The following is a 67,322-nucleotide window of genomic DNA, read 5'->3' on the forward strand; positions in this document are numbered from 1 at the left end:
AACACTGAAGGGCTGTACCATACAAAGGGGACATAAGCATGTATATGATACCTTCCTTAGCCTATTGCCAACAACAGTGAGTTCTAGGAGCTGGTTATAATCAGCTCCCCTGTTGCTGTGAGCCCAGGGATCCCTGGCACGGCAATGCAGCATGCCTACAACTTCTCTTACCTCCGCAAAGTGCTTGGAAATTAACAAGCGCATCACAGGGTATCCCAAGTGTTAGTGACTTTCTATTTTCAAGCCACAGAGACCTTATAAGTATTAGCTCATAGAATGCCTAGTAAAAGGCAGTTATTTGGGACCAACAACTCTTGGCATGGCTCCCCTTGTGACAGCGTTTCACCGCCCCCCACCCCATCTAGAAGACGGCCAGGAGTTGCTTTACGGCCTGGAGCCAAGTAGAGATTGAGGTAATGCTGGGTCAGTCTGGACCCCAAGTCCATTCCTGGCAGCCTCTCAGCACTTCTGCACCTTTTCCAGTTACCAAGGGAGGGCGCCTTTGGGTAGGAAGACTCTGCCACCAGTCAGTCATAAAGGATTCCCGCCAAAGAAAACCCCATGACCTCAAATGGAAGGTCTCTTCTGGACAGGTGAGGCTTATAGGTTTCTGATTCCTACTGCCTTTAATGAAGTATTAACATCTCTTCTCACACCTACAAGGCCAATTCTGCCTCACCTGCTCCAAGGTATTCTGCTAGCTGATGGGAGTTGCCCTGTATTGTTTTCTCTGATTCCCTATAGTCCCCGCTTTCCCTCCTTCCTTCAGAATTAACAATTAGAAGAATCTCGGGAGTTTCTTTTGCTTCCTGAGATGCCTGAAGTTGGCCCACAGAAGCCAGAAGGCCTCCCCATCTCCACTGCCTTTAAAAACATATGTAAGTTCTTGGCTCCTCCTAGAGAAGACCTCTGGCTTGTGATGAGACTAGAATCATTTGTATAAGGCAAAGCCAAAGCTTGCTATAAAGCCCTTTAGCAGGCAAGCACCTGGGCCATGTACCCTCTCCGTATTTTTAATTCTTACATCTCCAGGAGGGCCTAGTAAATCCTCCAAAATCCACCTCTGCCTCTTAGTTTCTGAGAAGTCTAGCCGTGTTTCTATAGATGCCTCTCCCTCCCCCAGCACCCACTTTCTGCTTCCAGAACCCACCATCTTTCCACCCAGGCTATTTCAATGGTCCTACAATTTGTTCCCTACTTCCTGTAGGTCCAGATGGAGGTGGGGTTAGTCTGCCTTCTACTGGGATCTTCCTAAGAACTCCACCTGATGTTCCAGAATCTTCCTGACTTTCCTAAACACAGTCCAACTTTCTTCTGAAGCTTCATGTTGGCCATAAAAGGAAAAAATAATAATAAATTTGATTATGCCGAAAACTTAAAACTAACTTCAATTTTAAAAAAAGACACCATAAAGTGAAAAAAAAACAAGTGAAAGACAAAGATTTAATTCCAGATTAAAGAATACCTACAATTAAATAAGAAAAATAGAACCCAATTTTTTAAATGGGCAAAGGATATGACAATTCAGAGAAGAAAAAATTCAGAGAAGAAAATTTAGCAATTCAGAGAAGAAAAAAATCCAAAAGGTTTATAAACATGAGACGATAGATTTCAACCTCGGTTGCAATCTATTTGCAATCTTGTTGCAAATGCAACAACCATTTTTCTCCTATCAATTGGGAAAAAAATATCGGGTGTGAAGTGGGCATAGGGAGACAGCTAACCTCGCACCATCAACACAGCCACCTGGGAGGGCAGCTTGGTAGCATTTACCCGACGATTCTGACTATACACAGAGAGGCAAGCACAGTTCTTTTCTTTTTCCCCTGGAAGGGTTAAATCAGTAACTACAAGTCCCTTGCATCCTTAGAGGAAAAGTCTAGGTCTTTCCGGACACAGCAGAACTTCAATGTGTTAACACGCTAACCGGCTCTGTCTCTTTTCTCAGGCTTACCAGAGACCCTCTAGAAAAAGAGTAGGGCTGAGACGAGATTAAGGAGAGGGGAAAAACCCCGTCCTGTCATTTAACACTTCTGAAACTGTCAGGATATTTTTACCTTTCGATAATCTCCCGGCAATAAAAATCAATGTGAATTGTTCTTTACTCATCCAAAGCTGGTTTTAATCTGCGCCTCAAAAATGGCACGGAAGTCGTGCTTTCCAACCTTTTCCACGTCGTGGCACACGATAACTGGCCGTATCTGTAGGGCACGCAGGCGGCTCCAGGATTCTCTGGCCTCCGCAAGGCCTGACGAGGTGATCAGCGCGGCTCCGACTGGAAGATTCTCGCGGTTGGGAAGGTCTGTGAATACCACGCTCCCTCTAGCGGTCAGCGTCCCTACCTTTCTCCTCCTTTAATCACGGAAGAGAAACACCTGAAATGGGGAAGACGCGCCTCACCCACGCACAAATTTACCAAGCATCTCCTAACAAGGCAAAACTAATTCTGCAAAGTGTTTGTTAGAAAAATACCTCTTTCAACTGTCCGTAGGTACGCAGGCGGGCTTAGATAAGAAACACTTGTTTTGCTGCACTCAACCCCCTCTGAAACTAGAAACTGAAATTAGTCTACACCACTACCTAGCTCTAGAAAGAGGCAACAACTGACATCCTTAGAACTGGCTATCCCAGCAGTGACTTCCTCCGGCCCTCTTGACACAGCTGCGGGCCCCTGAGTCAGAGCTGTGTTTATTAGCTTTCTCTTTCCTCTTCTCGCTTGCTTGAACTCCCTTTTCTGAATACAAACACCTGAGTGTCTTTGCTAAAATGCCAAGTGGTCTTGCTAATGGTCACTCTGATCCTAGTTTGCTTATCCTGAGTCCAAAAACAGGGTAGATTTCCGAATTTTCGTCCATGGTGTGGGTACCTTGATAGTTCCTAGACATTCTTTTGCTCAAGGCCAAAAAAATGGGCAGCAAGAAACACATGTTAGGGCTCCAGCTGTCCTCTCCATGCTGATGGAGAGCAGTGCAAAGGGACAGAGCTTTTGGGATATGATTGCCCAAATGTGGAGAGCGTTTTTGCAATTTTTTCTCTTCAAGTAAAAATAATTAAGTTTATTTTGGGGAAAAATGTTAAAAGCTGGCATAACTGCATTAAGACAATGAAATGATGAAGTACAATTCTAAATTTATAAAATGTACGGCCATCTACTGCATATAAAAAAATCATTGTTCCTCCTACTGGAATTATTTATAATCACGCAATCACACACCTTGAAATATAAATGAATTTATAAGATACGGTAACTGCCGCAAAGAACCTGTATTAGACTGTTTTGTAACCTTTAATTTTCTCATCTGAAATTTTCTCATCTCTTCAATTTTCCTTTTTGTCTTTTTAAAATTCTATTTTCCCCAGCCCTTTGATGGAATTAATTCTGGCAGTTACATTTTTAATTTGATAAATCTCTCTTTTATTCTTTGAATATTCCTTTTTATAGCATTTTCTCTTCATGTATACAGTATCTTCTCATCTGGGAATATTAATTACATTTTCTTTAGTTTTCTACTTCCTGCACTAGTTCTGTTCCCTTGAGTTTCCCCCCATCCCCTACCCATTCGCTTATATGAATCTCTGTCATTTCAGAGGCTTTCTTCAAACGTCTAATGATCATTAGCTGCCTCTTCAGACGAATATCAAGGTACCTCCAAGCTGACTGGGGTACAGTGAAAGTGGGAGGGGTTTGTCCACTGGCAGGTTTCACTGGGAACCCCCAGCTGTCAGTATCTACAGGTCTTTTATCTTGGGCCAGGTTTTCCTCTGCGAGGAATCCTCTAATCCCCTGCTTGGAGGATATTAACTTGGCTGCCAGTTTTCTGGGAGTTTAATAGGAGAAGGATGCTGAGATCACTGTTCCGTGTGTAGACTTTTACTTAATCCTCTGCTTTCAGTGTAACAGTCTGTCTTCAGCTATGCCTGGTATTCCTGCATCCAGAGATCCTGATTCAGCAGCTCCAGAAAGTAAACCACTGGTGTTCTGCAGGGCGGGGGCGAAGTGGTAACCTACTCGAGGTGAACAGGGCAACTGAGAAGATCTAACGGCTTAACAGACTTTCAACTGCTCCACCTGCTTTTAGCCCCACCTCACCTGCCTTTGGAGGTTGCTGACATCTCTAATGCGTGAGCCTCTCAGGGCTTGAATCAACTGGCATCCGACTGCCTCTCCACCACCTCCTGTGGGCACTTGGCTTTCATTTTCCTCTGGCATATTCAGTTGCCAATTGCCTATTTGCTTTTTACTTTCCAAAATTATTTCATCTGCCTGTCTTTTATTCTCTGTGGTCTTGAGTTTATACTGTATTTTTTGTTTGGTTTGCTTTTGTCTTTGGGTTTTTTGGATCTTTTGTTTTTTGATCTTGAAACCTCTGGGGTGTCTGGGTAGACCAGTTAGTTGACTGTTTTCAGCTCTTAGCAACTTCAAGCTACGCCTCAGCTTTGGAGCCAAGGCATGCTCTTCTCACCTGGGCCCCCAGCCAATGACTGAGCAAGGTGGAGATAAATAACCCAGATCATGCTCGTCTCTGCTGAATTCTAGGCAATGACTGAGCAAAGCTGGAACGCAAGGGCCTAGCCGTGTCCACCATTAAGGAACTCTTCCAATGGGCAATCTGTGCTCCAGAGCTCCCCATTGAGCTGGCTCAGATTGTGTCGTCTGCATCAAAGTCTGATGGCTCCCCCTGCCCAGGCCTGGGCCTGTTTTCCTCACAGGTGTTACTCATCAATACACCTTTCAACACTTGCTTCCTAGAGAATGCAATTGGCATGCTAGCTTATGTAAGAAAGAGAATCTCTTGGAAGGACACAGAGTTATCTTAGAGAATCAAATGAAGAATTCACTTGTGAAGGAAGAAGCACTCCAGGTGCCTCAGCAACAGGACTCTGCCAGACTTTCCCTTAAGGCACTGCATTGGTGTAATTTAGTTCCAAGGACACTGAACTTCACCATCATCTCTCAAGGCTGAGCTTCAAAATATCAGGAAGGGGATACTCTGGTTTCTCTTCAAAATATCAGGAAGGGAGAATATGATTGGCCCAACTTGAGTCAAGTTCAATTAGCAGTGGCCAGGAGGACTTAGTACTAATTGAGGGCCATTTCCATAGAGGGAGGAAGTGTGAGCTAATAGTCATCCAAAAAAGATGTTACTCCTAGGCAGATGCCATTTGCCAGTGATTGTACAGGTGAAAATGAGGGACAATATTAGGTAGATATGTCTTATGAGCTAGATTCAGAAAAAAGAGAAATACCATTTATTCTGGGTCACCCAGAAAAAAGAGTAATCACCCTCCCACATGTCTGCCATTTACTATTTGAAAATAACTATCATGTGTTGAGTCTTCTATATTCTAGGCTAGGCATCTTAATTTCTTTCTAGAGTTCTCCAATAAACTCAAAATGAATTAAAGACCTAAATGTAAGACTGGATAGTATAGGGAATTCCCTGGCAGTTCAGTGGTTAGGACTGTGCACTCTCACTACTGAGGGCCCGGGTTCGATCCTTGGTCAGGGAACTAAGATCCCACAAGCTGCGTGGCACAGCCAAAAAATAAATTAATTAAAAAAAAAAGACTGGATACTATAAAGCTCTTAGAGGAAAACATAAATCATATTTTCAAATTTGACATATTTATGTCAAAGGCAGGACACTCTTAGACATAAATCATAGCAATATCATTTTGGATCCACCTCCTATAGTAATGAAAAAAATAAACAAAAATAAACAAATTGGACCTAATTAAACTTAAAAGCTTTTGCATAGCAAAGGAAACCATAAACAAAATGAAAAGACAACCCACATTATGAAAAAAAATATTTGCAAATGATGTGACCAACAAGGGATTAATCTCCAAAATATACAAACAGCTCATGCAGCTCAATATCAAACAACCCAATCAAAAAAATGGGCAGAAGATCTAAATAGACATTTCTCCAAAGAAGACATACAGATGGCCAAAAAGCACATGAAAAGATGCTCAATATCACTTATTATTAGAGAACTGCAAATCAAAACTACAATGAGGTATCACCTCACACTGGTTAGAATGCCCATCATCAGAAAGTGCACAAACAATAAATGCTGGAGAGGGTGTGGGAAAAAGGGAACCCTCCTACACTGTGGGTGGGAATGTAAACTGGTACAACCACTATGGAGAACAGTATGGAAGTACATTAAAAAACTAAAAACAGAAATACCATATGATCCAGCAATCCCACTCCTGGGCATATATCCGGAGAAAACCATAGTTTGAAAAAGATATGGGTACCCAAATGTTCACTGCAGCACTATTTACAACAGCCAAGACACAGAAGCAACCTAAATGTCCACTGACAGGAATGGATAAAGATGTGGTACATATATACAATGGAATACTACTCAGCCATAAAAAAGAATGAAATAAAGTCATTTGCAGCAACATGGATGGACCTAGAGATTATCATACTAAGTGAAGTAAATCAGACAGAGAAAGACAAATATCGTATGATATCACTTATATGTGGAATCTAAAAAACTGATACAAATGAACTTATTTACAAAACAAAAACAGACCCACAGACTCTGAAAACCAACTTATGGTTACTAATGGGGACGTGTGGAGAGGAGGGATAAATTAGGAAGTTGGGATTAACATATACACACTACTATATATAAAATAGATAATCAACAAGGACCTACTGTATAGCACAGGGAACTGTACTCAATATTCTGTAATAACGTATATGAGAAAAGAATCTGAAAAAGAATGGATATGTGTATATGTATAACTGAATCACTTTGCTGTACACCTAAAACACAACATTGTAGATCAACTATAAAATAAAAATTAAATTAAAAAAATAGAAAAAATAAAATAAAAACTTTAATTAAAAAAAAATAGGCAGAAGGCCTGGAGGATAGAAACAATAACTGCTCATCTCCTTCTTCTTTCTAAAGTATATTTTTGCTCAATTTTTATGTTGTTACTCTGAACTGTAGCAAGTATGTTCCTCCAAAGGAACATCTCTGAGCAAGGAGTAGCTTGCTAGTGAACCTGAACATGCTATTTAATCTCTCATAAATAAGATGGGGATGATAATAACAACAATAACACTTACCTTGCAGGTGACTCTCCGACAGAATCAGAGTTAATGTATCTAAAATATCCTGCACTGTACTTACAACACAGTAGCATAGTAAAAACACTCAGCAAATGGTAGTTATGATTTTAAATGATAAACAAACTCATGCATTTATCAGCTTTTTTTTTCTTAGAAGACTGCTAGAGAGATTTATTGTGTCCTCCAAGGCTATTCAGCAGATACTGGAGTTACAGCACAGTGAGTTTAATTCAAGAGAGAAATTCTGAACACAGAGTACTCAACTCCACAGGATTCCACGACACAAATCTACCTGATCACTCTATCACAGTCGGCTTTATCATTACATGCAAATGGCATGAAATAAAATATATATATAAGCATATGAAACAATTAACTTTAATTACAAAAATAAAGTTTATTTAAATTCTATATATACACATACATACACATACACACATACAGACTGCACCATACATTTACTTATTACATACAAATTCTGCTTCTCAACTACAAAGTTATGTATACAGTGTAAACAGTGGTAAGAATTCCTAAAAAGCCCCCCACTGTACTTCTTTCATCCTAAATCTCATACTTGTCTTCCTCCCGCAATTGGACTGGGTCTTATAATCCACATGTACATTTATTACAGTATTTGTTTCCCCCTAAAAAGAAACTCTAAAAAGCTCTTATTAAACCAAGTATATCTAACAAGTACTGTTATCTTAGATCCAAGAATATGTAATATTTGAGATAAGTAAAAGGTTTTTATCTGTTTCTGCTTCATCAGTAAAACCTTATTCCATACATACAATTCCCCAGTCTTCCTATTACATTTCTAGTGATCTTGAAATGGAAACCAGGTCATGGCTATTGAAAAAAAAAAAGTCACCTTTTTTTTCTTTTTTTTTTGGTCAGAAAGCCAAACATTGATAATGCATTTTTTTATTTGCCTCAGAGCAGTTTGCTATGAATTAATAAGCCCAGCCTCCAAGCCCTCAGTCTTTATGGCTAAGATACATGCAGGTGAAAAGTAAAAGATTAACTCCATTACTTGTCTTCCTACCACATAACCATTTAAAATAAGTTTGCAAGGAACTAAGTGAATTATATAATTGTGCTGACATGAGAGTCCCAATCTGTCTTTCCTCTGCTAAGCAACCTCCTTTTCTATGTATTTGAAAAACTAATGGCAATAGTAACAGGGCACTAAGAAATGGATGACTGACAACAATGATATATGTAGAAATGTAGCAAACATTTCTTTCAAATAAATATATGCTCAAGGTCTGTATTTAAAGAACTGTATTGAGAGGTAATATCTCTCTTACTACTGTATTCCAAACACCTATCACAGTGCCTGGTACATAGTAGGTGTTTAATATACAGTATTAAATACACAAATGAATAAATGGTGTGAAAAAAAACAGTGTATTCAACTCCATGCTGGTTCAATGGCTAATACTGTCCATTTCAGTTTGGGGGACAACTTACCAAAAAATGGTAAGGGAAAATGACAGACCAATATAAAATTCTTGCAGGAATGATAATTTTGTGTATCTACCAAAAGATCATTATCATATATTAAAAATGAAATACACAGATAATTCTGAAATTATCATGTCCATTTTTGGGTTAATAAGCCCTGAGACAGAAAATACTGGTCCATGCACAGCAGCTGCCCAAGCTGCTTTCCCAGCTTAGGGGCTTTATATAGAACAATAAGTATATAAAAGCTTCTGAGCCATTCCAATATTCCCGCTGTTCTGATATATGAGAGACAAATTGTAGGCAATATCTCTTCGTAAGTCTAACTGGTCAACTTCCATACCCTAGGGGGAAAAAATATATGAATGAGTTATATTTCAAACTGACAACCAGGACAATTTTATGGCAAATAAATAGTTTTGTAAGCGTTCAAAAAACTATTAAAATTCATAATACTAAAAAAAATTTATAAAACTAGACATATACCTTGGATTTAAATTTTTATCAGGTAATGCTGATTCAGTTAATTGTTACAGTAACTGAATCATCAAATATTTTTAAATGTGTAACCAATAAGTTAAAGAAAAAAGTCTCATCCGCAAGACATGGCAGAATGAACTGTAGATGAATTAGGATTTAAGAGTAAAAAAGTGAAACCATAAAAGAAAAATACAGTTGAAAAATACAATAATATAATCTTGGGTAGGAAAGGCCCTTCTAAGTATAACAGCAAAGGTAGAAACTATAAAGAGAAAGATTGATATGACTTCATAAAAAATGTAAAACTTCTGCATGCAAAAAAAAAATCATAACACAAATGACCAGATGGGAAAAAACTACCTGTACTATATAACAGAAAGGCATATAAAGAATAGGTCTAGGAGGGCACATTGATTATATGATTGATTATATGATTATAACCAAATTGATTATAATGATTACCTTATGAGTGTTATTACCTTTTTTCTACTTAAATAACAAAACAGTGAACTCAATGGAATAGATTAGATCTATGTTCCTAATCTTCCCCATGCAAAATTTTATAGTCACCTGAAAAAACATCTGCAACAATGAAAAATGATACCTATAAAGCTTAAGGAGCAATACATAAAGTACTTATGAAATAAAGAACACAAAAGTATATGTATTTCATCAGCATAACTATAAGAATATGTATTCATTTGCTTAGTGGCTAATGTTGAACAAGGGTAATAGAAAACAGTTGTGAGGGAATGTGGGGATTATGAGTGCAACTTAAAAAAATTAACAGTGAAAACATACTTTCCTTCAGAAATTAAAAATCAGGCTTTAAACACAGACTATCATAGTATTGGCAACACTTCACTCTATATTACATTATCTTAAACAAAACTGCATTTATATTGGTCTTTCATTTTTATAAAGAAGTATGTTAGTTACACTTTTGAACTTGGAAATGAATAATGGCTATACTACTCAATATTCAGGCTTCCTGTCTACCAGCTCACACCTGTTAACCACAGGGGCTATCTTAGGATAACTGAAATGGTCATAACCAGAAGTCATATATGGCCACATAGTTGCTGATCAGGTCATTAAGGCCAGGATGTCAAAGAATTACTTGTTGCTGAACATAATTAAATAAGTGCATTCAATAAGGGGAAAATACATTTTAATATATAAGCTACAATTAATTTCACTGTCTGGACCACTACACTGAGCTAACTGCACTTATCTATAGATGAAATGAGGTGACTCCTCAGTTTTTAGAGTAAATCATACAATACCTCTACCACGAATGGAGGGAGCTCCAGGGCCTTCTGATAATAGTGGATTGCAAGGTGAATCAGCCCCAGTTGGTGAAGGCCACGGCCCAAATTATAGAATGATTCCTGGCAAGGCCCACGTAGACTGAGGTATCGATTAAGAAAGGAAAAGCCCTACCAAAAAGAAAAAGATAAATAATTCAATAGTTCACTCATTTGACAGTATGTGCCAGGTGCAGGAATACAAATATTTTTTTTCAAAAAGACAGTGCCACCCTAAAAGAATATATGCCTGTGGTGTAGTGTTATATCACAACATGGTCAATATCTCTTCTGAAGGTATAAAAGAGAGATTTTTTTAAACTAAAGACAAAAGAATTCATAGAAAACAAAGCCAAATGTTACAACCAGCTGTTAAAGATCTGTAATCTATAAGCAAACAGAATATATATTTTTATGGTTTCAAGTTGGCTTTTGTGGCATTAGAGGCCAGTAAAATTTTAGGTTTGAGATACATGTCTAAAAGCTTGACCAAAATATAAAATCCAAGCCCTTATAATGACAATTCAGAAAGTTTCATCCTCATGAGCAAACTCACTTGAGCGTATCTAACCTTTCTGGGTAAATGGTACCTTTTATATACCTCTCAGAACCTTAATAACCTCTTAACCTTAAAAAACTTGGTTTTTTTTCCCTCTGAAAACTTCTGACTCAATAGTTTTATGGAGAAACTGATGATTTCAGAGCCCAACTGAAATGATGCAGGCTCCCTGTGTGTCACAGTGTCCAAAAAGCAACTTGCTTCTTCACTTCTTCTTGTATTCACTTTCCCCTTTAATGCGGCTTCAACTTTTACCACGCACAGAAAGCTTCAAGTTGCAAGGTGCAAGTATCTGATGTAAGTAATTAAATAAATATCTTATCTGAGTTAAGAGTAAATCAACTAATTTGTACGTACAGAAAATAAAATGCAATTTCCTGGGTGATCTGCTATGTACTAAATGGTCACAAATTTTCCTTCATAAATTAATAATAAAAATTAAGGAATTCTTTAGAATTAATGCATTCTAGGAATAAAAATTATGCTCAGTAAACAAATCATACTTTCTGCACAATAAATGAACCCATTTGAGTACATGAATTATGACCTCTACTCCACTGAAAAACATGGTTCTCTGTTAAGTATCAGCAGACAAACAATCTCAGAAATATCTTATCTTCTTATTTAAAAATGAGAAATTTAAAGACAAAAATCTGAGAAAGAACGTTTTCTTTCCTTTCCTAACTACTTAAAAAACAGGTATATACATGCATCAAATATATAAACATAAAAACTGAAATAGAAGCAAAAGTGTTGAGGATACAGGGGTGAACAAGACAGATAAGATCTCTGATCTCTTGGAGTTTACATTTTTACTAGAGGAGACAAGCTATGTAAAAACGTAAACAAGAAAACAAAAAGGTAATTTCAAACTGCTTTACGAACTAAGAAGACTTTAAAAGAGCAAATTGTGGTGATGATGTAAGGAAACAGTCACACAGGCACATATTCATACATTACTGTATGTATACATTATTATATTTTTTAAATTAATTAAAAAATCTTAAGGACCTAGAAGGCTGGAAGCCTCTGAGGCTCCAGAATATAAGGAAGCCTGCACAGGATTCCGCCTGTGTCTTCTTCGTTTACGATCTGGCTGCGCACCCTTTTCTACGTGGTTGCATAAGTCTTAGCCGGGGGTACCCCTAGATGTTGGTCCATGAGTGTTGAACATAGGCATAGGTGTTGGGTACTCCCAACATGTGCGCTAAGCAGGTACTACTTTTGAAGCAGAGTAACAAAAGCATTAAGTATATTCATTTTTAAAGAACATAAAATCAAGTAATGAGGAATACAAATGAATTACCTGCACAATAAGAGCATGTCTCCTTAATACATACTTCTGAGATGCCATGTGAATAAAGGTTAGGCCTATACAGAGGCTATAGAGAGGTTCATGGGGATGGGTGCGAAAGGCCTGCACATACTGTCCTGAAAAATGAACAGTGATGTCAGATGGTGGGACAAAAACATAGTTCCTTATTTCTTCAACACTTACTCTAATATATTTTAAGGTAAACAAACATTACTGTTACTTTAACATATGCAAGGAGTACATTCTAAAATATCAACCAGGGACTTCCCTGGTGACACAGTGGTTAAGAATCTGCCTGCCACTGCAGGGGACACAGATTCAAGCCCTGGTCCAGGTAGATCCCGCATGTGGCGGAGCAACTAGGCCCGTGCGCCATAACTACTGAGCCTGTGCTCTAGACCCTGTGAGCCACAACTACTGAGCCCATGTGCCACAACTACTGAAGCCTGTGTGCCTAGAGCCCATGCTCAACAACAAAGAGAAGCCACCGCAATAAGAAGCCCGCGCACTGCAATGAAGAGCAGCTCCTGCTCACCGCAACTAGAGAAAGCCTGTGCGCAGCAACAAAGACCCAACACGGGCAAAAACAAATAAATAAATAAATAAAAATAAAAAAATATCAACCAGGTGAATATTAATTTGAATTTTAAAATAATATATAACATATAACAAAATTAGAAGGATTTACCCAGGAACATATCCTGACCATAAAGATTAAATATGAGTATAAAAGTAACTTTTTTAAGGTACAGTTAGACATTTCCATGTAGAATAGTACTTCCAAAATAAACAATGTATCAGTTGTGATCATAAATATATCTTATGATCTTAAATCTTTTTAAAAGCCAATGGGGGAGTGTGTCTTTTGGTGAATTCTTTCATAAAATTAATTGAGACCTATCTTATAAATTCAAATGTGATGGATCATGGAGGTGAGAAAAAGAAACATAGTTTTGTTTTGTTTTATAGGTTATGGGTATTATTTTCCCAAATGTAGCAACTACTTTGTTTTGCCTGAGAAGAGCTAAATGTATTTAATAATAAAATAAGAATTCATGGTTTTGTGAATTCCATGTATTCTATATATATAATTGTCTCATATCAAATGCCTAACTGTATGAGATAGAGGAATTTAAGCAAACTTTTCTTATAAAGGTATGATCTCTAATTTATCATATAGATAAGAAAACTTCTATTCCAGAAGGAACAGCACTGTAAAATCTCTTTAGCAGCACAGATGGTAGCCTGCCGTTTGGACTTCCTATTTTTGTGTAGTGTAAAAGTTTCTAAATATAGGAAAATAAAATAAAATCTCTATTTTATATTTTCTTAATATTAAACTAACAATTCCAAAAAAGCATACACAATGAAGGAAAGTTTCAGTGTCTGATGTTCAAGATTACTGGCTGAACAACCATAAAAACAGCAGCCATACACAAAGAAACATGAAAGTATTAAACAGCCAAAATCACAGTATATTCAGAAGTGAACTTGGCAACACTAGCTTTCAGGCAGCAGGAGATACATGTCTCACCTAAACTTTTGGTTAGGTATTTTTCTACTTGTTTGCTCCTGATTCCTTATTACAGAAATTTCCTATAAATGATTAAATTTTCCCTGAGTTTAATTAGAATTAGTAAGAGCTATGTAAATAAATCTTAATATAAAGACTTGTCTCCCACCAGTCAGAATGGCCATCATCAAAAAAGTCTACAAACAATAAATGCTGAAGCGGGTGTGGAGAAAAGGGAACCCTCCTGCACTGTTGGTGGGAATGTAAATTGGTGCAGGCACTATGTAGAACAATATGGAGATTCCTTAAAAAACTAAAAACAGAACTACCATATGATCCAGCAATCCCACTCCTGGGCACATATCTGGAGAAAAACATGGTTCAAAAGGATACATGCACCCCAGTGTTCATTGCAGCGCTGTTTACAATAGCCAAGACACGGAAGCAACCTGAATGTCCATTGACAGATGAATGGATAAAGATGTGGTACATATCAGTGGAATATTACTCAGCCTTTAAAAAGCATGAAATAATGCCATTTGCAGCAACATGGATGGACCTAGATATTATCATACTAAGTAAGTCAGACAAAGAAAGACAAATATCATATGATATTGCTTATATGTGGAATCGAAAAAAAAAAAAGATACAAATGAACGTATTTACAAAACAGAAACAGACTCACAGACTTCGAAAACAAACTTATGGTTACCAAAGCAGAAATTGAGACTCTGGGATTGACATATACACACTACTATATTTGAAATAGATACCCAACATGGACCTACTGCATAGCACAGGGAACTCTACTCAATATTCTGTAATAGGGGACTTCCCTGGTGGTCCAGTGGTAAAGAATCCGCCTTCCAATGCAGGGAATGTGGGTTCGATCCCTGGTCAGGGAACTAAGATCCCACACATGCTGTGGGGCAAATAAGCCCACGCGCCACAACCACTGAGTTCGCACACCTCAACGGAGAGAGCCTGTGTGCCACAAACTACAGAGCCCACATGCCCTGGAGCCCATGCACCACAACTAGAGAGAAGCCCGCACACCACAACGAAGAGCCTGTGTGCCGCAACTAAGACCAAATGCAGTCAAAAAAATAAAAAATAAAAATAAATAAATAAAACAAAGACATATTAAAAAAAATTCTGTAATAACCTAAATGGGAAAAAAAATTTGAAAGAGATATATATATATGTAAATAAGTAAGTAAATAAATAAATAAAGGCAAAAAAAAAAGACTCGTCTCCTAAAGCAGGCATCCCCAACCCGTTCATGGCCTGTTACGACCTGGGCCACACAGCAGGAGGTGAGCGGCAGGCGAGCAAGTGAAGCTTCATCTGTATTTACAGCCACTCCCCATCGCTCCCATTGCTGCCTGAGCTCCGTCTCCTGTCAAATCAGTGGCAGCATTAGATTCTCATAGGAGCGCGAACCCTACTGTGAACTGTGCATGCGAGGGGTCTAGGTTGCATGCTCCTTATGAGAATATCATCGCTGATGATCTGAGGTGGAGCTGAGGCAGTGATGCTAGCGCTGGGGAGCGGCTGCAAATACAGATTATCATTAGCAGAGAGGTCTGACTACACAGAGACCATAATAAATCAACTGATGCAGACTCATATCAAAACTCTGTAACTCAGTGAGTGGCAAGCAAAAACAAGCTCAGGGTTCCCACTGATTCTGCATTACGGTGATTTGTATAGTTATTTCATTATACGTCACAATGTAATAATGATAGAAATAAAGTGCACAATAAATGTAATGCACTGGAATCATCCCAAAACCATCCCCATTCCCACCCCCCTCCCCTCCACCCCACCCTACCCCTGGTCCGTGGAAAAATTGTCTTCTATGAAACTGGTCCCTGGTGCCAAAAAGGTTCGGGACCGCAGTCCTAAAGGAATGAACCATCAGCAAATCTTAAGTCCCTCTTTGTTACTATAGCAAATTAAAATCAGGTAGCAAAGCATCCATAATTAATTAAAATTATTTTGAGAACGAACAAGCCTCAGCAGGGAGAGTTGTTGAGCTTTAAAGTCCTACTTTCGGACTTCCCTGGTGGCGCAGTGGTTCAGAATCCACCTGCCAATGCAGGGGACACAGGTTTGAGTCCTGGTCCGGGAAGATCCCACATGCCGCAGAGCAACTAAGTCCGTGTGCCACAACTACTGAGCCTGTGCTCTACAGCCTGTGAGCCACAACTACTGAAGCCTGTGCTCCACAACAAAGAGAAGCCACTGCAATGAGAAGCCCATGCACCGCAACGAAGAGTAGCCCCCATTTGCTGCAACTAGAGAAAGCCCACGTGCAGCAACAAAGACCCAACGCAGCCAAAATAAATAAATAAATACATTTTAAAAACCATTAAAAAAAAAAAAAGTCCTACTTTAAAGACTTACTTTAACCTTTTGAAACCAAAGCATCATAAGAAAAATAAACATTATTATAATTACTGAGAACACTTATAGCCACTTACTGTATGTGCCAGGCATTATTTTAAGTACTTTATATTAACTCATTTAATTTCCACAATAATCTACAAGGTAGGTCCAATTATTATCTCCATTTCAGAGATAAAGAAACCAAGGCAGAGGGAAGGAGACAAAGTCATATGCCAGGACACTCACCAAGTGCATGCTTAAAACTACCAGATACGAATGCGTTGTGTCCATTCAAGACACACAGGGCATGATTATCTGGGTTTTTCAGCATTAAACGGAGACAAAAGCGGTGATGTCGTACATCTTGGGAATGCATGGTAACTTGATTGAAAATGTTCCAGAGCTGGGGTTTATTGACATTTTCCATTACCATTATCCTAAAATTGCAGAAAGAGGGTGAGGGTAAAAAATAATGTAAAAAGAAAAATCTTCCTGATTTTTAAGATTGAAACCTTTCAGTGCTATCCCACGAACACTGAAATGCACCGCCCCCAACAAGGAGGATGTAGTGCTTCTACATCTTGTTTCTGCTTTTCAGCAAAACTTTTAAACCACGAAACAGAATCAAGAGGTTTAAGTTTCACCTTTTCTCTCCCAGCCCACTCTCATAGCTGCAGAACAATGAACACTGTGTAATAATAATGTGTATCAGACATTGTTAAAAGGTGTTACATACGACAACTCACTTAACTCTCACAGTAATCCTATAAGGTGGTAATATTATGATGCCTGTTTTATCACAATAAATGGGGAGACTGAGGCACAAGAGGTTAAGTAAATGGGAGTGCATGCTCTCATATACTACTTCTGAGAATCACCAATGAACAAATTAATCTGTAAGTGACAAGAGAGTTAAAATAAAACAGCTTATTAAATCTTGGCCATGAGAAACTACGTCAAAGTAAATATACATGCTCCATCAAAGAATCTAATTAAAATAAGTTATTGGAAAATCACCTGATATAGTTATATGCCTTTCTGAAATTTTTGTCCAGAATTGCAGCAGAGAGACCAAAGTATTCTAGCTCTTTGCGTTTTGGCCTGTCCTCATAAAATGAGTAATATTCCAATGAAGAATCCACAAGTAACTCAGCCTCCTGAAATCGGGATAGGTCACATAAGGAGTATATGGCCTTCAAAAGAAGGTTCCACCAGTCATCTTTTGTCAAAACACTTGTGAGTACAGCAAATATTGCTAAAATGAGACCAATGAAAATCAGTTAGGACACTGCACTTCCAGAAATAGGAGTATTAGAAAGAAAATTCACATGATCAATTTTACGGTTAAGTTTAATAACCATGGCCCTATGGGACTGAATTCTTGCCAACATTCTTCTGACAATGATGAGAAGGAGGGAGCTGCTTGTTTCCACTCCCTCAACATGACCCCCCTCTGCTCTGCCTGCCTAACAACCTGCAGTCCTAGGTTAATTCTCATTTCTGATTGTAAAGTCCAGCTACTTCATTTGTGTTTCTCAGTGCTAGCTAGAATATATGCTCCTCCAGGGCGAGTGTGCTATCCATGATTGAGGTCAGATATGGGATTCTGCACCTACAAGGCATTCAAATATTTGCTAAGCAAAGGACTTCAAATTCATACTTAACAAATCTTCTCTTCCTTATTTGTCTGTAAGAAACTTCCCTTTATAGCCCTTGAAAAATACCAAAAGCCATAAAAATTTTTTACTGTCTTTGATCCAGTAATTCTCTTCCTGGGAATCTATCCTAAACAACTAGTGAGAAATATGGATAAATCTATAGGCATGAGGATGCTCACTATGGTATTATTTAGAAAAGAAAATTATCAAAAGCAACCATATAATCAAAAAATAATACGGGAATGATTAAATTATGGAACTGCTATCCAATGGAATATTACACACTCCTTAAATATAACAGCTACAAAGAGAATAGAACATGAGAAAATGTTGCGTGAAAAAAATCAGTAAAAAGATGCATGTAAAAAAAAAAAAAAAAAAAAATGCATGTAACATAAAGAGCCCTAGATAATCCTACCATGATGCACTGGTGTAATGTGATCCCCACCATGATGAAACTAACTGACAAAACAAAAACCTTATGAGCTTAAGAAAAACCAACAATGGACCTGAGATGAGGAAATACTGAAAGAGAAAACAGCCAGGATCAGATACAGAGAAAAATATGTTAAGGAAACATAGTCCAAAATAATGTGTGCAGAGGCAGAAGCCACTGGGATAAGCCCAGAATCAATAAACTAGAGAGATGGCAGGGCTCTGAGACTAGATTGTGAGCAGTTGAGCCCACAGTCCTATCCTCTGACTCTCTTCCCCCACGACATCTTGCTTATGTCCTTATAGTGTGCTTAACAGAGATTCAGCTCTTCTGGATTCCAAAACCCTGTCCATTGCACACTGCCATGTCAGTAACAATGGTTTAATTAGTATCTGTGGACCTGATTAACAATGAAAAAATTTTCTGCCAGATTGATATCTCTAGTTTATAGCCTAGGTCTCTTCCAAAGTTCTCTGAGTAATAACCTCACCCAACATACTTGATCATTTTTCAGCTAAAAATAGATGGCTTGCAAAGTCACATGACTTGAGATTGGGCCAAAGCAACTTATTCTCAGACTTTTTATGACCATTGCTACATTTGTCAAAAATAAGTTTAACAGAGAATGGAATATATGTAATTGAAGTGACTAGACAAATAAAGCAATCTGTATTATCATCTAATCATCACAAATTTCTTTAAATAGGGTATATTTTCCTCTTAAAAAGTCAAAATTAAAAGATTTAGTTTTTTCACAGAAGGATCTAAGCAGATGCCTGCCTTTTAATTTTTTTAAACTGAAGTATTTACGTATAGCCTTTCTTTCTTTTTTAAAAACACCAAAAGAGTTTATTTTACCTGAGGGATCTAGATTAGAAAATATCATTTTATTCAAAGAGGATATATTTTCAATTAGATTACTGTCAAGTATTACTTCATGAGTTTTTTTTCCAACTCAGCCAAGTTTTGTGCAATAAAGCAAATGAAAGTAATTACCTTTTGCATCACAATTTGCTGACTCTTGGTCATTGTTGTCTGATATTTTGTCTCTTGACACTTTAATAAGGTAGAGATGCCTCTCTCCAGATTTGGAACTAGATATCAAACAGACTTGGGCTCTATTCATTGCTACCTGAATTAAAGATGATAATTGAGATTTTTTAGTCACATAATTTTTTAGAGAAAATCTATGGGAAACAAGTGTCACAGGTGTGCCTGAAAGCTTCTTTAGTAAGGCAAAAAAAAGACCAGTCATTGTGTATATAAACGCCTAGAAGAGAATGAATAGACTTATTTTTTCCTTAACAAAGGAATCTGGGTCACACTACTCACCTTAGTAAGGAAAAAGAAAGCAATTCATACTAAGTTTATAACACACACACACACACACACACAGCCACCTCCCTGTAAAAAAGCCAGACTCAGAAAGGATGTCATAATCGGAAAACATTTTTGCAAAGTGAACAATTTTGGCACATAGCAGTGTCTACAGAGCCAATAACTGATACCATGATGGTTCTCGTTTTTCTAAATATGTACTAGCAAAGATTTTATTGTACAATCTATAGTAAAGTTTACACTTTCATGTAGAACTTTCAATTATATACCATTAATCTCTAAGTCTTCTTTTATCTGACTTTCACTTTAAAAAGTTTGAGTTTAACAGAGTAAAAGAGAGTTACAAAATGGCTATAATCTATGTTTAAACCAAATTCTAAACATTTAAGAAGTCAACAAGGCTAATATAAAGAAAGATCATCACCTACCCTTAAAAGCATGGCTAACATGGTAAGCAAGGTATCCACATAACCATGCATTTTGCCTTGTGAGAACAATAGAGTAGAACGTTGAAGCAGCAACTTCAGTTCCTAAGTAAATAAGCACAGGATAATAAGTGTGACAAGATTCCTTTGCTGTAAATTGTTTTGTTTGCATAGAAAAGTTTTGTCTTAGAAACCAAACCTTAAGAACATTTGCTTTATGATCTCTCACAATAATTAAAATCCAATGTTTTAGAAACTGTAAATTATAACATTAACAATTATAATGTTAAGTTTCTGTAACTTAAGACTCAAAATCACTTTTTCAAAAACACTGAATTTAATACACTAAAATAAAACTTGGATATAAGCCGTAGGGACATCATTAACCGAGGAGAAAGTTCTAAAACATAATCCACCAAGAAAAACTTCTTTCTATGTTACATGGCCTACCTGCTGTGCTGCGTTTGCATCTTGTGCTAAAGTATCTGGATCATACATGGGTTCCAGAGCTTCCAGAGCTTTCTCAGGACGGCCCAGCTGCTGCTGAAGGGTGGAAAGTGAAATTCTTGCATCCAAATGGAGGGGGGCCAGATCAACCACTTTGCCATAGCTTTCGGCAGCACGCTCCATATAGCCTAAGGCCTTTAAGCATTCTAAAATGATGTTAAAATAAAGCATTAATATGAACTACAGATTTGTAAGTGGGCCAAAATTATTTCTCCATTTTAAAAGAAATTATAGCAATACAAAAAAATTATAACAAGAAAGAAATATATGCATATTTCCAGTACTTTAAAACAATTGTCCCTTCTAATCTCTATCTATGCTACAAGGATGTAATCAGTATATATTTTTATATATTTATATATATATATATATACACACACAATTTGGTATTCTGCTTTATTCACTTACTATTATGCTTTCAACATTTTCCCATGCCTTCATTGGCATTCTGACTGATTATAATATTCAATTAAATTGCTTATTTACTTAACCATATTATTTGACATTTAGGTTATTCCCAAATTTTTACTCTAATAAATAACGCCACAGTAAATATCTTCATGTATATAAGCCAGAGTTCACAAATTGGCAGACCAGTTTAACCTACAGATATGCCTTGTTAGGCCACAGTGCTGTTAAAAACAGTGAATTGCCTACATTCTTAAAAGCTAGGATGTTTTATGAAATCCAAGTTACTGGATTCCTTTGAAAAATCTGGATTTGGCAACAGCGAGTCCCTTCATTCCCACCTGGTGCATCAGCCATGCTGAGAGACAGCAGCACCCTTTAGACGGGCGTCTCCAGTTCTCACCCTGCCCTGGGCCTCTCACATACCTACTCTATTCACTTTTGTTACCTGCCAGGCTCCTGAGTTTTGTGATCTCCAATATAAACCACCTCCCCTCACCTCACTCAATTATTTCCTCAGGATAAGTTCTCAGAAGTGAGGCTACTGGGCCTTATTCCTCACACTTTATGCCAATCAATCATTAAGTCCTATCATTTGAACTCGAAGATGAATGCCTGGTAAGCATTTCTTCTTTCCACCCTAATAGCCACAGCACTCACTAATCTAAGCCCTTTCACCTCTTTCCTTTTCACTGCAATGATCTCCTAAGATGGTATTTTGCCTCCAATTGTTTTCTCAAATCTCAGATTTCTCAAATATCTCCTTATCACTATCTTTAGGTTAAACTTTGGTAATAAAGGAAGACTACTAAATGTGGATGGATCATTGTGATAGAATTTCTCATAATTTTTCACTTCTCACTTTAAAAGATATTTTGTTATTATGCTACAAGCATTAAATTCCTCTAGTGATCTTTCTTATCTACTGTTCCAAATTTCTTTATGATTTTTAGATGATTCTGAGGTTTTACCTTCCACTCATCTCAAGCTACACAGGCTCAACATGGAAAAAGCATTTATCAGTATCATGATCATAATTAAAGAGGATTTTAAAATGTCTACTGTTAGTAACAGGAGCAGTTTAAATACCACAGCCTTATGGAAGGCAATAAAAACTTCAATTCCCGGCTCATGTCTTTAAAATTCAAAACCCACAAATAATGTAACTTTTTATGATGGTATTACATTTGTATTCATGTTCACTCATCCAAATAGTAACGTGCTATCTTAATCATTAAGTGCTCTCTTTGCCATTTCATATCTGTGATATGTGTCAAAATATCCCAGAATATCAATCAATGCTACTCTAGTTATAGAGGATTTTCTGCCACTATGTAATATTTTAAGAAAATATTAAAACTTTCTGCCATCATGCAATATTGGAAACAAAGACTATTCAAACTTTAATGCATCTCTTATGTTGATTCAATAGGAAATCCTATGAGAATATTTTTGGTTTTCATACATTTCTGTAAGAGATTTAGTTGTTTTTCCCAAGCTGCTTTTCCTACTCTAAATGATTTATTTCAGATTACTGTGGATTTAGATGCAATGAAATAAAATGACATATAAAATCCAATCTTGAGCATATTTTCAGCTCAAAGAACATTGAAAATATATTAACTTTTTCCTCAAAATAACATTAAATATAAATCCTTAAAAGCTCTTCAAAAATCAGATTGCATCCCAAGTCTGACAATCTATTACTAGAAACCAGAGCCTGTGGTTAAGACACGTAAAAGACAGGTATTTAAGGTATTTTTAACAGGGATATGTTAGTCTTTCTACTTCACTCTGGTACCATTAAGTGAATCATTCCTCCAATGCATTAGTGAGGGAAAATCACTTAGCGGTAAACCAAGACAACTTAAATACTGACTTTCAAAAAACTGCCCTGGGGGCTTCCCTGGTGGCGCAGTGGTTGAGAATCTGCCTGCCGGTGCAGGGGACATGGGTTCGAGCCCGGTCTGGGAGGATCCCACATGCCGCGGAGCAGCTGGGCCCGTGAGCCACAATTACTGAGCCTGCGCGTCTGGAGCCTGTGCTCCGCAACAAGAGAGGCCGCGATGGTGAGAGGCCCGCGCACCGCGATGAAGAGTGGCCCCCGCTTGCCGCAGCTGGAGAAAGCCCTCGCACAGAGGCGAAGACCCAACACAGCCATAAATAAATAAATAAATAAATAAATAAATAAATAAAATTAAAAAAAAAAAAAAACTGCCCTGAAACCAGAAATGCTTTCACTAAGACATTAACATTTTATAATAATTATTACCATCTTAGGGAAATAAGTTCTTGCTTGCTTATGTGATTAAAACTTCTCCTTCCTACAAAAAAGTATTACCTGCATGCCGAAGCCAAACCACTGCGAGGTTATATCTTTCAGAGCAGACTAGCGCACTAAGGAGGGGAAGTGCAGAATTATATTCACCAACATCCAGAAAAGCTTCAGCAACATCGAGATAGAGGTCTCCCATGTCTTCGGGATTCTGTTCCACGAGTGTTGTCAAGAGAGGCTAGACCCCAACAGTTAACAGCCGGAAGTCAAACAGTCATTACAAATACGCTCATCTACTTATATTTCTCTTTTTAACATATATACAAGTTATCTGAGGCAAATCTAAGAGGAGAAAGGCTTAATAAAACCAGCTTTAAATAATCACTTTTTAAATTCATTTCTGAGTCTCTATTAAAAAGAATTCATACTGCCGTCATTCACTCATTCAGCCACTGCTTCCGAAGGCCTGTTATAAGGCAGGCATTGCAGGAGCTAGGGCAACACTGACCTGCTGTGCTCTTCCTCTGGCAAGTCAATAATGCCCAGGCCTCAGGGCCTCTGTGTCTGCCGATTTTCTGGAAAGCTGTTCCCTCCGGTACCTGCCTGGTTTACTTCGTCACTTCCTTCACGTCATCATTCAAATGTCACTTTTCGGGGGAGGCTTTTCTTGACCAATTTAATAAAATTGTAACTCCTCCCACCCCCAGTATCCCCTATTCTTCTCTGATTTTTCTCCAGAGCACTGATCACCAACTAACATCCTATATTTTATGTATTTATTTTATTTATTATCTAATCCCATTAAAACAAAAGATCCATGAGGACAGGGATTTGTATATTATTTTCAACACTTTATCCTAAGGTCTGCAAAGTAGATGCCCAATACATTTTTTAATTCAATGAAATACTTAGTCCAAAGTCGGCAAAAGAGAACAGCTGTCAGAAACTGCCAATTGTCTAAAAGGCCCAATCTCACATTCTGATCTCTGGATTATTCTCATTTTAAAAGAAAAACAAATGATCATAAGCCCATTTCCAAACACTTAGCTTTTAAAAGACATTCACACAAAATAATCTGATGTTTACTGTGACTTCCTAGTTATTAATATGAAATCTAGGGTCAACTTAAAATTTCTTGTTATCTAAACATTGTAGGTTTGATCTAAAGTATCTTAAGTACAAATCTTAATGTTACTTACATTAAGTGGTTCAAGGATGTTGAGATGTACAAGGCAGACCATCAACTTCACTGTGATATCTATTGGCACACCATCCGGTATAGTGCAGGAAACATTCTCACCAGCTGTGGATTAGACAGACAGACAAAAAGTTCCTATATGTAATCTTACAAAGTGGGGCAAATGAAGCAAACTGTAACTTCTATGCAAGATCTCATTTACTTCACTCAAAGCAAATGATTCTACAGTCAATTCTAAGTTCGGCCAACTCTAGTTCTAGGTTCTTACACCTCTTTCGGTCTGTCCTTTGGTAGCAATTATCCTTCCTATTCTTTTCCTAATACCTTATCCATTTACTGAAAACCTACATAAACTCCCACACCTTCTATCAAAACTACAAAGAACTAAAAAACAAAAGTGACAAATACGGATACATGAACTTCCTCTTTTTCTTCTTGAATCCAAAAGCCTCTTTTTAGTCTTCACTACAAAGAGGCTGAGAAAGGGATAAAGTAATAGTGTGCTTAAGTCTGAAGTAGCATTTTATGTGAATGCTTAAGTTTCAAGTAGAATTTTTTCAATGCTTAAGTTTGAAATAAATTAGTAGAGAGCATTTTAAGCCCTTTTTGAAAAGTAAACTGCTTCAATTCTAAAGGTTTTTGATAAGTTGCTCGGTAATTCATTCTTTTTTCACATAGCACTATCAAGACCCTGGGTCAATGACAAATGCCAAGTTCAAATGGATGTATTGAGAAATAAAAGGGACTGAAAACACTTTTTTAAAAAAAAAAGATTACCTGTGAGTGAACACTCACAAGAAAAAGATATGGAATCTCTGTTACGAAAAAATGCTCCTTGGGAAAACTTGTTATGAAAACACTATCGATTTCAAAATGCCACATTATGAACAAGAGAGGATTACGCACACTCTCCTATGCACAGGAAACTACAACTTTTATTCTCTTCTGAAGCGCCTTCTTCTGTAGTTTTTTTTTCTAGCACAATTCCAGAAAAATCTGTAATTACCTAAAAGAATGGGGGAAGAAAAGGAAATAATACAATAGGTATGTATGAAAAACCTTTTCACAATGCAAAGATTTGTAGTTAATTCAAATAATCCTTACAAAATATAAATAGGCTATAAAAAGCAACAGTATGTCTCTTTAAAATAAGGAACCACTGTGATACATTAACATTTTTATATCATATTAACTAATGCTTAACTGAAAATACATAATTTCTCTATATCAAACCAATCTAATTTTCCCAACAGATTAAGAAATGAATCATAGCAATTAGTCTGGCTGCTGAGTCCTGCTACCCTGAAGGACACACATATCTAGCACCTGTGATAACGGCAATAGCTTTTATTATACGGTAATTACATTTTATATTTCATACGGGATTATTATAAAATCTAAATGTGTCCATACAGACTTTAAATATATAATTTAAAATATAAGTAATTTAATATATATAACTAAAATGGGGAATTGTCAATTTGTAAGAATTTCTAGAACACAGAAACGTGTTCAAAACCTAACAGAGAAACACGTAAGTGTTCCTACCTCCAAAGCTCTGTCATATTGTTTATTAGAAATGTATAGTTCAGCTGCAATGTTAACATCTTCCATGGAGACTAGGCCCTGGTGCTTTGAGAAAGCTTCTTCAATTATGTTAATAGCTGAAATAACATCATTGGCTTCATAGTAACTCCTAAAAAATTAATGGCAAAATGGATGAGTGCTTATTTAATTCAGATTATAAAATTCATTTTCTTACACAGACCCTCTAACTATTAACTATGATTTTCATCTTCTTAAAGTTTGGGAGGAGGAAAAAAACTCTTCTTTAAAATCATAATCAGAGCTGATCCAGAGAAAAATGTGTAATGTCATAACATTACACATCTCAGTCTCCCAAAGCTACTTCATATCATTCTAGCTCACTTGCTCTGTAATGCAATACCAACAACTTTTCTACCTCAATGGGATCTACAAAGCTTTGATCCTACCACTTTTTCACTGTCTCTGCACCCTTCCTGTCCTCAGTTTCCTCCTTCCCTGTGATCCAACATTATAATTACTCCATTGCACATCTCAATTCTCCTGCCCTTCTCTCCCTTTATCAAAATCATCTGATAAAAACTCCAACCCTGGTTAATCCAAATATGCCTTCACCACCAGCTGCCCAGCTGCCCATGCTCACTAAACTCTAAATTAATGATCACTAGCCTCAAGTGGGCCCATGGTGCTGGTCAGGAATCTTACTACAGTTACCAGTCCAGTACTTCTCAAACTTGAATGTGCACACAAGTCAACTGGGAATCTTATAAAAAGGCATATTCTGATCCAGTAGTGCTGGGGCAGGGTTGAAATTCTACATTTGTGACAGGCTCTCAGGTAATACAAATGCTTCCAGTCTGTGGGGTAGCAAGAACTCAAGGACCCAGACAGCTATTTCACATCTTCTCCTCTCCAAACCCACAATTCTCCTATCCTCACTCTCAGCTGATGACCTCACTTCTTATTTTACAAAGAGAATCAAATCAGACATCCCACATACTCCCAACACATCTACCTACTTACCCATACCCATGGCCATATCTTCTGCCTTCTCCTTTTATCATAAGCCCAACCCTCAACTAGATCCCATTCCCTCCAATCTATTCAAGGATATCAATCAAGCAATTGTCCCTTCTCTCATGAATCTTCAATATGTCCCTTGGTTGTAGATCATTCCCACCTGAATACAAATATACTGTAATTTTTACCAACTTAAAAATTATCTCTTGTCCCTACAACCCATTCCAATTACCTCCCCATTCTTCTGCTCCCCTTATAAATTTCTCCAAAGAGCTGTCTATCCCTCAGACTCCCCCCAACCCATCTCCAATGTTCATACTTAGTCCTCATTTTATGTGATCTACCTGTAGTATTTCATACAGATGGTCATCCCTCCTCCTTGAAGTGCTTTCTTCAGTAAAAAATGCTAGAATATCATGTTCTCCTAGTTTCTTCCAACTTCACTGTCCATTTCCTACAGTCTCCCTGCTGTTTCCTCCTCATCTTCCTGACTTCTAAACACTGTAGTGCCTCAGGGTTTAGTTCTCAGAACTCTTTCCTTCTCTGTTTCCCCTCCTCCTGTCCCCTCCCCCCATCTCTCTCTCTCTCTCTCACACACACACACACACACCTTCCCTCATACCCAATATATCAGAAAATCCTTAGAGCTCAGCCTCCAAAATACATCCAGAATCTGGTTATTTCTCACCATCTCCTACGGCTTTTACCCTGGTCCAAGCTACATTATCCCTTCCATGAATTACTACAATAATTTCCTAACTGTTCCTCCTGCTCTATCCTTACCATTACTCAATCTATTCTCAAAAGAGCAGCCAAAATTGATGCATTTAAAATTTAAGTCAGATCAAGTCACTCTTCTACTCAAAAACTTCCGATGGCTTCCAAACTCATTCAGATTAAAAGTCAGAGTCCTTATAATGACCCACACGGGCCGAGGGATCTTTTCCTGATACCTCTCTAACATTACCCCTTCCTGCGCTCCCCCTAAACCCTCAGCTTCCATGTTGTTCCCTGAGCATACCTTTGCACTTGCCATTTCCTTTGCCTATAATACTCTTCCTTAATATCTATTCCCGTATCTCCTTCAGTTCACTTTCGGGTCAGTATGACCATAACATAAAGAATTAAGTCCTTCTCTAATCCCCTTATTTAAAATAACTCAGTCCTATTCCTCAACTTATCTCCCTTCCCTGCTTCATTTTTCTTAATATCACTTACCAACATCTGACATACTACATATTTAGTTGTTTATTTGCTTACTGCCTGTCTCCCTCAACTAGAATGTAAGCTCCTCAACAGCAGGAAATTTTAAAACTCATTCAATACTGAATCTCCTGGTGCCCTGTACAGTGCCTAACACCTAATTTATATTCAATAATTATTTCTGGAGGGAAAGTAGGGACTGAGAGAAAGTCTAATCAATCAGAAGTTATAGAAACAGAATTCCATGTAGGAAAGACTTCTATGGCAGTGGCAGAACTGTTCATTACCACCCTTTCCTGACAAGATTATAAATACAAGTGGAAAACAAATTTACTCTCATAGGCCATCTAACAATTCATAAAGTAGAAGCCTACTGGGCTCACCAGTATGACAGCTAAAGATTTGACTAAAAGAAAGTAACCTGGGAAGATCCTCAATGTTCATCATATACACCAGGGATCGATTAAGGGTTGCCTCCCCTCAACAAATTTCCTAAAAACACTTCCAGGATTCCTACATAGCCCATCTTTGGGAGCACAGTGAGTGATCTCACAGCTAAGCATCTTCATGACAATGGCCATGGAATTAATAGGGTTAACCTAAAATACCCAGATCACAGATTAACATGGTTAATCCTAGGCTGAAACAGTAGACATCCTAGAAGAGAAAGCATACCACAAGGCATTATGTAGCCAGAATGTTCCCTGCTTTGTTTTGCTGCACAGCATATCAGAGAAGAGAATGTAGTTGGGCATATTTTTAGAATAAAATATATACCATAGTCAGTAGCATGTGCCAAATCTAAAGAAAAATTTTCATCTTAAAATGTTATTCTAGTACAGGCTCAAGATAAAATGATTACAGAAGATCTCAGAGCACAAACATTTCAATAGCACATGTGCAATAATTTAATATTACTGCAAATGTACATAACTTCAACTAAATTATGAAAACCTGGGAACCTAGTCATCCTTTCAGAACATGCTCCATTTTTTAACTTCTGAGCATGTGAAAGATAATCATATATCCAAATTTTTCTAAACAATCACACAGTTGGCTTGGAAACAGAAGAGTACTGGGCGGGGGGAAACCTCTATATTTAAGCACAATATAAAATACAAGAAGCAAAACACTTCACTGAACCTCAATAAAAAGTATATTCACATCAAATACATGCTTCGATTTCTAAAATAAGATGATTAATGAGCATTTATATATATTTCACTTTGAACTTACTTTGCCATATCTCTAGCCAACTGCATAAATCGTTCTCCATCAGACGGAGATAAAAGGTTTAAAATACGCCTGTAACCATCCATTGCCATTTTGTGATCTCCCATCTGTTCATAAAGGCTTGATCGCTCCCACAGATAACGGACATTAGTAGGTTCATATTTAAGTGCTAAAAAGAAAAAAAGGAATACAAATAATAGATTTATCATAAAAAGGGGTTCACGGTACCTGGGTGTGACCCACCTTCTTTTCAGAAAATCTATTAAACACTCTAAACTAATTCTCCAATACAACCAAGTGGGTTATTCTGGAATAAATCTACCTTCACAGGAACTCTAGACTAGGCTTGATCTAAGACCAAATAGAACCTGAAATCTCCATATTAATCTCCATGTGGTCACTGAAGTCTAATATTAACCCTCAGGGAACAGCTTAGAACCAACACTGATCTTGGTGGGAAACTGAAGGTCCTATTCTTCTACCAACTTTTGTGCAGTATTAGCTCACAATATAAAGAAAGTTGCTGATAAACATGAAAATACAGGGAGCCCAAATACTTACCTCTGGTATAACAGGATATAAGGAATAAATATACTTCAGCTAACATCACCCCAGAAGAGCAAGTACATAGATCAAAAAACCTATTATGTAACATTTTATCAAAGAAAACGAGAAAAACATTTTTATTACCTTTTGTGTAGCAAAAAATAGCCTGCTTAATATTGTCTTGTTCCAGGGACATTTCTGCCAATCTAACCCATTCTTCAGTGTCACTGGGATTTAAATGTGCAGCAATCAACTCAAACTGCAGTGATTTCTCCATGTCACCTTGGTCCTCATATATCATAGCAAGAGTAGAAAATGGCTCATAAGCCAAAGGAGCTATAATGAATATAAAAAAAACAAATTCCATTGGTTGAGGGAAGAGGCTTGAGCTGATGTCAATTCCATGTTTCACACGATGGATCCTTTCTCTAATATTTAAACTTTTAAAATAACTTGAGCAGAATTATACAAACCACTTAATGGAATTTAGAATAAACAGTAGAGGGGATTCGCTGGTGGTGCAGTGGTTAAGAATCCACCTGCCAATGCAGGGGATACGGGTTCGAGCCCTGGTCCGGGAAGATCCCACATGCTGCAGAGCAACTAAGCCCGTGCACCACAACTACTGAGCCTGCGCTCTACAGCCCGCGAGCCACAACTACTGAGCCCGTGAGCCACAACTACGGAAGCCCGCGCGCCTAGAGCCCGTGCTCCGCAACAAAAGAAGCCACCACAATGAGAAGCCTGCACACTGCAACACTTGCCGCAACTAGAGAAAGCCCACGCGCAGCAACGAAGACCCAATGCAGCCAAAAATAAATAAATAAAATAAATAAATTTATTAAAAAAAAAAGAATAAACAGTAGATTGTATTTGCTTTAGTATATTTTCACATTTTTTAAATATTCTTTTCTGTAAGCAAAGTGTAATTTCATGAAAAATCCTACTCTCTACCATGCCCCCTTCATGAAAATCCCCCTTTGCTAAGGCTAAACAGGGCTCACTAACTCAGCAAGTTCATCCTAATGAGCATCAGCCACATCAGTGGGGTTAAATCTTCATGATCCGGCTTCCACACCGAGGAGTATGGGATTAATGGACAGAAGATACGTTAAGTAGCACCTAAATCCAGATTATCAAAGTGAAAGGTTAATCCACATTTTTGAAATAATGTTTTTGAATTGAGGTTCTAAGATCACAAGGGATTAAAATCAAAGGTAATTGTCAAAATAAACAATTATAAACAAATAAAGGAACAGATAATACTGAAAGTAGGAACCAAACAAAATATCCTAAAGGAAAAAATTCGATTAATCTTATTTCTGATGGGGTAAAAGAGGAAAAGCAGTGACCTCAAATTACTCTAATGAATAATCCAGGAATTTTACCAGATTTCTAAAAGGACCCTAGACTAAGTGAAAGGAAATGCCAAAATATTGAAAAGATAAATTGAAAGTTCACTCTAGTACAACTATCCCTGCCACTATGCAAGGCATCATTTGGCAACACATCAGGAGAGCAAAATAATAAATGTAAGTGATTAGTCAAAAAGTGACTTCTGAAGATATCCTTCAATATTCCTGAGGTTTGCAGTTTAATGGAAAGATGACAAGTATATACTGTGTCTTTTATCAAAAAGTAGATTAAAATAATCTAACACTGTCTGATTTGGAAAACAGAAGAAAAAAGAATACTCTTCAAAAGTGGTTTTAAAATAATTTGTTTGCCATATTTTAAAAAGACTAATACTATAAAAGCCTAAAACTCCTAAAATGAAACATTCAAAAACACACAAACTTAAAAAAAGCCTGTAAGAGTTCAATAAATATTAATGATATTTCATTGAATCATACTCTGCGATTTTCATTTTCTTGGCAATGACTCCCATTCAATGTGAAAAGTGGTAAATCACTGTTATCACAATCACCTCCAAGCTTCTGAATATATTTTCCAAATAGCACAGTGAGGTGCTCCTCCATTTGTTTTAAAAGTCAGACTATTAGGAGTTCCCTGGTGGTTCAGTGGTTAAGAAACCACCTGCTAAAAAAAAAGAATCCACCTGCTAATGCAGGGGACACGGGTTCAAGTGGAGCAACTAAGCCCGCACGCCACAACTACTGAAGCCCACACGCCACAACTAAAGTCCACACGCCCTAGAGCCCATGCTCTGCAACAAGAGAAGCCACCGCAATGAGAAGCCTGCACACTGCTACGAGGAGTAGCCCCCGCTCGCCGCAACTAGAGAAAGCCCGCGCACAGCAACGAAGACCCAGTGAAGCCAAAAATAAATACATTTATTTTTAAAAAAAAGTCAGACTATTAAACTGCTGTTGTCAATAATCCCCACATTAAACACCTTGTCTTATGATTTCCATGCACATTAATATCGCCTCTTCACGTTCTCCTCGAGCAAAGCGAATGTTGGCTTCACCCATGAGACCTCTCAGAGCTCTGGGAAGTTTACTCCGAGGCCTTTTCTCCTGTACAGAACAAAAATGACATTTAGATTCAAACAAAAAACAAATCCAACAAAACTTTCCTACAGTAGCAAGTTCAAATCACAGTAAAATATTTAAAGAGAGCAAAAATCAAACTGGTCAGGCATTACTAAATTACTAATTAGAACAAATGTGGAACTGGATGCTGTAAAATGGATTTATATGTCAGGAGATTTATGATGCAATCTACTGAAGATTCTCCTTTCAAATTTATCTACTCAGAATGAACTTGGTTAAAAAAATATCAAGTTACAATATGGAACTTTTAATAGCAAAACTACAGTACATTTTGAGACATGCAATAATTAAAGTTTTACATTTAAAAATCTCTAAAATGAAACATAAGAAACCAATAACAGTAGTTGTCTCATAGTATTTCCTTTCCTACAGTTTGAATTCTTTCAGAATATATGTAAAATTTAAAGATTCTTTTTCAATTTCTATGTCACATTTTTACATTCCATTTATAAATACGAAAATAAGAAAATTTACTTTCATCATTTTCTTGGTTTCACGATTGAGAACCATCTCTAACACAAACACGTCGCCTGCAGTGGGTTGCTCAGGTGTCTCCTCCTCCTCCTCGTCCTCCTCTTCCTCCTCCTCCTCCTCATCTTCATTCTCTCCAAGCATGGAAGCAAAGACCTTGTGAACTGACTTACTGACTCCATCTGATGTTTCTCCTAAAGAAAAAGACATTGAGTTTGAAAAAGAAAAAAAAAAAAAGCTTTAGCATACTCACTAGCTGAAAGAAAAAACAAACAGTATATTCTGGAATATACATTTCTACCCCAACAACACCAAACTTGAAAGAAAAACACAGACAAATGAACACTCCCAAAAACAATCCAAAGAGGAAAGCTGTCACAAAGCCATGTATTTTACTCAGTAGGAATTGCTGACTCATCCTTTAGGCCTTATCGAGACATACAGGCAAAATTAAGTGGGAAATCAGAAGCACACATGGTAACTGTTAAAAGCAGAGAGGAAAAAAAAAATAAAAGAATTGTAGGACACAGACCTAAGAACTAAACAAGTCTGGTGGTACATAACTAGGAGGTATAGAACAGTGGTTTAAGGTGGTACATAACCAGGGGATGTAGCACAGTAGTTTAAGGTGATACATAACCAGTGGGTATAGCACAGTGGTTTAAGGTGAGGTCTCTAAAGCCAAGCTGTCTGGTTTCAAACTTCATCTCCATCTATCACCAGCTGTGTTACCTTGGGCAAATTACTGAAGCTCTCTGTACCTCAGTTTGCTCATTTGTAAAAGGGGTCAATAATGTCTGCCTTATAGGGTAACTCTGAGGATGAGATGAGTCTTTATATAGATGTACTTAGAAAAATGCCCAGCATATAGTAGGAGCTTAATAAATGCTATTATTAAAATTAAAATACTATTATTATTTCAGGAACAAAATAACATGACATATTTCATCTGTATCTGAGGATATCACTACAGTAAAATGATTTTTCTAAGTTCATAATGATTATCTCTTTTTTTTTTTTAAATAAATGTATGTATTTATTTATTTATTTTTGGCTGCATTGGGTCTTCGTTGTTGCATGCAGGCTTTCTTTAGTTGCATCGAATGGGGGCTACTCTTCGTTGTGGTGCGAGGTCTTCTCATTGTGGTGGCTTCTCTTGTTGCAGAGCACGGGCTCTAGGTGCATGGGCTTCAGTAGTAGTGGCACGCAGGCTCAGTAGTTGTGGCACGCGGGCTCTAGAGCGCAGGCTCAGTAGTTGTGGCACACGGGCCTAGCTGCTCCACAGCATGTGGGATCTTCCCGGACCAGGGCTCAAACCCGTGTCCCCTGCGTTGGCAGGCAGATTCCCAACCACTGTGCCACCAGGGAAGCCCTCATAATGATTATCTTGAATGATCAAGAAAAGTTAAGTTTAGAAGCCAATTTTCTGTTAAAGCAGAGACAAGTAGCATATTTTAGAAAAGCTACAACAAAACAGTTAAAATTTTAAATATATATATATTCAAAAATCCTTAAGCTTATTCACTTATGTGAAATACCTCAAACCCCAAAGATGCTGGATAAATGAGATAGTCAATACACTTAAGGAAGAAGAGAATGAAAAAAACCCATATGAACTGATTATTTTGTATAAAGTACATTCTTAAAATAAAAAAAAAATAAAAAAAAAAGTTCTGAGCAACAAATAGTAATTATTATTATGAAGTCATAATGATCATCTTCAAGAATTCTAAACACCCAAAATAAATATGAAAAAAAGGTGTAAAATAAATCAATAAAATTTATTACAGTACAGAAAAAAAAAAGAGAAAAGTCATATGATCATCTTGATACAGAGAGGCATTTTTTTTTTCTCTTTTGGCCATGCTGCATGGCTTGTGGGATCTTAGTTCCCCAGCCAGGGATCATACCTGGGCCCTGGCAGTGAAAGCGCCTGGTCCTAACCACTGGACCGCCAGGGAATTCCCCCAGAGAAGCATTTGATAAAATCCAACACCTATTCCTAATAAAAACTTTAAGTCAACTAGAAATGGAAGGGAATACCTTCAGTTTGATAAACAGTACCTACAGAAAATTTTCCACAAACAGTTAACGGTTAATTATTCAAAGTCATCAGGAATGAGACAAGTATGCCTACTATCACCGCTCCTTTCAATATTTTACTGGATGTCCTGGAGGTCCTAGCTAATGTAATAAGGGAGGAGAAATAAAAGACATAAAGATTAAGGAAGAAATAAAACTGTCATTCACAGATGACATGATTATATACATAGAATATCCAAAAGAATCTTTGCACAAAAACTGTCAGAATTCATGAATTAGCAAGGTTCCTGGATACAAAGTCAATATACAAAAATTAACTGCAATTTTTATATCAGCAACAATTAACTGAAAATGAAATTAAAAGAAGTCCCTATTTGCCTGGTGCTCAAGAGTAAGAATTTTGCAGTGGAATTCACCAATGTATAGGAGGAAAAAGACAATGACTCCAGTGGCCATATATTCCAATTAGCAGACTTTACCTGTTCAAAACTGACCCCTTCCTCTGCTCTGAATACATGTTCACAGTTACCAAAGGTCTTGGTAAAGTTCTGGGACAATACCTTCCTGGGAAATTGGGAGTTTAATACCTTAAAAGGACTGATGGGATTATTTGAGCTGAGGCTAGTATGCCTGACTGCTCATGGGGAGCTAGAATGGGATTCAACTAACCACCTTTTTTTAGGGAGGGCCTAATGGCCACCTCTCAGGGGCAGCTTTAGGTAAGAAAACTGGCAGGCGCCCCATGGTGTCTGGTACTACAGTTGCACCTCAAAGATGTGATGATGGAAGAGCAGCTCCTCCTCTGAGCAGATAAGGAAGGACTCACAGGTTTTAGAACAATTTCAGCCCCATTTTTCACCGCACTTGCCTGGCAAGGTAAGAAACTATAACCCCAATTTTCTCTCCTCTTTACCCTTTCCTCCCCACTTGGTCCAAGGAAGCAGGAACAAAGCCTGTTTGTTTTCTGTCCACCCTACTAGTGTTTTCTCTGTGTAAAGTCTTACTTATTTGGAGGGAAAAGAACCAGCCTCTATTTCTACCCACTAGGACTAGAAAGTTTAATTAAGTTCTCAATCAGACCTTACACCAAAAGCTAAATTCTAACTGATAGTTCAGTATCCCAGGTTACTTGACATGGGTAAATGGATACCATGAACTATCATCAGTATTCTGGTCACTAAAAAGATGTATCAATCACCAGAAATTAATAAATTTGCATAATAATTCATCACTTAGGCTCTCATGAGTTTAATTAGTCTGGGTGCAGCAACCAAATATAATATCCGGTCATGCAGAGCTGAGGACGGGATCCTGGAATGAGGCAACATATCAAGATACCTCTTGTGTGTGTGAGGTCCCATATGGAGCCAAATGGCCTTCCACTCTGACATTTCTATCTTATCTCCCATAATTAAAAAAGTGGTTTGGAAGCCACTTTGTATAGAAGTATAATTCATTACAATTTGGGGGAGTATAGTCTAGAAGAATTAGTAGTCAAGTGAGAGGGTCAATTTAAAGAAAAATGACTCTAAAAGGCTCCCAAACAAATGCTGATGTCGATTTGAAACACTTCTCCACAAACATAACCCACTAAACTAACCATCATCATAATCAATAATTCAACAAATATTTATTGAGCACCTCTTACACACCAAGTACTATGCTCCTAATAAGCCAGGTATCAATGACAGAATACCACTGCAGGAAAAAAAAAATAACGCTTTCACTAAACTATTAGGTACCCTTAACATTTAGTGCATTTAAGGTAGTGATCTTAACATACCTTCATTGACATCTTTGTCCTGAGATTTGGTAGAGTCAATTCCTGATGATGATGGAACTGCAGAGTCATTTGGATTTTCTTCAGCTGATGACTTGCCTTTTTCCTGAAGACTCTGTGATTGAAAATTAATTAATGATTCCAAAAACAAGTGCACATTTAGCGCTCCCCAGTTGAGAATACAGCATCTGCCTCATTCTCTATTTCTATGACTTGAGCTCTGAACACATACATACTATGTGGAATCTAAATTTGAATACTGCCAACGCATTTCATAGTACTTAGGTCTCATCCTTCAGGCTGAATCAGTCGTTTGTAAAAAATAATTTTTAAAACCTTGATTTTTTCATTAATCTACGCATTGTATCCTTGCTTCTTAAATGAAAAGAGACGGGGTGCTATTAGTTGCATGATTTAGCAAGGAATCCAACAGCTAATCTCAAAAGGTGTAATTACGTTTATTTTCCCTCGGACTTCAAGTGAGAAGACATGGAAAGTTCATGTATTTCCTCATAAGTATAAAAAAAAATGTACCAGAGATTTTGTTATCAGACAAGAAAATTCACTCTTTTCTGTGGAATATTACAGCACACCATTGGGAGACTCCTCAAAAATGGAAGCTCAAATCACTCCGTCTAGAAACAGAGACACTGAGGCCTAAAGAAGAGAGGTGAGTTGCGCAAGAAGACAGCGGCAAAGCTAGGACTAGAAACAGATACTGACTCCAAACTCTACTCCCCACGCCCCCCATTTAATCTACCAGCGTTATGCTACCCTCAAATAAAAAATGCACTATTTGCCAACAGAAAAAAAGATAAGTGGTTACCACCGAGACAAAAGCTTTTTGGTGGGTGAAATGTTTTGAAGAGGAGCTTAGAACAGGGACGAGGTGAGAACCCGAGTTTCGGTAATAAGGGGAAGAAACTGCTGGAAGTACCCGGCCCGCCCCATCACAGCGAATGAGGTTACTGGGTCCCCCAGATCTCTCTTTAAGTGTTTTAAGGCGACAAGACAGTGGGGAGCATCCTGGCCCATTATGTCCTCACTTTCTTCTCACGGGTTTTTCTCTCTTCTCTCCGCCTTTCGAACTCCTCAAAGGAGATCTTCCCTTCCAGATAGTCGATGAGCTCCGGGCTGAACCCCGACATGTCTGCGGGGTTCTGATGTGCAGTTCCAGGAACCGAGACACAGATACGGAAGAGCAGAGGCTCCCAGACGCTACCCCCACGCCGAGGCGCTAAAAACAAGGACCCGTAGTCCTTCCGGGAAACCTGCCCGGCCTGCGCCGCAACCGCGGCGCTCGGGTTCCGCGGGAGCTTCTGGCCCCGCCTCTTCCTGGCGGCGTGGGCGTAGGCAGGACCCGGACTGGACCGCGGCTGGACCCTCCCGGCGACCGGGTCGCCGCGCTTGCCGCTGGGCTCCGGCCTCCGGTTTAAGCTTATTAAGGAGTTGGGAAAAAATGTGCTTTAAGAAAATGTTCCTTTATCTACATCATTTCCCGCAATTCTCCATTAAAATTCTGACTCTCAATCCATTTCTTTTTTGAATGTTTGTTTTTTAAATTAATTTAATCTTTGGTGTAGTGATTTTTTTTTCTTAATTTAACCATTTGCTCTGCCACGTGCACGTTCCGCTTTCCAGTTCTGCCCTGCCACAGAAAGCTAAAGTCCTCCCACAATTTATGGTTTAACTCTGCATCTCCTCCACTCAATGGCACCATCAGTTTTCCCCTCTTCCACAAATCCTCAAGCTCTCCCCTTCCTCAGATTCCTTCTCAGTCTGTAAATAGGTTATCTAGACTTCACGTCCCACCTCTAATTCTCACCCAAATTTTCTTCTTTTCTTAACAGTTAAACTTTTAGAAAGAATCAAATATTTGCTATGATTAGCATACACTATTGCCTATTTACTATACAGGCCGTGTACTGTCTTATGCATATCACATTCATATCTCAAAATAATCCTTTTGGATTGTATTTATTTTATTATTTTATGTTATTCCTAATGCCAACGTTCTGTATCTAATAAGTAGTAGAGCCAAGATTCAAACCCTGGTCTATCTGACTCCAAATCCCATACTTGGAATTAATATGATATACTGCCTCTCCTCAGTGGAACGCTTCTTCAGCTCCTACACATTCCTGTGGTTTATATTTTACCTTGTCTTATAACTATTTCTCTGCTGTCCTCTTCTAAAGACACTAGTAAGCTGTCAACATCTTGAGAACAGCACTACCTGATATATCTTTGTGAACTCTCCTCTGTAGGCTAGTAATCTATGCTCAAAATACATTTATGAATTCAACTGGATGGAACTGAAAGTGCCTGGGGAACGGGCAAGGGATAAGAGGTACGGAATGCAGCTCAATACGAAGCTGAGGTTAGGGACAAGTTACAGGGAGCCTATCACCTGGCTTGGCCATTGGTGCCTCTTTATGACAATCCAAATGAGGAAAAGCAACAGTTGGATGGGAAAATGAGGGGCCAGGACCTGTAAGAGGGGAACTTCCAGGTGAGAGAAAAAATATCTCACAGCTGGAAGTCATTCCTTTCTCATGATAAAGGATCCTCAGGGCCCTATCTGGGTATAAAATATGGGAGGCTAGGAGGGTGGGTTGGGTTAAGGAATCCACAGAAATCCCTAATAGGTAAATTCCCCCCTGAATCTCTCCAGGCAGTCAGGGAACTGCATTTGAGAGGAAGTCGAGTCTCTAGTCCTAACTCTCCTAGGGGAAAAGAAGGAAATCAAAAGGAGCAAATCTGGTCACCTGGTAAGGAGAATGTTCACCTAAGACCCAGATGGCTTAGACTAGCTTGTTTTGTTATTGGCTGCCTGGAATATGGGAATAACAACTGTGATGATATAGATTCACATTGCAGAGATTTGCAGCAGGGAGCAAGGGGTGGGAGAACAGTTTTTCTGCTGTGGAACACCTTGATGATGTGACAGGTTTTTTTTTGTTTGTTTTTGTTTTTATTTTACAGGTCAGAATGTAGCAACAGGTCTTGAAATTGGAATCTCTGCTTCGTTGTAAGTGTCCCCTGGTGAGTCAGAGGCATCCACATTACCTTGAGATGAAGTGGAATTGTTATAGCAGTAATGAAAATAGCAAGAAGAAACTTTTCAGACTTTCAGACTGATTTCTGAGAATCAAAATGGAATGTCTGAAGAAAGCAGAACATTGAACTTATACCATGACGAGAGCATGAAGGGTACACAGGGAGGTAATGACTCCCTCCTTTCTCAAGGGGAGGAGCCAGGATGGGGTGTGACACTTTCGGGGAGACAATTTTCCCATGGTTCTCTCACTTTTCTGCAAAAACTTGTGACTGCTTTCACTCTGGGCTATCTTTTCAAGGATGTCTGGAGAACAAACAGCCTTGAAAGACAGAGATATTGTCTCCCTCTGGGACAGAGGGCAGATTTGTTTTCTGACCAGTATGATAATGTTTCCCTCTGGGGCAAAGGTTGGGCATGTTTGGGCATGTAGCCCCCTTGTAAGAGTGGGGATTTCCTAAGTTTGGGGTTCCTCAGCTGTGGCACAAACCAACTAGTGCCCAGTAAACACCTGGACTCACCTCCACATGGCCCCCATGATACTTGGGGGACAAGGAGAACCAATATGAATGTAAAACGCATGCTGCCTGCTGAGCCATGAATAATAAAGTCCATTGCCTTAGACCCACTGGTCTCAGGGCCCACCAGGATCTGTGAAATTGTAGCAGCCAGTGTGTAGCTTGCAAATCGGGTAAAGTCTCACACCCCTAATAATTCTTGACCACACTAGACCCGGGATAGGGGACAATAGGCCATGTCCTAGGGATGGGGAATGGGATGGTCATCAAAGAGGAGCAGAGTCAGTGTTGAGAGACTGTCAAGGACCTATGTAGAGAAGGACCACAGACCCCTTGGGAGCCTAGATCACCTGCAGAACACTTATTTTCATTGCAGGAAACACTACACTTCTGCTGTTTTCCTAACAACAGTTCTCGGCCAAGAACAAAATCACTTCCCCAGTGGCCTTTTAGAAATGTGAATAGGGAGGTTTTGGTGGTCAAAATAATAGCGCAGGGGTGGGGAAATCACTAATATACCACTATACATTGTCTGGGGACCAGGTGTGCTAAATGGTCACCACGAAGACTTGTCCTTCCCCAACTGACAATACCATCACTGATAAGAAACTCTAGTCTAGTGGAGTCATCAACAGCTACCTGCCAGGTGCAAGGAATTTTCCAGCAAAAGGATGCATGTCCTGTGCTGAGACTTTGCAAGCTCATAGCTAAAAGTCCCCTGTGGATGCCCTTCCTTTTCAGAGGCCTTAAAACTAATAAACATTCCCTTTGTGGAGGCCTTGACAACCAGAGCAGGAGTGGTGAAAGGGAAAGCCAGTCACTGGTACTTGAGTGGAACTGGACAGGGGTGAAGCACTCCCTACCACTCTACCATTTATCTGAACAGGCTTATTTTTATGAGGAATAGCTCATCAATAATTACTTAGGACTTCCCTGGTGGCACAGTGGTTAAGAATCTGCCTGCCAATGCAGGGGACATGGGCTCTGAGCCCTGGTCCGGGAAGATCCCGCATGCCGCGGAACAACTAAGCCCGTGTGCCACAACTACTGAGCCTGCGCTCTAGAGTCCGTGAGCCACAACTACTGAGCCTGCGTGCCACAACTACTGAAGCCCGCACACCTACAGCCCGTGCTCTGCAACAAGAGAAGCCACCGCAGTGAGAAGCCCGCACACCGCAACGAAGAGTAAGCCCCGCTCACCACAGCTAGAGAGAGAAAGCCCACGCGCAGCAACGAAGACCCAACACAGCCAAACATAAAATATAATTATAAATAATAATAACATATCTTTTAAATGGTAAAACAAAAAAGTCTGGCATTAACTAGAAGCAGCTTCCATTACTGTGTGACGAATAGCAAAATAACACACATTTATTTCAATTCAGCAAGTATTTATTGAGTGCTTGCTACATGCAAGGCATTGTACTAGGTGCTGGAGAAATAAAAGTGGCTTAGATATGATCTTGGCTCACAAATATCTCACAACCCTCCAGGGAAAACACTTATACAACTAATTACAATAGAACATATTGAACCAGATATAGAATCTGTTCTTGCATAAATATTTTATTCTTGATATTCAATATCAATCATCCACAAAAAAGCCACAGAAAACTATTTTGGAATGTACAGACTAGTGTTTTTAGGATTACAGTGTTTCCTTCTAGTACAGTGTTCCTTTTGCAGAAATCAGAGAAAATGATGCAGCTCTTCATAAAGAAAAGTAGCTATTTCAGATGAGAATATGAGAATCAGAATGATTCAGCCTCAGTTGGGGAGGGGTGGGTGGAGGAAGAGGGTTGGTTATGAAAGAAGGGAAATCCACCTGTTTCTACTCTCCCTTCCTGAGGTGTGTGGAAGAGCCAGAGGTGAGGCACGGCTAGGATATCTGGTGTAGCACAATGTCCACCTCTGAACATCGTGGCAGAGAACATCTCCCAGAGGCCCAAGAGACTCCTAAAATCCCACGTTTCTTTGCCTTCCATTTCAACTTAATTGTGGATATTCATCACTTACTCTCCCTTGATATGTAACTAAGACTGTGAGGTCTTTCAGTAGCATATGCTGACAATGGGAATGCATCTTCCTTTTAGGAAAAAGATAAATTTAAAACCCAAATTCCTGTTACATATAATGAACTAAAGTAAAAATGAGCAATGTCCCTTTCAAATAAAAACAGATTGATAAAAGGTAAGAAACATGGAAGACAAGCTTAAAGGAAACATAATTTAGAAGATCATTTCTTTTGACTTTATGGTGTTTCTGTAATCCTTGCAATATATGCCGTGCTCTACACTGGTATCTATGGATATTGACTGGGAAAAAAACCCATGCACATAAGTCACATATGTCCCAAAGCTCAAGCTATTTACATAGCTTGAGCTATGTAGAATAAAATGTAGAATAAAATCATTACAAATTAACAAAAATGGAGGGAAAACACACACAAAAGTTTTAGCCATGACCATGAATCAAGTTTTCTAATGAGAAGCTTCATCTGTAGTTTTAAAACCACCAGACATCTGAAAGAAAACATTATAATGAAATGGAAAATGAAGATTATACGATTAACACAAAGACCCAAAGATGAACATAGTTCAGTGAAAACTCTTTTTGTCTTCATTTCCTAATGAGAGTTGTTAGGAAAGGAGAGCTTGTAATTATGAAATATTCTCCAAATCAGAAACTTAGCTTCTTTTGCAAAGTTGAATAATTCTTACATTACAATATCACTAACTGGGTGCTTTCTCTTTTTTCCTGCCCTTAAACATTTCCTTGTTTCATGCTCACACGAAAGTATGTATTTGATGTTTTCTCTGATACTTTTTATTAGAGATCCATATATACAATTTATAGATGAATAAACTAAGGCTTACAAACAACTTATATGCAATACTGTCTCATACTGAAATAGGTACTTGGTATTAATAATTATTCTCTGTTTTAGTGTCTGTTACCCTAGGGCCCGAGTGTGAAAAATAGTCAAGGGATCCTTCATTAATATACTTGTGTTTATTCTATTTTATTTTCTCATTGTAGGACAGTTCTCAAGTGCATATACCACATGGTAAATTGCATCCTCTTAGAATAACAATCATTATTTTTAAAAAATCATCACATTTAAAAGAGCTAATCATCAAAATCCTTTCACAATCATAATGAAGTGCAGCAGTGGTTTGCTTCTTCACAATTTCATCCATATGCCCATGAAAGAATGGGAGTATTTTAATTATGATTTGGTTTCCTTTATTATTCAGCCAAATGAAAAGCTAACAGACTAGAATCATAGTATATTTTCTTCGACGGCACCATACCTGTTCCTTTTTAAATGGTAGGTATTTATTTGATAGGAATGCTAAAGTAATAAGAATAGTAAAATTCAAATCTTAGACATAAATTTCTAATTTTTTTCCTATGAAGTGCCATCCTTACTAATATTCTACCCTTTTTCCTCCTCTAGGTGAGGAAGTTCAAGCTCAAATATATGCTTAATACTTTCTCCCAAAAGAAACCATTCTTTTAAATTTTTAATATCCATTTAATCCAACTGTACAGCTCAATATATTTCTTTACAGACGATTTTCCACATAATTTAGCTCTATGACCTGGTCTGAAAAAAGATATAGGTATAAGTATGTGGTTTTTAATTATATTTCATAATTCTATTGAGTGATAGTTCTACTATTTTAATATATCTCTCCCAGAAAACTATGCTTTAAAAATCATAACTGTCATTTCTTTTTAAAACCAGACTGTAAAATATATGAACCAAATCAGAGTATTAACAGTGATGAGTATCATCAGAACTGAGAAGTTATTTACATGAGGAAATAAAATCATTTTTCAAATAAATATTTTCAAAACCTCTTTATGACTTTATGACTGAGTTGTATGTTTAGATAGATGCTGGGAATAAAGGGATAAGTTTTACCTGCACTCAGAAGAAAGATTCAGACTTTGAGGTAATTGGGGAAGGAGTTTTTCTGTTCTTCATAATCTGCAAATGCAGAAGCAATAAGTTCTGACTGGAAAGAGAGAGGTCTGGGATTCTCGTTCATGGAGGAAATATTTGAAAACATCCCAAGATCAGGACCTCTTCCTTTAAAATATGCCTGAAGGGTTCTGAAAAACTGAAGAGAAAAAGAAAATGTTCAATGTCATTTATCATTTAAACACTCCAAATACTCAAAGATGAGTATTTTTCCCCTCTCATTTTCCCCCCAAATTGACTTTAGAGCTAACCTAGGAGGCAGGAGGTGGAAACTCAGAAACACAAGCTGTGGCTCCTTCTCCCCTTCCCCCTCCTTTCTACCTGACATTTCAACTCTAAACAAAGATAATTCGCCATTCTTGAATATCAATTATTTAACAGTCCACAGTGAGAAGATTCATTGCCCATCTCTGAGTACTGAAGTCAGAGATGAAATTGAACTCCACGGTGATCAGAGCTCAGGTGTCTCCTCTCCGATTGATGGTGAGATAGATCCCGGTCATTTCAGATGTGGGGTTTTCAGCTGTGTATTCTGTGAATACACAGAAGCTGTGCAAAGTGCTATTTGATTGTTTTAATACTATATTGTTATATTTCACATCATTTTCTTTAGAAAAACTATATTTTGAAATCATAATGTCATCATGTTTACTGTATTTGGCATATTTTTAAAAGATAATTTTTACTAGTATTTTGAATTCTATTTCCTAGATAACGTTATGTTGAAAAGAATGCAGGTTGACTTTCAGTTTTTGCAATGGAGCTTTGCAAGTATTGGTTATGTGAGAATCTGTTTTGTTATCAGTTCAACCTAAGCTGTGCAAAACGTAATTCCCTGTTACGCTCTTGATTCCGTATATATCAGTGTATTAGAAATTAAGGCTATGAAGTCAATGTGTATATAATATTTACAAATGTAATGTGCTATGTGTGTATAAGATCATTTCTAAATATAAATTTGTTTCTCCATACAGAAACAAGTGTAAATTGGCTAGAACACCAGCCACTAGGCTAGCAAAATTCTTCTCTGGTCCTGCTGGGGAATCTTCTCAGCCCTTGGCAGCCTCCTCTCCACCGTGCTCTAGCAGAGTGCAGTGTGCATAACACCAGGGAGGTGCCAATTTCACCCTGCAGCCTGGCATGTCCCAGTGGTTGTTCTTACCAGATCTCGGTTTCTAGGATTGTTGAGGGGCTTCCATTTTTCTTCGTTTCTCAACATGGCTCCGTGCACAAGCCCTAGTAGCACCAGGGCAACAGCCAGCAGCGGGAGTGCTTTGGGCATTGTGGAAGGAAGCTGAGTGAAAGGAAGGATCAGGGAAATGTCAATGGCCAGAGAGAGAGAGATTGAAGGAGGGAGAGAGAGGAGAAGGGAGGGCAAAAGTAGAAAAGAGAAAGAGGAAACATTTTTAAAGGGAGACAAGGAAGAAGAAATAGTATATTGGTTCACCTGAATTTTGCAGCCCTCTTTTTTTCCACATTCATTTCCTAATGAACCCCCCTAAAACCAATTATTAGCTTAAAGGAGTCCATGAAAAGGAGAATGTTATACAGTGATAAACAAAGCAATTATGAATACAACCTAGAAAGTGAGTATGCCTTTTCATCTGAAAAAATTGCACTTTGTTGTCTCCAAAGAAACTGCAATTCTTAACAATAACAAAAAACGAAAAAACAACGAATCTTAAATTACTTTGTGTTAAGACAGTAGTCTTAAAAAAAAAAAAAGAAGAGAGAAAAGAAAAAGATATACACCCCGAACTGAAAGATGCACCTTACACACAGGTCTGAGACAGGCACACACCACACCAGTGTGAGTAGAGACTGTATCCCACCCCAAAGTGTGAAATGGAAATTAAACACACAGAAAGAGCTAATAAAGCTTACCTGGAGTTTGGTTTTGCCTGGCCCTGGTTGTTTACGCTACCTACAATCTGCAAGGCGATTCATGGCTACTTATAACCAGTGGATCGGCTGCAGGTGGGAGTCATTGCCGTGAGCAGGGCGGCGGGTTGGGGGGGGGAGCTCAAAAATCATGATTCTATTTTCATCCACAGCACAAAGACCCTTGAGAATCACATCTTCAGGCTTCTTCAGGGTTAACAGTGAAGCTATTTGTCCTAAATACAGCAGACTCTCCTCCAACCACTGAACATTTCATTTGGATGTTATAGAACACACAAGGCACTTCCACACAGCAAAATGGCTTTCTCCTTTTTCACTTTTAAGAGGTGTGTACACAGCAGCTCGGAATATGATGATGATTATCCCACCTAATAGAATGCTCTTTTGGAGCTATCAGCCTTTCAAATTAATCACATTTTTAAACAGAAAATTCTATTGCAAGAGACAAAATTGCTCTTTGTGACCCATACCTTATATTTCTTCTTAGAATCTCAAGAAGCTTTACAAGTTTTAAATAGTGGTATGGTTAATCATAATACCCTTTCAAAATAGAGCAAAAAGATAGCACGTTTTGTGGAAAAAAGAAAAATTACCTTACCTATAGCATCCCCTTGGTAAATAAATGCCATCCGCAGAAAACTGTAGGGTTGAGAAACTGGACTTGATGAACTGAAGTTGCTTTGGTTCCAATAATTCAGAACAATCCAGAACAAGCTCTTTGTTAAGAAGGCTAGTAATCTGGACTGGAAATTAGAATACCTGGCTACAATCTCAGTCTTACCATTTTGACCTTGGGAGGGTCATTGTGACCTTCATTTATTCATGCCTTTGTTTATTCAACAAACTTTTACTGAGTGCCTACTATGTGCCAGGCACTGCACAAGGCTTTGGGGATAAAATAGTAAGAATAATAAATAGATTCCCTGCCCTCATGGAATTAACAGATTAGTGGGCAAGACAGACATTAATCAAACCATTATATAACAAAGTGTATAAATATCAATGATGATAATTTCTATTGGGATTATGGCACTATGACAGGGTAGAACAGGTGGATTTGATGCAGTCTCAGGGATCAGGTAAGGCTTCTGTGAAGAAGTGACCTTATATCTGGTAGATGAGTAGAGTTACCTAGGCAACCTAGGGAGGACAGAGGCAGAAGAGTTTCAGACAAGGTGAACAACTGTACTAGGCCTTGTGGCTGGAAGGAACATGGCACATTAATGCAACGGAAATTAAGTCAGTATCTGAGGAGTATAAGGAGTAAGGTGGGGGGCTGATGCAATTTGGGCCTTTAGAGGTAGTCAGATTATGATCTTTCTGCTGCAAACAATGCTAACTGGTTGAAAAGTTTTAAGCATCCAAGTGACTTGATAACAGACTTGCAATTTTAAAAAGCTATTCTGGTTGCACTGTGGAGGACAGACCGAGCTAGAAAAGAGGGAGACCAGTTAGGTGGCTACTGCAATAGTCCAGGCAGGACAAGATGTTAACTTGGATTAGGGTGGTAGCACAGATGCAGAGTTGTGGATGGATCTGAGAGATATTTAGCAGGTACTGATAATGTACTGGATACTATCGGAGGCAGAGCTAAGGGGAAGAGAGTTTCAAGGCCAATCCCTAGGTCTCAGGATTATGCAGCTGAGCGGACTACAGTGCCATTAGCTGACACATCAAACACCGGCATGAGGAGATGAGGCTCATGAGTTCCAGGTGGGACACATTGAATTTGAGGAGCCTTGGAGATCTCCAAGTGGGGATGGGGAGTATACAATTGGATATACAGGCCTGAAGCTCAGAGGAGAGGTCTGGAAAGGAGATGTAACTATGGGAGTTGTAAATATGGCATGTAAAGGATGAGATTACCTCAGTGAAGATTAGCAAATGAGAAGAAAAGGTGACGTAGAACTTGAGCTTTGAGAAATTTTAACATGAACCAGCCCTATACCAGAATCTATATGAAGGAGACCCTGGAGGTAGGGGGAAAACCAGGAGAGGATGGGAGCAAGAGAAGAAAATGTTTCAAGAAGGGACAAATTGGGTAAATGAGGACTTAAAAGGATCCATAGAGCATTAGAGATGTTTGGGTAGATGGAGGTGAAGGTCAGATTAGAAGGGAGTCGATGGACAAGAAAGAGAGAATGAATCCATCAAGCTCTTGAGAAGTTCACCTGTGTGTGTGTATGTGTGTGTGTGTGTGTGTGTGTGTGTGAGAGAGAGAGAGAGAGAGAGAGAGGCAGTACCTGGAGGGGGAAATAGAAATAAGAGAAGGTGTTGATTTTATTGTTAAGATTTGTGTCTGTTTAAATGTCAGTGGTCAAGTGAGTAAATGAATACCCTGGAATTTCATTACATCAACTCTCCTTAAAACTCCAGGACTTTGGTACGGTTTGCAGGGCAGAAACAGACACAGATGTAGAGAACAAACGTATGGACACCAAGGGGGGAAAGTGGGGGGGGGGGGGTTGTGGTGTGATGAATTGGGCGATTGGGATTGACATGTATACACTAATATGTATAAAATGGATGACTAATAAGAACCTGCTGTATAAAAAAATAAATAAAATTAAATTAAAAAATTAAAAAAACAAAAACAAAAACTCCAGGACTTTGAAGTTAAAGCACCTAATAATATTGAAGTATTAAGTGTTGAGATTATTAACACTGTAAACTCCTTAAACAGTGCTCACCTTTATGTTCCCCCAGTACCAGCATTGAGCCCAATGCATAGACAGTGAACTTTTTAAATGGGAAAGACTGAATAAATCAGAAAAGATTTGCATAACCATTTACCTATGAATAATTTCTAACTTTAGATCCATTTGTATGAAACCATAGCTCATTTGTTTTAAGAGCTCCCCATTTAAAAATATTTATAGTTTCTCAAAAGAGCAATGGACTAAAAGTAGCACACACATATTGTCATCTTGTTCACTAAGACTGGAGTTCTCCTGATTGTTAAAAGAAGTTATATATTTAAATAAAACGATTTTACATTCTTGTAATTGTGTCTTAATTTCAAATCTCTGTCTTGAAAGGCAAAAGCTGATGACATTTTTTTCAGAATGTATCAACACAGCACTAAGTAGGTATTTTGCAATTATTCAGTTGATAAGCTCAATCAAAAGAGAGGAAAAAAACCCAGGAGAGTTCGGGTTCCCAAACCATTAATTTCTAGTCTAAATTGTCCCATTTGGCCTCTTCATTAAATACAGTGTGTGTAAAAGTAGCAGTTGGGATATTCAGACTTCCACACCTAGATGCATCTGACTGAAGATCTTTGCTGGCATTTCTCAACCAGAAATGAAGAGGAAAATAGAGTACTCAGCACAGGGCTACCACATAAAAGAAATCCAATAAATATATAGTGACTGAATTACAAACTTAATTAGATTATAAATTCAAACATAATGGTAGAACTACCATACGACCCAGTAATCCCACTACTGGGCATATACCTGCAAAAACCATAATTCAAAAAGAGTCATGTACCACAATGTTCATTGCAGCTCTATTTACAATAGCTAGGACATGGAAGCAACCTAAGTGTCCATCAACAGATGAATGGATAAAGAAGATGTGGCACATATATACAATGGAATATTATTACTCAGCCATAAAAAGAAACGAAATTGAGTTATTTGTAAGTGAGGTGGATGGACCTAGAGTCTGTCATACAGAGTGAAGTAAGTCAGAAAGAGAAAAACAAATACTGTATGCTAACGCATATATATGGAATCTAAAAAAAAAAAAAAAGGTTCTGAAGAACCTAGGGGCAGGACAGGAATAAAGATGCAGATGTAGAAAATGGATTTGAGGACATGGGGAGGGGGAAGGGTAAGCTGGGCGAAGTGAGAGAGTGGCATGGACATATATACACTACCAAATGTAAAACAGATAGCTAGTGGGAAGCAGCCGCATAGCACAGGGAGATCAGCTCCGTGCTTTGTGACCACCTAAAGGGGTGGGATAGGGAGGGTGGGAGGGAGGGAGACGCAAGAGGGAAGAGATATGGGGATATATGTATATGTATAGCTGATTCACTTTGTTATAAAGCAGAAACTAACACACCACTGTAAAGTAATTATACTCCAATAAAGATGTTAAAAATAAATAAAAATAAATTCAAACATAATGGTAAAGATGAGGAGAGGAATGAAGAGGATATTGTGGCAGGCACAGAGGAATTTTAAAACTATTGGACTGTTGGACTCTATAACCTATGCAAACCCTTCTTGTCCTTATTAGGAAAAAAAAAAAAAAAGACAGAGCTGGTATAGCTATCTAGCTGTATCATGAACAGGGACGAGAATTTTACCTCCTTTTTCTTCCCTCTGGTCTGAGTAAGGGAAAGGGAAAATGACTGTTTATAGACTGCTTCCTCAGTGATGATGAAAACTTCAGAGATAACAGAAAGGTTGCTTACATGACTAATAGAGTATGCGAGGCAGATTTCTGCTCACAGCAATCGTAACTGCTTTTTGTGGCAGTGGGCAGATTTCAGTTTGAAAATAGACTAAAGAGAAGAGGGGGGAAAAGGGATAAGGCTCTTGCCAAGCATAGAACAGAAGCAAAGAGAACCCACTGTGACCTCGATGGATGGGAGAGGCTCACCCCTCATATCCTGGGGCCACGTAAAGTTTCCAGATCCTGTGAGACCCTAGGGAGGTGAGGGAAGGTCCAGAAACTGCTGGAATTGGATCTTTGCTCCCCAACCCCATTCGGAAAGGGGCTTAGAGTCAGACAAGTTGGTTTTAAAAAACCCATGACATTCTCTAACACCTCCACGATACAGTTGACTGTTCCTTTCGGCAGTATTGGTACAGGGTAAGTACCTCTGACTGTAGAGAGTTGACCCTCAGAATTCTCTAGCTATTCACTATGGAAAAATCTGTTTTATTCTTTGCTATCCTCTATTTTGTTTAAAAAATGTGAAAGGAGTATTTTGAAGAGAAAAAGAGATCTTCCTCCAAAAACATGTTACAGCTGTTTAGGGCCAGGGTGTGTGCCAATCCTAGAAGCCAAGGCCAAGTGGGGTGGCCATCCTTCCCTGAGAGCATTTGCTTTCAAGCCCAGCTTGGTCTCAAGGCCTCTGCTTTCGTCAGGTCTCCGTTATCATCAGCTGGGGCTTCAGCAGTGGCCTCCCTTCTTCCCAAGGTCCCTCCCCTGGTTGGTCTTCCTCCCTGCCACCAGCCTTCCGGAAACAAACGCCATGGGCTAGTTAGAGAGGGACAGCCAGCACATATCTTTCAGTGCTGCCCCAAGTTCCAGCTATTTCTCCTGCAACTAAGATGAAGGAGTAGAGGCAACAAAAGGTAGAAATTAGGACAATCATGCTTGATCTGAAACCAGCTCGGAGACACAGAGCAAGAAAATGGACATCTAGAGTCACAAGGTGACTGAAGTATCAACCAAACTCTCTCAGCCTGGGTTTGAGAACCAGATCCCAAAACCCTTGCCACCTCAGGCCACACTGGTATCTCCAAAGCCATAAATAAGTTAAGGATTTTTCCTAAAATATAAAAGGTTGAATCATTTCTTATGACTTTGCAAAAAGCTTTTCAGCAGGCAGTATGTTTTTGTAGCAGAGAGCCTGAGGTAGTTGGTAACAAGTTTGTTTTTGCAACTGACGCTGGTGGAGAGACAACAGAAAAAAAAGGTCACACAGCTCAAAAAAAGCTTACTAGCATCACAACCACCTCTAGTGGCTTCAGGATGCCCATAAGATAAAGTCTAAGCTCTTGACTGTGATGTAAAGACCCTCAATATGACCCAGTCCTACCATTCAAGCCATCTGACCTCTCTAATGAACACCACCCACACATATACCTCAGTGCCTTTGAACACACTGTTGCTTCTGCCTGGAATGCCTTCTCTAACCCTTGTGTGTTCTCAGAACTTCTCCCTGTCCTGCAAGGCCCACCTCAAATGTCACATCTTCTGAGAAAAAGAAACCACTTAGTTACTTCAACAGCTTTTACCTTGCTGAATTTGGATGATGATATTTGCTTCCACATGTCTCATTGTTCCAAGGTGAGCTCCTTCAAGTTGGCATCATGTCTTTTTTATCATTGATTCTTCAGAGTTTGGCATAAGGCCTGGCATAGAATAGGCCAGCAAATCACAAATGCTTATAAAATTAATCATTCTTTAGGTAAAACTTGAGTTCAGATTCTTGCAATTTTCTTTTGAAATTTGAGCCTTGTTACATTTCTATTTTGTACTGTTCATCTAAAGATTTACATAATGCCATATTTTAATAAGGAGGGAAGAGATAACTGTAGGTAGGCAATAAATATTTTTTGATTTGACTTGAATATTCAGTGGACCAGTAAAGTGTAAATTAACATTCAGTCTAGCTGTTGCACACAAACCAGTGGAGACTGGAGTGTGGCACTTTTATGACCACACATGCCTTTCTATTTAAATTGTTCTGGAGCTGAGGCCACAAGCCAAGGAATGTGGTCAGCCACCAGATGCTGGAGAAGGAAAGGAACAGATTCTTCCCTAGAGTCTCCAGAGGGAGCATGGCCTTGTCCACACCTTGATTTTGGCTCAGTGATACTGATGTCAGACTTTTGGCCTCCAGAACTGTGAGAGAGTAAATTTCTGTTGTTTTAAGCCACCCACTTTTTGGTAATTTTTTACAGTAGCCATTGGAAACTAAGACAAGGAATGTCAAGATGTCAGGCCAATCACAAAGGAGAAAGACCCATAACTCACCACGACTGCTTTAGTCTCTACTGAATACATTGCACCATGGAGAGACCTAGAAGCTGTCTCTATTCCCTTTTAAGAAAGGTGAAGCTTCTTCTGTCTTCCAGTTCACAATACACAATGGATTTGGGTTGAAATGTCTATTATGAACCTGAGGTTCTACATGAGGAAAACTATACTATAAAATGTCTTTTTGATACGAAAGGGATGAGAAAAGTTTCCGTCTTAGACTATTAAATTAGATAAGACCCCACCCCTGAGTTACATAATTTTGTAATGGACCTCATATTTTAACCCATTGATAAAATTATTCAAACACCTGGAAGAAACACCATTCTTAAAATACCACCTAAATTTCCAGGTACATATTTTGCATGATAAAGGGAGTAGTTTCAGAAAAGGGGAAAAATTGAGGACAATTCAGATGGGTATTTCTTTGGATATTTTGGGACATAATGGGCAAATGATTCCTTTTCTTCGTGCTATTCATCAATTGTGAGCTCTGAAATAAAGCCAGTGAGTTTTTATTTTAAAAAAATCAACAAACCCCTCTCCCTAAAACAACCGCCCCCCCAAATCGATGATTAGTTCCTAGTATTCTGGGAGCTCTTTAGTTCTCTAGGTGCATAAAGTGTTATACAATTATTTTAAACAAAATAAAATAAATAGCAGACCTTTACTCTTCAAAAGTGCATTCTGTAAGTCTAGCCCTGGGGAAACTCCCAAGAAATCTCAGCAGCAGAGATGATGTCATCTTAATCCTCCAACAATAATGTGCTTCCAAGTGGCAGTGAGGACGTTCTAGGTTTCTGCTAAAAATACTACCTCCTGACTTCTGTCTTTAAAAATTCTACTTCTAAAAATTGGGTTATTTGAGGTTTTATGATTGAGTTGTAGAAGTATTTTATATATTCTGAAAACAAATCCTTTATAGAAATATGTTTCTCTGTCTGTGGTTTGCCTGTATACTTTCTTAATGATGTCTTTTGATGAGCAGAAGTCTTTAATTATGATGAACTATAATTTAACAATTTTTTTTTTGGCTGCGTTGGGTCTTCATTGCTGCACACGGGCTTTCTCTAGTTGTGGAGAGCAGGGGCTACTCTTAGTTGCTGTGCATGGGCTTCTCATTGTGGTGGCTTCTCTTGTCACGGAGCACGGGCTCTAGGTGCGCGGGCTTCAGTAGTTGTGGCACATGGGCTCAGTAGTTGTGGTGCACGGGCTTAGTTGCTCCATGGCATGTGGGATCTTCTTGGACCAGGGATCAAACCCGTGTCCCCTGAATTGGCAGGCGGATTCTTAACCACTGCACCACCAGGGAAGTCCCCTATAATTTAACAATTTTTAAATTGTCGTTGCTTTCTTTAACCTAACTATGCACATTTGCCTACCATCACATCTCAAAGTTTTCTCCTATATTTTCTTCTAGAAGCTTTATAGTTTAGCTTTTACATTTAGGTTTATGATTCATCTCAAGTTAGTTTTGTATATGATGTGAGGAAGGGTCCAGGCTTATTTTTTTTCCCATATAAGTATCCAGTTACTCCAGAACTGTATGTTGAAAAGATTTTCTTTTCCCATTGGAATGTTTTGGCACCTTTGTCAATAATCAATTGACCATAAACACGTGGGTTTATTTTTGAACTCTTTGTTCTGTTCCACTGATGTACTTACTACTTATCTATCCTTTTGCCAATACCACACTGCCTTGATTACTGTAGCTTTATAGTAAGTCTTGAAGTCACGTATTGGTGTGATTCTTTTCCAAAATTGTTGTGACTATTTGAAATTGTTTGCTTTTCTATATACATTTTAGAATCAGCTTGTAGAGTTTTAGAAAAATAGCCTGCTGGAATTTTTATTGAGATTGCATTTAATATATATATCATTTTGGAGAAGAATGACATCTTAAAAATAGTGAGTCTTCCAATCAATGAATATTATCTCTCTTTATCTTAGGGCTTTAAAATTTTCCCTAAGCAATATTTTGTAGTTTTTGGTGGAGAGGCCTTGTACATATTTTTATTTATTCCTAAGTATCTTATAATATAAATGGCATTTTATAAAAATTATTTTACAGTTGTTTGATATTTGAATATGGAAAATATTTTTTGTATATTGACCTTAAATTCTGTGACCATACCAGTCCTAGGAGTTGATTTATATATTCCTGAGGACTTTTATAAATTACTGGATTTGATTTGCTGGTATTTCATTAAGAACTTTCACATTTATGTTAACAAGGAATGTTGGTCAGTAACTTTTTGTAATTTCTTTGTCATGCTTTGATATCAGGCTATGCTTGCCTCATAACATGATTTGGGAAGTGGTCCCTCCTCTTTTATTTTCCAAAAGAGTTGTCAACATTGGTGTTACCCAATGTTCAACAGAATTAAAACTTCAATACAATTCACCACTGAAATAATCTGGGCCTGGAGTTTTCTTTGTGGGAAGCTTTAATTTTTCTAAGTCAGGTTTATTAGCATGTAACTTATATATCCTTTTTAGTAAAAAGTTCCACAAATTTTGTATAGCTATGTAACCACCATCACAATCAAGATTTAGAACATTTCCATCATCCCCAAAATTCCCCTTAAGCCCCTTTGGAGTCAGTTCCCCTGTAACCACTCTTATGTTTTCTGTCACTACAGTTTTTCCTTTTTCTCTCATATAAGTAGAATCACACAATATGGCATGTTAGCATACTGCACTTAAGAGTCATCAATATTATTTCACATATCAGCTGTTCACTTCTTTTCACTTGCCAAGTAATATTCTATTTTATGGATGTGCCATAAATTTTCTATCCATGCACCAGTTGACAGACACTTGGTTTGCTTCCAGTTTGGGGAAATTATTAATAAAGCTGCTATAAATATCTACATACAGGTCTTTGTTTTGACATAGGTTTTCATTTCTTTTGAGTAAACATATGGAAGTGGTATTGCTGGTTCATATGCTAAAGGTATGTTTCACTTTCTAAGAAATTGCCACACTGTTTTCTAAAGTGACATTCTCTTTTGCATTCCCACCAGCAATGTATGAGAATTCTAGTTGCTTCAAATCTTTACCAGCACTATTGCCAGTTTTTGAAAATTTTTATTTTAGGCATTGTGGTTATAATTAGCATTTTTCTAGTGACTATGTTGGGCATCTTTTCATGTACTTAGTTTGTCACCATGTATCTTCTCTGGTGAAGTGTATAAGTATTTTGCTCATTATAAATTTAGTTGTTTTCTTGTTGGTGAATTTTGAAAATTCTTTATATATATTTTAGATACAAGTTCTTTATCAGATGTATGTTTGGTTTTCTCCCACTTGCGAATTGTGTTTTCGTTTTCTTAACACTGTTTTTGAACAGTGTTGAAGTTTTTATTTTTGATGAAGTCTAATTCATCAATTTTTGTCTTTTATGATTTGGGCTTTAAAAATATTTAAAAATTTCTATTTTAATTTCCCCATTCACATTCTAGCTATACCTCTTTGAATTATTATTTTAATGGTTGCTTTAGGGATTATAATATGTAATCTTATACATAGGGAACCACAGGTAATAATACTTTCAAATTAGCTGGGGTCAATTATAAAAAGAAAAACTTCAATTATTTCTGAAAATTTTTCTAAATGTATTAATCTATTTAGTAAATATAATAACTGGACCATAATTAAAATTTCTGTTATATAAAACTCCAATATATACAAAAGTAAGGAGAAAAGAATAATGCAAGTCCATGTACTTATCACTCAGCTTCAACAATTATCAACACATAGGAAATTTTGTTACAGACATAATTTTTGTTGTTGTTAAATCAGGATTTTGAATTATCTTGGGTCACTGTTATGATTACTCATTTGAAAAAATATTTAACAAATTTCTACCATGTAAAATATGCATTGCTAAGTGTGGGACTACAAATAGGTGTATGGAAAGGGACATGATCCCTGCCTGCTAAGAGCAAACAACCTATATGGAGAAACAGCACGGTGTGGTGGAGTTTCAGAACCAAATTTAACCATGTTCAAAACTGGACTCTGCCATTCTCCTGGGCAAATATTATTTAATCTCTCTGCACCTCAATTTCCTCATCTGTGAAGTAATCCTACTTTGCAGTGTTGTTGTAAGATTTAGAAATGATACATATAAAGGGCACCTGACATGTAGATGCTAAATATATGTCACTATTATTAAGAACTGCACATAATGTGACCTAATGTGATGATTCCCATAGGATATGAAACTATGACAGCAAGAGCTAGAAGTAGGGATAAGAAGATTAGTCCTGACTGGCAATTGGTAGATTTTTACGGAGAAAATTTTGACAGCAAAGATGTGGGAGGTAGAAGTTCTTGAGCAAAGGCAGCAAAGTAGCAAAAGGAAGAAGACAAAGGAGATGCAGTAGCCAAGTTTGTGTGTGTGTGGCAGACTTGGCTCATTGTTTCCTTTTATCCCTTTTGTTATGGGCGGAATTGTGTTCCCCTCCCCCCAAAGTTTCATATGTTTAAGTCCTTATCAGCTGGCACATTGATCTTGGACTTCTCAGCCTCCAGAACTTGAAGAAATAAATTTCTGTTGCTTAAGCCACGGAGTCTGTGGAATCCTATTATAGCAGCCCAAGAAGTACACCTTTCTTCTTAGATGTTGTTTGGGGTAGCACAAACCCAGCTTAAAAACTTGATTCCGCCGTCTCCCTTGCATTTCTTCAGTGGTGATGTGATATTACTCTGGCCTGTGAGCTGTAAGTGGAAGTCCCTGAGAGTGGGAAAGGGAGAGAGGGAGAATCCTTTCCAAATAAAAGGCACAATTCCTTTTGCTCCTTTCCCCTCCTTCCTGGAATGGAAATGTCATGCAGCCACGGTCTTGTTATGAAAGCCACACATTAAGGATGGAGAACAAATGCGATAGAAGGAACTTTGGTTCTTGATGACTTCATGGGGTCTTATCTTGGACTCTCTACCTGAAAATTTGATTGTTTAAGCAACTATTTCTCAGGCTTCCTGTTTCTTGCAAACTAATCCTAACTGAAACAGCCTGTGTGGGGAGGAGATGGGTGTCTTTAGGAAACGGTAGGAGAGAAGGCTGGAAATGGATCAAACTGTCAAGGAGTTCAGACTGTTTCCTATCAAACATGGGGGAAGATTAAAAGGTTTTGAAAAAGAGAGTGATAATGCTAAATTGCTGTTTAAAAAAGGATTAATGGGAATCTGCAGGATAAAAAGGAAGTGGGTGAGACGATGAGAAGATCATTTGTGAAGCTGCTGCAAAATTAGGAATACTAGTAATGATGGTCTGAATTAGGGTGGGAGCCAGAAAAGAGTGAACTAATGTAAGGGTGGCCCTAAAGTGCTGGACTCTTCAGGGCCTGTGGTATGCAAGGAGGAACTAGACAGTGGGCAAAGGAGACATGATCAAAATGAGTGGGGGTTCAACTTTAGTAGCTGGAGGATTTAAGAGAAATTTGGAAACTGAAAGGAGTTGTTAATTAGGGAGGGAGAGAAATCATAAGGTTAAATTTCAACAATGAGTTGCAACTGAATTTGTTTAGTTTGGAGAAAACTAGAGATTGGAGAGCTGGAAGAAAGCACCTATCATTTCTTGTACACAAAGGTGTCAGATGCATTTGGTTCATTATCTCATTTAATGGTAATATTTAAAATAATATTATTGTCACAATTTATGGATGAGGATACAGTCTCAGGGAGGCTAAATACATTACCACTGATTCAGAAATACTTAGATATAGAACTGAGGGAGCAAGTCTGTCTGACCTGGTGAATCATCAACCAAGAATATAACACTGAAGTCACAGATGAAATCTCTAAGGGAAAATATAGAAAGAGTAATAAGGAAAGCTGTGGGCATATCATTGGAAAAATTTTTTCCAAAGCAAAAGGAGTAACTAGTATGGTCAGAAAAGATTTTCAGAGAGTAGGAAGTGAAATAGTATTGATAATTACATATTGCAGAACTCAGACAGTCTGGTTTGAATTCTACTACGGGCAAATTGCTTAATTTCTCTGAGACTATTTCTTTTCTTGTAATGGAGGATAATAATCCTCCCTCTAAAGGTTTTTATGGAGAATGAAATGAGAAACTGAACGTGAATGTGTCTGGCATGGATTCTGGTACAACAGGTACTTAGTGAACGTCTGCTGAAAGAATGAAGTATAGGTGACAAGGTGGTCTGTAGAAAACCCACAATATGGTCTGGAATATTTTTATTAAAAGAACTTGCTTATACTTTTTAGTTTTTCTACGACTTGTTTCTTTTCTTTCAAAGTTGAATTACAGAGTATGTTTCTGATTAAGGATTCCAGTTAGTTGCATTTTGGCACCTAAAGGTCTTACTGCATTTTAGTCTCACTGGAACAATAAAAAAAAGTTAATTTAAAACTATAAGGTACTGCAACAAGACAAGAAAGAACAAAATGGAGATTCAGAAAATCCATTCTCCACTCGGTACGCTGTAGTTAAGGTACCTAGGATCTTGGGGAAAATGAAAATTAAGATAGGCTATTGGCTGGCAGCAACTTAAGACATTTTGGTTGTGTTCATAATATGCTACACACAGGGAGTCAGGCAAGGTCCCACTTCAAATCTAACACAGAAAGAGGCTTGTCTACCACATCCAATTAGTTGCTAACCCCTAACGAGTCCCCTTACATTGTTTCACTCTTTTTTTGGCTCCCAACCTAGTTTAAATCATCATTACTAGTATTCCAAATTTTGTAGCAGTTTTATAAATGATCTCCTTCTCCTTGCCTCACCTACTTCCCTTCTATCCTGCGTATTTTACTCCCATTAATTTTTTTACACACAAAGATTTTACAAACTTCAGTATCAGAAAAGAACTCCTCAATGCTGGCTCTACCAGTTTCATTCCTGTCTACCCTACCCAATAGATCACAGCTGAAGGATTGTAAGTCATGACATTTAAGGTGCCCTACTCAATTCCTTTGGTCATTAAATGTTTCTAACAGTAAGCCAGCTTGGAGCGAGGCATTATTTCTGTACCCCAAGAAGGCTATCAGGGAAACAATGCCTCACGTATATTTTCATGTTTCTCCATGGTTTGGCTTCCTGAGCAAAGGAAATTGACATGTTATAAAGACATGTCTCCTTTTCCCAGAAACATTTACTCTCCAGTGCTCTTCTTCCCCTTGCCTCCTGTTTGGTGGAGCCACACGCTTACATTTTATGGGAAGATGAAACCTGGAGCCGTCTGTTTACATTCTAAAAGACTGTAAAACATTTGGGAACAAAGGCTTTACTTCCTCTCTCAGGAGGGGAAGAGGGCGGCATGTAGCTTATATAAACTCCCAGATTTATAATTTCAGAGTTCCTTTCCTGTGGTGCAGAACAAAACAGAAAACCATATTTGAACATTCAGGGTTCACCTGGCCCTCCTCACACAGCCCTCAAGGGGGAAGAATGGGGCAAGGGGAACTGCTGTGGTTATTGCTTTAAGTAATAATAGTTGGTTCCTGATCCAGAAACCTCATTTTTTTGCTTTCAGGATAATATAAATATAGATATTAAAACCTATTAAAGACAACCTCAAAGGCTTACAAAAATATATTCTAAACTAAGTTTCTTCAGAAGGGGGTTGTGTACATTCTAAGTGGTGTGCAAGGCAACATGTTGGGATGTGGGAGGAAAACAATTCGTTTTCATGTTTTTAATCTAACAAATTAATGTACCAGCATTTTATACATGAATTGATACCAGTGCTCTCACTTACTCAGCCTTCTTCATAGCTGATCATACATAGAGCGTGAGATATACTCTGAGAGAAGAGTGGGAATTCTACAGTTTGTTGGAGGATGACAGGGCACCCCACTAGTTTTTTTCATTCACTTGTTTAAGCATATTGTGACATGGTAATATCTATGAGCCAGTTAAAATCCATGCATTATATTAAGTATTTATCACATTATCTAGTTTTAACTAACATAACTATCACAAAATGAATAAGCAGCTTAAAAATATACCTTACTAGACACTACTCCTTACAACAAAATTTGAAAATAATACCATTAATGCAAACCAACAAAAGAAAATTTACCAGTGTCTACACTTCTACTCTTTTGTCAGGCTCATTAAGCATTAAAAACAACAGGGACCTCCCTGGTGGTCCAGTGGTAAAGAATCCGCCTTCCAATGCAGGGGATGCGGGTTCAATCCCTGGTCAGGGAACTGAGATCCCACATGCCACGGGACAACTAAGCCCACGGGCCACAACTACCGAGCTTGCGTGCCTCAACTAGAGCCCACGTGCTCTGGAACCCGTGCACCACAACTACAGAGCCCATGCGCCCTGGAGCCTGTGCACCACAACTAGAGAAGAGAAAACCCACATGCCACAACTAGAGAGAAGCTCACGTGCCGCAGCGAAAGATCCCGCATGCCTCAACTAAGACCCAACACAGCCAAAAATAGATAAATAAATAAATAATAAATCTTAAAAAAAAGAATTAAAAACAATAATTTAACCATATCTGATAAGTTATTCCTCTATTAAAATTACATATATTAATTCCTATATACAATAAAATTATATGTAAAAGTTACATATAATTAAAGTTTACATATTATTATAGTAGTATTATGTTTATGGGGGTAAAGTTCGAACTTTTTTAATAAGGGTGTGCAATCAAAAAAGTTTGGAGATCACTGTCCAAAACAATCATATTTCCTTTTACAGTACTCTGTGGATCTGTAATTTATATATGTAACTAAACCTTTTATTTATTCTCCTTAAAAATTAGCTAGAACAAAGATTTTTTAAGTGCAGTGAATGTTACACATTCCTAGTTTAAAATGCAACTATATTGCACGCTTTGGTGTTCTAAAAAGAGTAAACCAAGTTCCTTTCTTAACTAAATTCCTTTTTTCTCCAGTAGGTCAAACGTTTTATAAAAAGGTTTTCTTCCTTTCTCCTCCATCCCTATCTTGTATCACTTTCTTAAGGGCAACCAACCATCTCTGTAATGTCTACCACATAAAACACTGTTATTTCCTGTAAGCCAGGGAACAAAAAGAGTGTGAATCATGAAGTTTCCTCTTCAAACACCTTCTAACTAAATATCTGTAATTCCAGAGTAAAAAGGCCTTTATTGTTTCAGTCAAATCTTACACTCAAGTCCCTAGATCATTCTAGCTGTTTTTCTCAACCTTCTATAGTTCTTTATCAGAATGGCACAAATACTAAGGGTAAAAAGCATAATGATTGAATCTTTTTTTAGCATGTGAACATACCTTATAGAACTATTTGATACTGAAGGATAGGCTGATTTACATACATGGATATTCAAATGAGCACACAACTGCAAAACCTGAAGATTTCCATTTACACAGTATACTATGATTTAAGCACATCTAGGAAGTCTAATGAAACTCAATTCTTTCTCCAAACATATTCAAGAGAAAAGCAAATCACCAGAAGTATTTTTAAAAGTTCAATTTTAATATTTTATGTAATGTTGTTTCAGTTGATCATTACTCTTGAACTATACCCAGTATGAACTTATATCTATTAAGTACAGTAAAATGTTTCCATTCACTTGATAAGGTAAGCTAGTCTACTACTCCTTAATTTCAGGCCATATCCAAGTTCTAACTGTTCAAAAGAAACAAGAAAGAACAAAACAATCTCTAAACTAATTATAATCTCACACACACACACACACACACACACACTAACCCAGGGATGGGAGACTGTTTTCATCTCTAAGGGTTGTTTAAAATTCAGTCCAAGAATTGAGGGGCTTTTCTTTCCCTGAAATATTTTATATTTATCAGCTCTTTCAATTAAAACTATGGAATAAATATTATTTAAGCACAGCAATTATGAAAAAGACTTTAGTTCCCTAATATTGCATGGTAAGCATACTTCTAAAATGGCCCCCAAGAGTCTCACTCTCTAGTGTATACACCTTGTATCATCCATGCCTCTTGAGTGTGAGCGGACAATGTATATATGGGAATATGATGTTACCTTATATGGCAAAAAGGATTCTGCAGGTATAATTAAGGTTGACCTTGAGTTAATCAAAAGAGAAACTATCTCAAGTGGATCTGAGCTGCTAACAAGAGACCTCTAAATCTGGGTCTAAAGGTCAGAGACAAAGGAAGTTGAAGAGATTCAAAATGTGAGAGGAATTCTCCTGCTGGTCTTGAAGGAGTAAACCAACCTTTTGTGGAGGGCTACACAGCAGGGGAAGACACAGGGAGCTAAGAAGTTGACAGCCAGCAAGAAAACAGGAACCTCCACCTGTAACAACCTGAATGAGTCTCAGATGGGACTGCAGTCCTGTTACCTTGATTTCAGATGTGTGATTCTGAGCAGAGAACCCAGCTGGTCTGTGCCCAGACTTCTGACCTACAGAACTGTGAGTAAATAAATAGGTGTTGTTTTAAGCTGTTAAATTTGTAATCTATCTATCTACCTACCTACCTATCTATCTTACAGAAAGAAAGGGAAGATGAAGTGGGAATTGATTAAAGAAAAACTAGTGGGAAAGGCCTATGAGGCTTTCATGCTGTACACTCTAGTGGCCTCCACGTTGGGTGGTTTCAAGATAATCCTCTAAGTATCCAAGGAAAATACCAATATTAAAGCTTCTAGTTGCATATTTCTCATCTTTAAACATTTACCCTTTGGGGTATATTTAATAATATACACAATGTTAACACATGCAGATAATTTATAAATGTTCATATATTTAGAGATGCTGGTTAAAATAATTTAGAAAACACTGTTCTAATCAATGTGTAGGAAGACACTAATCCCTCAAAAGATGTCCTACCCCATTTGACTCCTGTCATCCATTCTATAATAAAGTTTAGATCTATACTAAATTCTCAAATTATGTAGTGTCACTTTAGTATCTTGTAATCCTAAAGACAGCCTTTCTAGTTGCTTCTAGGAGCTCTAACAAGTTAAATTTTATTGACTAAAGCAATGTTTGAGGCACTTGTTAAAACAGAATCCCAGGTCTCCTCTCTACAGATCAAATTTAGTAGTTTTAAGATGACCAGGGAATCTGTTTTCAAAAAATGTCTAAATTATTCTCCTGTAATTTGGGAAATGGGGCACCCAGAATATATATTAAGTTAGCATAAGAAAAGTGGAAAGCACGGTCTCTGGGAGAAACATGACTGTGCAATTCTTTAAAATAGAACGTGAACCATAAAATGTCCATACAAATGCATATGGGAAGCTACAAGATATCAAGTTGGGAAATACTAGAAATTATCTTGCTTCCAATATTTACCTGTGATGTATCTTGTTTATCATGTCCCATGCTTATGCATTCAAACTTCTGAAATGCTAGACATGCTATAAAGAAATCATTTTAAGGGTTTTTCCTGAGATGGTATTGTGGAGTATGTGAACCGGTAAGCAATTCTGCACCATGTGCTCTTGTTCACCAAATTTATTGTTGAACATTCGGAACACCAGATTATGACAGATAAAAAAGAAAGCACCAAAAATTGCTACACATTAATACCTGAGCGGAGACTGAAGGCAAATATTCATCTATTAAACCCTACACCATAATGCTGAAACACAGATAAAAACATTCACAACACTCTACAGAGTATAATAAATAGCACTTTTTTGTGCATTACAACCAGTTAAATGTAATAAAGTTAATTATACCATAAAAAAATACACACAAAATTACACATAAATGTATTTAGTATACCATACATTGTACAAAGTACTGGAGAAGATCATGCATGTTTAAAAAGAAAAATCTGCAAGGTGACAATCATTTTTCAGTATATACTATAGGAGAAATTGTTTTGCACTGTTAAGTATAATTACTATGCACTGCATTTTCCGGATGAGAGTAAAATTATTGATTTGCAAATAAATGATTACTGAGTCTGTCTCAGTAAAACACATAGTTTGTCTTCTATAAACTTTTAACTATAATATAGAAACTGATGCGAGTTGACAGCCATGTATTTTATTGTATTACATACACTTCCCCAAACTATTTCCATCTCATTTTGACCATGCTTTAAGGAAAGACATGTTTTCTTTCTACATACTTTTAGAGAAACCTATATTTTTGTCTTTGATGGGAGGCAGTGGAGGTAAAATGAGAAGAAAGAAAAGTGTAGAGTTTATGTTGAAAATTGAAATTGAAAAATATACAAAAAAATTCTGAGATGCCACACAGAGATGTGGACATCTTTTGGCCGAGACCATGAATGTCCTATGAATGGAATAATTTGTTTTGATAGAAATTACGTTATTTTAAATAAGCACAGTAAAAATGTCAGTCTTTACATTAAAAGAAAAACCCACAAAACTCTGGAGCCAGTTCTCTCTTGATACCTTAAAAATAATTAGGAGGGAAAAAGTAAAAGGGAAAATGTTTAAAAATATACATGAATGTGAGTTTATATTTAACTACTGAGAAATTATTATTGACTAAGTTAACTTTATTTGATATACAAATACAAGTCTCAATAATCTGAGGAACAATAAGTACAGGTTTTAGGGAAGAATTCATGTTTTTGATAGAGTATTCACTAAAAAGACAAAAAATTACATTTGAAGATTAATTTTTCCATGTGTAATAAGTTCAGAAGTGCCAGCACCTTCTCCTAAAATAAATTTATTTTCAGAAACTTTAACCAAACTTAATTTTCTACACCTATGAAGTGTAAATCAATTTTAATCTGAAATGGGAACTGTGGAAATTAAAGGAGGCCTCTAGAGCAATAGTTCAGCAGATACTAAGGGAAATACTGATGAACTTTTATTTAAAATTTTTACTTCACCAACCTCAAAGAAAAGAATTTGGGGCCAATTTGAGAAGACCACCCATAATAAATATATAGTTATAAAATTGCAGGGCATTCCTTCATCATTTTAAGGCACAGTCTGTTTTATCCCAAACAACTATAAGTTCAAGGTCACAGTGAAAATATGCATTCAATTTTGGTCTGGTTTCTCATGGGTATGTTGCTACATTTATAGTTAGTCATAAGTTTAAGAAATGGTAATACAATCACTTCAAAATAATATATCTAAGTCATTTTTATAGTTTTAAAAATGTAAATACACAATACAATTTCCTAATTTATATACACTAAAAATTGGATTTTTCCCCTTCCATAGTGGAGGCAGAGAAGATTATTTCTACCAATATTCCAACAAATACATTATCTGATTATGTAGAAAGCATGGTTATGTTAAATACAGGCATTTCCTACTTAGGATAAAATTATTCAACATAAAGGACAAACTCATTCCAAAAATAATGTTCACTGAATTTTTAGGTCTTGTATATCATCTTTTTATTAATATCATCCATGTCCCTACCAGATAGTTGGATAAACTGTAACTAAATCAAGGCCAAACATTTTAATATTTGGCTTTCTCTTCTGTCTCTTTACTTCCAAGGCTACTTATGCAAACTACATCAACATGACTGGGCAGAGAAACAGTTAAGTGACATTAAATTATGGGAAAAAACATAATATGAGGGACTGAAATTCCCTCTGAAAATTTCTGTAGGAGAGAAATTAAAGAATGTCAACCATATAAACACAACAGTTTCTGAATCTATCATATTTCTGCTTTCTCTAATGAGTACACTACCACATCAATGTTAACATTTTAGCATTAACATCTTGTTCTTATATTTTCCTTTAAGATGCATTTTACAATGTTTATTTCATTGTATTATGTTAAGTTCTAGTGGATAATTCTCCCCTATGAAACATGTGACTGTATAGAGGGACTGAATGGAAACACATAGAAAACAATAGAAATTCCACAATAAACTTTCTATTACATAAATGAGAGACACCTGTACTAAAAATGATCTGGGCAACAGAATTTAAAGTTTTACAGAATGAATCTGAAGCAAGATTACCTAAATGATTTCTTCAACTAATTACTAAAAGATCATTATTGGGTAAACTAACTTTCACCCAATAAAACCAGAAAACACTATTCCAGAAATCAGACAAAATAGAATACACTATGCTATAAGCTTTACATATTTTGAAAGAAAAATTAGGATATGGAATATAAGTTTTGATCATGTGTATTTAATATAAGTCCTAGAAGAAAAATACTGAAAAGATTATTTTTGCTTTAACCCCAATATGGTAAGAAAAGTTCATTGGCACAAACATCTGGAGGTATTTTACAGTTTCATTTAGCTTTGGTGGCAAAGTGTATTTTTGCTAACCATATGAAAACAGTTCTATTTTCCAATGTAGAGTTTTATGCTAAAAAAAATTCGGACGCATCTTTTTTTTTCCCTAAAAAAGGGATGTAAAAAGTCCAATATGAAACAAAACAAGTGCAACATGAAATACAAAATATGCCTAACACTTAGGCTTTTGAACAGTTAATAGTTCTATGCTTTGTCTAC

General features: G+C 37.6%; 2 protein-coding genes across 2 annotated transcripts; both read right to left on the minus strand.

Moving 5' to 3' along the window:
* Positions 1-7,521: 7,521 nt before the first annotated feature.
* GTF3C3 (general transcription factor IIIC subunit 3) lies at positions 7,522-37,995 on the minus strand. The gene is made up of 18 exons (XM_036858779.1): positions 37,777-37,995; positions 36,734-36,845; positions 32,911-33,101; positions 32,277-32,400; positions 30,065-30,256; positions 29,378-29,543; positions 25,922-26,069; positions 25,280-25,379; positions 24,375-24,478; positions 23,242-23,413; positions 20,436-20,638; positions 19,989-20,090; positions 19,219-19,354; positions 17,146-17,383; positions 16,375-16,565; positions 12,216-12,340; positions 10,330-10,482; positions 7,522-8,907 (listed from the first exon to the last, which is right to left on the minus strand). Exons 1-18 carry the CDS (start codon positions 37,876-37,878, stop codon positions 8,785-8,787), a joined length of 2,682 nt encoding a protein of 893 aa, XP_036714674.1. The 5' UTR covers positions 37,879-37,995; the 3' UTR covers positions 7,522-8,784.
* A 6,261-nt stretch (positions 37,996-44,256) lies between these two features.
* On the minus strand, positions 44,257-45,579 carry C7H2orf66 (chromosome 7 C2orf66 homolog). Its single transcript, XM_036857659.1, has 2 exons — positions 45,460-45,579; positions 44,257-44,436 (listed from the first exon to the last, which is right to left on the minus strand). Exons 1-2 carry the CDS (start codon positions 45,577-45,579, stop codon positions 44,257-44,259), a joined length of 300 nt encoding a protein of 99 aa, XP_036713554.1.
* Positions 45,580-67,322: the final 21,743 nt, after the last annotated feature.

The sequence above is a fragment of the Balaenoptera musculus genome, chromosome 7 (genome assembly GCF_009873245.2).
Source record: "Balaenoptera musculus isolate JJ_BM4_2016_0621 chromosome 7, mBalMus1.pri.v3, whole genome shotgun sequence".
Taxonomy (NCBI): Eukaryota; Metazoa; Chordata; class Mammalia; order Artiodactyla; family Balaenopteridae; genus Balaenoptera; species Balaenoptera musculus.

What these genes read in the sequence shown, in the direction of transcription:
- GTF3C3 (XM_036858779.1), bottom strand. Translation starts at nt 37,878, where the DNA reads ATGTCGGGGTTCAGCCCGGAGCTCATCGACTATCTGGAAGGGAAGATC. An exon ending in ACATCCTTGAACCACTTAAT is followed by an intron (nt 23,414 to 24,374) that starts GTAAGTAACATT and finishes GTTGGGGTCTAG; the next exon opens with CCTCTCTTGACAACACTCGT. An exon ending in GACATGCTCTTATTGTGCAG is followed by an intron (nt 10,483 to 12,215) that starts GTAATTCATTTG and finishes TCTTTTTGGTAG; the next exon opens with GGCTTTTCCTTTCTTAATCG.
- C7H2orf66 (XM_036857659.1), bottom strand. Translation starts at nt 45,579, where the DNA reads ATGCCCAAAGCACTCCCGCTGCTGGCTGTTGCCCTGGTGCTACTAGGG. An exon ending in ATCCTAGAAACCGAGATCTG is followed by an intron (nt 44,437 to 45,459) that starts GTAAGAACAACC and finishes TTTTCTCTTCAG; the next exon opens with TTTTTCAGAACCCTTCAGGC.